This window comes from Dipodomys merriami, unplaced genomic scaffold (assembly GCF_024711535.1).
Source record: "Dipodomys merriami isolate MVZ:Mamm:240054 unplaced genomic scaffold, mDipMer1.0.p SCAF_33, whole genome shotgun sequence".
Taxonomy (NCBI): Eukaryota; Metazoa; Chordata; class Mammalia; order Rodentia; family Heteromyidae; genus Dipodomys; species Dipodomys merriami.
Genome location: NW_027204826.1, coordinates 17,028,921 through 17,094,806, shown reverse-complemented (window position 1 = coordinate 17,094,806; position 65,886 = coordinate 17,028,921). Strand labels below are relative to the sequence as shown.

General features: G+C 57.9%; 4 protein-coding genes and 1 long non-coding RNA gene across 9 annotated transcripts; 2 read left to right on the top strand and 3 right to left on the bottom strand.

Annotated features, from left to right (window-relative positions):
• Window positions 1–11,531: 11,531 nt before the first annotated feature.
• On the top strand, window positions 11,532–34,912 carry LOC138842079 (AP-3 complex subunit sigma-2). Of its 2 annotated transcripts, XM_070043275.1 has the most exons (10): window positions 11,532–11,674; window positions 12,091–12,166; window positions 12,694–12,826; window positions 13,753–13,959; window positions 14,071–14,231; window positions 21,284–21,375; window positions 22,063–22,174; window positions 23,712–23,783; window positions 31,503–31,610; window positions 34,405–34,912. In XM_070043275.1, exons 1-10 carry the CDS (start codon window positions 11,583–11,585, stop codon window positions 34,531–34,533), a joined length of 1,182 nt encoding a protein of 393 aa, XP_069899376.1. In that variant the 5' UTR covers window positions 11,532–11,582; the 3' UTR covers window positions 34,534–34,912. The 2 variants fall into 2 exon arrangements, with proteins under 2 accessions (XP_069899376.1, XP_069899375.1); XM_070043274.1 differs by lacking the exons at window positions 11,532–11,674; window positions 12,091–12,166; window positions 12,694–12,826; window positions 13,753–13,959; window positions 14,071–14,231 and adding an exon at window positions 18,653–18,804.
• Window positions 34,913–35,344: 432 nt separating this feature from the next.
• On the bottom strand, window positions 35,345–45,327 carry LOC138841789 (basic proline-rich protein-like). The gene is made up of 3 exons (XM_070042675.1): window positions 45,300–45,327; window positions 41,448–43,189; window positions 35,345–35,491 (listed from the first exon to the last, which is right to left on the bottom strand). The coding sequence occupies exons 1-3, from the start codon at window positions 45,325–45,327 to the stop codon at window positions 35,345–35,347; spliced, it is 1,917 nt and encodes a 638-aa protein (XP_069898776.1).
• Window positions 39,664–58,143, top strand: Anpep (alanyl aminopeptidase, membrane). 4 transcript variants are annotated; one of them, XM_070043266.1, is made up of 23 exons: window positions 39,664–39,709; window positions 46,498–46,659; window positions 46,782–47,581; window positions 47,985–48,127; window positions 48,238–48,377; window positions 48,556–48,682; window positions 48,810–48,964; window positions 49,060–49,173; window positions 49,279–49,422; window positions 49,514–49,579; window positions 49,659–49,724; window positions 50,763–50,938; window positions 51,127–51,203; window positions 51,485–51,526; window positions 51,744–51,877; window positions 51,972–52,027; window positions 52,406–52,553; window positions 54,354–54,445; window positions 54,935–55,045; window positions 55,137–55,304; window positions 55,526–55,666; window positions 56,121–56,202; window positions 57,606–58,143. In XM_070043266.1, the coding sequence occupies exons 3-23, from the start codon at window positions 46,974–46,976 to the stop codon at window positions 57,756–57,758; spliced, it is 2,943 nt and encodes a 980-aa protein (XP_069899367.1). In that variant the 5' UTR covers window positions 39,664–39,709; window positions 46,498–46,659; window positions 46,782–46,973; the 3' UTR covers window positions 57,759–58,143. The 4 variants fall into 4 exon arrangements, with proteins under 4 accessions (XP_069899367.1, XP_069899368.1, XP_069899366.1 ...); XM_070043267.1 differs by lacking the exon at window positions 39,664–39,709 and adding an exon at window positions 41,369–41,384; XM_070043265.1 differs by lacking the exon at window positions 39,664–39,709 and adding an exon at window positions 42,176–42,254.
• On the bottom strand, window positions 51,210–55,618 carry LOC138842077 (uncharacterized). Its single transcript, XR_011376588.1, has 3 exons — window positions 55,530–55,618; window positions 51,872–53,875; window positions 51,210–51,433 (listed from the first exon to the last, which is right to left on the bottom strand). It is a non-coding gene; the product is annotated as an uncharacterized lncRNA (long non-coding RNA).
• A 5,104-nt stretch (window positions 58,144–63,247) lies between the features above and the next one.
• On the bottom strand, window positions 63,248–65,043 carry Mesp2 (mesoderm posterior bHLH transcription factor 2). The gene is made up of 2 exons (XM_070042746.1): window positions 64,387–65,043; window positions 63,248–63,884 (listed from the first exon to the last, which is right to left on the bottom strand). Exons 1-2 carry the CDS (start codon window positions 65,041–65,043, stop codon window positions 63,615–63,617), a joined length of 927 nt encoding a protein of 308 aa, XP_069898847.1. The 3' UTR covers window positions 63,248–63,614.
• Between the last annotated feature and the right edge of the window lie 843 nt (window positions 65,044–65,886).

Below are 65,886 nucleotides of genomic sequence, written 5' to 3'. Positions count from 1 at the left end.
GTGGCTCAAGTGGTAGAGTGCTAGCCTTGAGCTGAAGAGCTGAGGGACAGTGCCCAGACCCTGTGTTCAAGCTTCAGGACTGACAATAATAATAATAATAATATATATATATATATATATATATATATATATACACTGGGGGTGGGGGAGGAATTCAGCTTGCTCAAGGAGAAGGAAAAATGGCAAAATTGGTAAAGAAATTTGATAGGTAAGGACTAAAGGAAAAATACAAAAACCATCCATCATTCTAACAAGCAGATATAAAATTCTACTTTATTTTTTCCTTAGCTTTTTCTACTCAAGGCTGGTGTTCTACCACTTGAGCCACAGCTCCACTTCTGGTTTTTAGCTGGTTAGAGATAAAAGTTTTAAGAGACTTTCCTACCCAGGCTGGTTTTGAACTGCAATCCTCAGATCTCAGCCTCTTGAGCAGGCCAAGATTACAGGTGTGCGCCACCAGTGGGCTTTTCAGTGGCTGTGACAGGGACCCAGCCCTCTGGGCCTTGTTCCCCAGCTGCCAGTGGCCCAGCTGGACTCAGTTTCCCCTCCTTTCCCTCCTCCCCTCCCACCCAAGTTCAGCCAAAGAAGGCATTAAGGCAAGTCAGGAGAAATTGAGTGAGTGAAACTCCATTGTTTGCTTATTTGTCTAAGGTTTTCCCTTTCCTGAACTAACTTGCTAGGATTCAAAAAGAATAGGAAGAAGGGGGAGGAGGAAACCAACAGAGGAGAGCAGAGCAGAGGAGTTGAGGCTTGGTGTCCATCTGATTGCTTGATCAAGCTACACCTGAATGTGGACTCGCTTAGCTCTTGCTGCTATATATGCCAATATATCTACATTGTGTTTAATGTGGGTTGAGTATTCTGTCACGATTTTTTTAAAAAAGGAAAGAGAAAAATACCTCCCAGATTCATATTCTCTCCCTCCCTCCCTCCCCCCTCCCCTCATCTATATCAGCGAGTCTCAGAGCCAATTTGGGTTTCCACTATTGATTTCATACTCCTCTTTGGAGGACGCGTCTTGCTGCAGGAGAAGGAATGTTTTTAAACAGTCGGCGCTCCAGGCTCCCCGGCACCCCCAAATAGACGCGCCACATATGTTCCCAGGGCTCCGCAGACACTGTGCTGTCATCTGGCTTCTGTCCTGAAACACAGCCATCCTCCAGGGGGAGGGAGCCATCCCTGGAAGGTTCTAGAAGAGTGGGCAACAGGAAGCTGCTAAGGTCCGGCCACTCTTCAGCACGCACCGTGGGTGAAGGATAGGGGAGATTTAGGGTCAGGTCTGGCTCTGCGGGGAATCTGGAGATTGAGCAGGCCACTTGAGGCCCCCTGAGCATGGGCAGGTGGGCGTCTACCTCTGGCACCTGTGGAGGCCAAGAGCCATGCAGAGGCCGCGGGAGGGGCTGTGGAGGGCTGGGCGAGGGCCGGGTGCGGGGGCTCAGGCCTGTTATCCCAGCCACAGGAATGGCACAGGTAGGATCTCCTTGGTCCAGCCAGCCCGGGTGAAAGCATGCGGTGTGTGTATTGTATGGATCACAGAGGGTACATGGGAAGCTCTTCACAGCACCTCTGCCTCGGGTTCTGACGTGAGTTCTGTTATTATCGAGAGAAGAGAACCGAGTCAGAAACTCGGGGGCCCTGCCGGAGTCCAGCCTGGGCCGGCTCAGAAGTGAACCCTGGGGGGCTGGGAAGTTGGCTCAGTGGTAGAGCGCTTGCCTTGCATGCCTGAGGCCCTGGGTTCGATCCTCAGCACCACATAAGCAAAAAGAAAAAAGCCGGAAGTGGCGCTGCGGCTCAAGTGGTAGAGCACTGGCCTTGAGCTGAAGAGCTGAGGGACAGTGCTCAGGCCCAGAGTTCAGGCCCCACAACTGGACCAAAAAAAAAAAAAAAAAAGAAGTGAACCCTGGGGTGTCTGCCCAGGGTAGGCCTTGCTCATGCTAAGCAAGTGCTGTATCCCTGGACTAAGTGCCCAGCCCTTCCTTCTAGTGACACCTAGAGCCCTCCATGGTGGCCACTGGTGTGTGTCTAACCTTCCACTTCTCATTCTAGAATTTTCCATTCTTAAGGATCAGCTCCCAGAAGAATCCACCAAGACCCCTGAGATCTCTTGGGGTCCCAAGAGAGAGGGCTGAGGAGGGACCCAGAATCCTTGAGACGTCAATCATTCTGAGTCCCCAGGACCCAGAAGCCTATAGGAAAGTGAGCTCCACCCTCTGGGCACCCCACAAGCTGGAATGAAGATGCTCAAGGCTCTGAAAGATCCCATCATCCTCATAAAAACATAAAAGCCACTGGGCCCAAGGGGGGGGGCTCACTCCCCAGGGCCAGGCCAGGCCTGGAGTCTCCAGCCAAATGCTGCACACAGGGGCCCAGTCGCTGAAGGCAGCTCCGCCCCTGCAGAGCCAGTCATCCAATCAAGACAGGTGGCAGGGGGTGATGTCACGGGCTGTGAGCCAGTCAGAGGAGAGGCCTGGGGAGGTCTGCCTTATATATATCCTATGTGTACTTTATGATGTATGTCCAAGTACTCTGTTGACTGGGACTTAGATAAATATTACACGTATGGTCATATACACAGAGTACACCTATTTAGAGTAAGCTGTTCTAATGGCTCATGACTGATCTGCATTTTTCTGATGATTCATCCTACCAAGTACATTTTCTTGTATTTGTTAGCCATTTGTATCTTCTTTGAAGAAATCTCTCTCTCTCTCTCTCTCTCTCTCTCTCTCTCTCTCTCTCTCTCTTTCTCTCATCCTCTCATCTACTACCTACCAACACACATAGAGACAGGCGGACAGACAGACAGACACACACACATACACACACACTTTTGACCTGGGGTGGAGTTATATTACCAAATCCTATGTCTTTCCTTGAGTTTTCTTTTGCACAAGGCTAGTGCTCTACCACTTCTGGCTTTTTCTGTGAATAATTAGAGGTGAGAGTCTCCCTTTCCTGCCTGGGCTGGTTTAAAACCGTGATCTTGGGGCTGGGAAGGTGGCTCAGGGGTAGAGCGCTTGCCTAGCATGCCTGAGGCCCTGGGTTCGATTCCTCATCACCACATTAGCAGAAAAAGCCAGAAGTGGTGCTGTGGCTCAAGTGGTAGAGCGCTAGCCTTGAGCTGAAGAGCTGAGGGACAGTGTCTAGGCCCAGAGTTCAGGCCCCACAGCTGACAAAAACAAACAAAAAAAAAAACGTGATCCTCAGATCTCAACCTCCTAAGGAGCTAGAATGACAGGTGTAAGCCACGGGCTCCTGACTGTCTGGTTGTTCTATTTCTTTCCCTTAAAATATTTACACTAAATGTTAAAATGTAACACCAACAAATGTTTCAGAATTTGGAAAATGTTTGAAGTTACTTTCATTTCTTGTTCACGGCCTTCATTTCTCCTACTCAGAAACACGTTGTGTGGGGCTGGGAAGGTGGCTCAGTGGTAGAGCGCTTGCCTTGCATGCATGAGGCCCTGGGTTCGATTCCTCAGCACCACATAAGCAGAAAGAAAAAAGCCAGAAGTGGCGCTGTGGCTCAAGTGGTAGAGCGCTAGCCTTGAGCTGAAGAGCTGAGGGACAGCACCCAGGCCCAGAGTTCAGGCTCCATGACCGGACCCCAAAAAAAAAAAAAAAAAAAAAGAAACACGTTGTGTGAGTAGATTCTCCAGACATTTGCAGCACTTTAAACAAAATACTGGGGGGGGAGGGGGGTCGAGAGCAGTGCTGGTACTTACACTCAAGGCCTGGTCACTGACTCTTAGCTTTTTCTCCTCAAGGCTAGCCATCTTCCACTTGAGTTACAACTCCATTTCTGGCTTCCTGGTGGTTAACTGAGCTAAGTAAGCATTTCAGGGACCTTTCTGCCCAGGCTGACTTCCAACCAAGATCCTCAAGATCTCAGCCTCCTGAGTAGCTAAGATTACAGGTGTGACCATCAGTACCTGGCTTATTTTCCTTTTTAAATGGCTTCAGTTTTCTCCATTCAAACCTTAAAAGTCATCTGATTTCTTTTCACATCTTCACTTTAATTAATTATTTTTTTTGTTGGTCATGATGCCTGAACTCTGGTCCTGGGCACTATCCCTGAGCTCTTCTTCAGCTCAAGGCTCTACCTCTTGAGCCACAGCACAGCATCTGGTTTTCTAGTGGTTAATTGGAGATAAGAGTCTCTTAGACTTGCTTGCCCAGGCTGGCTTTGAACCGAGATCCTCCTATTTTAGTTTCCTGAATAGCTAGGATTATAGGCGTGAGCCATGGGTGCCTAGCTTAATTATTATTATTATTATTTATATACTTTTTTAGCTTAAAAATTTACACATAGCTGGGAATGTGGCTTAGTGCTTGCCTAGCATGCATGAAGCCCTGGGTTCCATTCCTCAGTACCACATACACAGAAAAAGCCAGAAGTGTCTCAAGGGGTAGAGTGCTAGCCTTGAGCAAAAGCAGCTCAGGGACAGGGTCCAGGCCCGGAGTTCAAAGCCCAGGATTGGAAAAAGGAAAAAAAAAAAAAAAAGGCATGGCAAGAGCTCTACCATTAGCTTCATCCTTAGCCGCCACATGTTTCTGATTAGAAAAATATAACAACTCGCTTCTTAAATTTTTATTCATGGCTGGGAAGATGAAGGTGGCTCAGTGGTAGAGCATTTTCCTTGCATGCCTAAGGCCCTGGGTTCGATTCCTCAGCACCACATAAGAAAAAAGGAAAAAGCCGAAGTGGCGCTATGGCTCAAGTGGTAGAGCACTAGCTTTGAGCTGAAGAGCTGAGGGACAGCGCCCAGGCCCAGAGTTCAGGCCCCATGACTGGACCCAAAAATAAATAAATAAATAAATAAATGTTTATTCTTATTTTTTTGTTGGTCATGGGGCCTGAACTCTGGGCCTGGATGCTGCCCCTCAGCTCTTCAGCTCAAGGCTAGCTCTCTACCACCTGAGCCACAGCACCACTTCCGGTTTTTTCTGCTAATGTGGCGCTGAGGAATCGAACCCAGGGCCTCATGCATGCAAAGCAAACGCTCTACCACTGAGCCACCTTCCCAGCCCCAAGCCCTGGCTTATAATAACTAAATGTTTGGGAAATATAGGAAAAGGTAAAGAAGAAAATTAAAATACCCGTTAAGCTCATCTCTATGGCTAACTACTGCTGCTATTTTATTTTTTCCATTTATTTTCTGTGACTCTACTCACAAACACATTTATACCAATTTCATGCTTTGCTATAAATGTCACAAATCCATTCCTGTGATTTGGTGTTAGTTGTAAAGACTGTCTTGTTTCATTTTTGTGTTGCTACTGGAGCTTGAACACAGGCCTGGTCGCTGTTTTATACCGTTTTCCTTCTGTTAGGTTTTTTAAAAAGAGGTAGCCGAGTAAGAACTGCACCAGCACGCACGTGGTATTCAGGTAAGGGGTAGGTTTATTCAGTAGACCTGCTAGGACCAGGCAAGGTTGGCACTCCACGTGGCTGGGAAAGAGAGAGCAAGAAAAGAACAGAGAGAGAGCTAGAATAGAACAGAGAGAGCAAGAAGAGAGCAGCAAGAGCAAGAGCAAGAGCAAGAGCAAGAGCAAGAGCAAGAGCAAGAGCAAGAGAGCGTCTGGGCCTGGGCTAGGCCTTATGTAGGGTATGGGCGGGGAAAGATGTGGCCACATCAAATTCAGATGTGACCTCAGCGGATGCAGATGTGACCTCTTCCAGGTATCCCAGTTGCCTAGGTAACGCAGGTACTGGGTGGAGACTTTGCTGCGAGGAGGGTGGAGTCTGCTGGCCATCCAGGAGCCAGGAGCGGACTTTACACCTTCCAAAGCTGTTGTTCTAACACTTGAGCCACAGCTCCATTTCTGGCTTTTAGTAGGAGCTCAGAGTCTTAGGGACTTCACTTCCCTGGGCTAGCTTCGAGCTTTGATTGTCAGATCTCAGCTCCCTGCGTATAGCATTACAGGAGTGAACCACCGGGGCCTGGCTTACGTGACTTTTCTTTGAACTCATGGCCCTGGGCTCCCTAGGCCTGTGCTGTGCTCTGTGAGCCCACCTCCAGTCCAAAACGTCCAAGTTTTTACTTTAAAATAACAACAACAACAACAAAATGCCACGTTTTTGTTTGTTTTTAAATAATGCAAGGGTTCATTTAGCATCTGGTATGAGACAGAGCTCAACTTTATCTTCCAAATTTTTAGCCAGGAGAGCCAAAGATATGGATGCAACCGCCACTCTTTCCCATGGCCCCCACTCCCCTTACTGCAGGTCACATGCCTTATTTATTGAATCTCTTTCTCAGTTTCCCATTCGGTTCTATTGATCTGTCAGTTTATTCTCCGGTCAATACCACAAAATGATTTTATTTCTTACTAGAAAAGCAATAAGGGTTTATTATAGAAAGATCAGAAAACACAGACACACACACATGCACATACACTGGCCACTGCAGGCAGGGATTTACTTTGGTATGTATCCTGCCAGAGTACTTAATTTATATAAAGATGTATGTTTTATTTATTTATTGTTGGCCATGAGGTTGGGCTCTGGGCCTGGGCGCTGTCCCTCAGCTGTTCAGCTCTAGGCAAGCGCTCCACCATTTTGAGCCACAGCAGCACTTCCAGTTTTCTGGGGGTTTATTAGAGATAAGAATCTCAGGGCTGGGCTGGGAAGGTGGCTCAGTGGTAGAGTGCTTGCCTTGCATGCCAGAGGCCCTGGGTTCGATTCCTCAGCACCACATAAGCAAAAAGAAAAAGCCAGAAGTGGCACTGTGGCTCAAGTGGTAGAGCGCTAGCCTGGAGCTGAAGAGCTGAGGGACAGCGCCCAGGCCCAGAGTTCAGGCCCCATGGCTGGACCCCCCCCCCCAAAAAAAAAAAAAAAGAATCTCACAGACTTTCCTGACTCAGCTGGCTTTGAACCTTGATCCTCAGATCTCAGCCTCCTGAGTAGCTAGGATTATAGGTGTGAGCCTCCAGCACCCAGCAAAGATGTAAGTATATATCTATAAAGTAAAATGAAGACTATGCCATATAGTTTTGTAACTTTCAGAAATGTTCATTGCTAACCAAGTCTTTTCTTTTCCATTATTTACTTTATTATTTATTTGTTCTCATTCATTGTGTGGTCCTTAGGATACAGTTTCATAGTTTTTCCCCCTTTTCTTTTCATTTTTTCTTTTTCTTTCTTCCTTTCTCCTTCCTTCCTTTCTTTCTTCCTTTCTTTTCTTTGTTTCGTGCTCAAGCCTAGGGTTCTACTACTTGATTTCCAGCTTTTTGGTGGTTAATTGGACATAAGAAAATCCCAGATTTTCCATCCTGGGCTGGCTCCTAATCAAGATCCTCAGCTCTTGGTCTCTTGACTAGATAGGATTATAGCTAAGAGCCACCAGCACCCAGCCTCTACTTTTAGATATAAGTAAGATCTGTTAGTATATGCATATTTACTTCCTGATTTCCACTTACTGTACAGGTCAGTATTGAAATTTTTATTCTATTTAAGAATACTTTTGAGGGCTGGGAATGTGGCTCAGTGGTAGAGTGCTTGCCTTGCATGCATGAGGCCCTGGGTTCAATTCCTGAGCACCACATAAGCAAAAAAAGAAAAAAACCGGAAGTGGCGCTGTGGCTCAAGTGGTAGAGTGCTAGCTTTGAGATGAAGAGCTGAGGGACAGCGTCCAGGCCCAGAGTTCAGGCTCCACGATGGGACCAAAAAAAAAAAAATACTTTTGATTATTTTAAAATTAAGCACAAATGTAAGGCTCAGTGACAGAGCACTGGGTTAGTATGTTTGGTGCACACCTGCACACACAGAAGACACTCCAGTGCATACACGTGTACACTTGTGCAATGCACTCATGCACATGTGCAAGGACCAACTATGATTGGCAAAACTTGAAAACAAAGCTTGCTCTTGTTCTCAGCGCAGCTGTCCCAGTTCCGGCTTCCACGGAAAGCAGTCAGTCAAGAAAAGGGCAAATGTGAGTGAAGTTCTTCAAGGCAGGTGGTTTCCAGGCAGGGGACTGGACAACCTGAGCCTCAGGGGTTTGAGTACTCATTCTGATTGGCCCCAAGGAATTCCTAGCCCCAGGTCCAATAGACGGTGTTGACTTGGGCTGGGGCCTTAGGCTGGGAGAGTTCCCAGCATTCCAATGTAGACAGGTTTGGTGGGGGCTGGGCTCGGAGGCTCTGCTGCTCTGGAGGCTGAGATAGCAGAGCTAGAGGATCTCAATTCCAAGCTAGCCCAAGGCTGAAAAGTCCTTGACAGGCTTATCTCCAATTTATCACCAAAAAGCCAGAAGTGGAGTTGTGGCTTAAGTGATTAAGGGTGAAAAAGCTTAGGGATAGTGCTTAGGCCCTAAGTGCAAGCCCCTAAACTATCACAAAAACAAATACAGATAGGCCAATTTGCCCCCAGGGTAAGGTAGTGGTAGGAGGACCCTTGAGCGTCTTTGTTTTGTTAAGTTAGTCTATTGTTCTGGGGTAGTTTGTTGAGCTCTCACTTTAGGCTGGAGGAAGCCAATTTAGACCTTAGGTGTGGGGTGGGATTTGAGAATGGGACCTTCCGGGACTGAACCTGTGCCCTCCCAGCTGGGAGTTTTAATTGTGTGGCTTTCTCTGTGAAATCATGTGATCACTTCCTCCATTTTAGTTCTCTTTGCGTGTCCCAGAGCTCTGGGTGCTCCAGGCACTGTGCTAATTGTCTCCTGTCACTCTTGGAGGAGAAAAAAGATCAAGTGCCCCTGTGAGAGGCTAGGTCAAAGCCCAGCTCCCAAGTTCTTGCCTACAATCCCAGCCACTCGGGAGGCTGGGATCGGAGGATCCAGATTCCAAGCCCTCCTGTAAACTATCAGAAGCTGGAAGTGGAGCTGTGGCTCAAATGGTAGAGCAATAGTTCTGAGCAAAAAAAAAAAAAGCTAAGGGACAGTACCCAGGCCCTAAATTCAAGTCCTAAAATAAGTGAGATATCCTATTTTCTGTGGCAGAAACTCAACCTGTCATTTAAACACAAAATCTCCACATACACACATGCACACAGGTCTTTCAGAAGGGAATTTATAGATGTACAACCATTTGTTATAGAAAATGGGATATTTGGGGCTGGGAATGTAGCTTAGTTGTAGAGTGCTTACCCAGCACACATGAAGCCCAGGGTTCCATGCCTCAGTATCACACACACAGAAAAAGTGGGAAGTGGTGGTGTGGCTCAAGGGATAGAGTGCTAGCATTGAGCAACAAACAAAAAAGCTCAGGGACAGTGCCCAAGCCCTGAGTTCAAGCCCTAGGACTGGAAAAAGAGAGAGAGAGAGAGAGAGAGAGAGAGAGAGAGAGAGAGAGAGAGAGAGAGAGAGAGAGAGAGAGAATGGGAAATTTGTAGGGACTCAAAAAAGAAAAAGAACTTGTAAGAATTTTTAAGAATTCAAAAATGAAAAGGAAAAGAGGAGCAAATTCATTTCAAAAGTCTGCAGTAAGAAGGAAGGAAGGGAACAAATCAATAAAATAGGAAACCAACAAGCATTAGAGGAAAATCAACATGACAAAAGCTGGTTTTCTGAGAAGATCAATAAAATTGATAAACCTCAAGATTGATCTAGAATAAAAGAAGAAAGACACAAATTGCCAATAACTATTGATTTAAGTTTGTTTACCTCTTAGGTTAAATGTACACATCTCTCTTTTTTTTGGTCGGAGACTGGTCTCAATTTTGGTACTGGATACTTTTGCTCATTGGTTAGTGGTTTACCAACTGAGTCATACCTCCAACCCCTTACCTCTTCCTTCCTTCCTTCCTTCCTTCCTTCCTTCCTTCCTTCTTTCCTTCTTTCCTTCCTTCCTTCCTTCCCTCCCTCCCTCCCTCTCCCTCTCCCTCTTCCTCTTCCTCTTCCTCTTCCTCTCCCTCTTCTCCCTCTCCCTGTTTCTCTCTGTCTCTCTCTCTCTTTCTCTCTCTGTCTCTCTCTCTGCCATTCTGGGACACATATCATTCACTGCTGTCCTTGGTAAATGGTGACAGGTGTTTGTAATGATTTTTTTTCTGATCCTGGGGCTCCAACTCTGGGTCTGGCTGGGCGTTCTACCACTTGGGCCGCAGCACCACTTCCAACGTCTTCTGTGATTGATTGATTCATCTCACGGACTTGCCTGCCAGGTCTGGCTTTGAAGCACAATCCTCAGATCTCAGCCTCCTGAGTAGCTAGTGTTATAGGTGTGGTTCACTGCTGCACGTCTTGTAATCATTTTCTTTTCTTTTTCTTTTTCTTTTGTGCTGGTCCTGGGGCTTGAACTCGTGAGTGAGTGCAGGCTGAGGCGGTGGGGTGAAGTGTTCGCAGGGGGAGGGGAGGTATTTCTGCCAGTATAGACAGAGGACTATGAGGCCGGCACAATGAGGTGACATTAGGCGATGTCGGATTCAAACCCCATCATGGATTTTCTTTCCAAACCAGGTCCCACATTTGCATTTATTGACGGAGCATGATGGATGGTCAGTCCTCCCCCGGCATCTGATTTGACGCTTCTCTCTCCCACTGCGGCCTTTGTTCGCCGTGTCTTTGTGTTTCTTTCAAGCTGTTTTGCTGCTTCTTCTGGGCTAGTTCTTCTATTTTTGTTTGCTTTTGGTGCCAGGAGGGAGGCTTGAACTTAGGACCCAAACACTGTCCTTTAGCTTTTTTTTTTTTTTTTTTTTTTGGGCTCAGGGCTCAATCAAGTGCTCTACCACTTGAGCCATACTGCTACTTCCAGTATTTTGGTGGTTAAATGGAGATCAGAGATTTTCCTGCCAGGGCTGGTTTTGAACCTAGATCTTCGGATCTCAGCTAGGATTACAGGCGTGAGACACTGGTGCAGGGCTTGTGCTCCTGTCTGCCTGTTCTGCAGACTGTGTTGAGGAGCTGGAGTTAAGATGCGAGTGCTTGGGCTGGGAAGGTGGCTCAGTGGTAGAGCGCTTGCCTTGCATGCATGAAGCCCTGGGTTCGATTCCTCAGCACCACATAAGCAAAAAGAAAAAAGCCGGAAGTGGAGCTGTGGCTCAAGTGATAGAGAGCTAGCCTTGAGCTGAAGAGCTGAGGGACAGTGCCCAGGCCCTGAGTTCAAGTCCCAGTCTCCTTTCCTGAGACGGGATTGAAGGCGGCCTGTTGGGCTGACTTTTGGAAAGAATTCAGGTGTCTTCCAAAAGGGTGCCCACAAGGCAATCTAACCAATCTGAGACTCGTGGATAGATCATAATCTGTCCACCTTTACACTAACCCAGTAGTAAACATGCATTGAAACGATCCGCTCGCGGCGGGCGGGAGGCATGGCTCAAGTGGTGGAGTGCCCCTGCTTACTCTTCCGAGGAGGGCGCCCATGCCACCACCCCCTCACCCAGTCTGCTCCCTGGGCCTCAGTTTCCCCTTTGTGCACGGGTGCGGGATTTCCCTTTTAGTTGCAAGGAGGGGGGAATGGGAGGCGGAGGAGCGAGCGGCGCCTCAGCTCCCCCCCCCCCCCAGCCGGGGCGCCGCGCAGCGCCGGGCGTCGGGCGGGACGCGGCGCCTTTAAGCCCGGCCCGGGGGCCCGGGGGCGGCGGCGGCGGCGGCGCAGTTCCGGGATCGGCGGCCCGGCGGCCTGGGCGCTGCGCGGGCGGGATCGGGGCCATGAGCCGCCTCTACGACGACCGCGCGCTGCGGAACCGGGCGGTGCGGGGCGCGCGGCTGCCCGGCGCCTGGGACCCCGCCGCGCACCAGGGGTCGGGCCGGGGTCCGGGGCCCAGCGGGGGTCGGGCCGGGGTCCGGGGTCCGGGGCCCAGCGGGGGTCGGGCCGGGGTCGGGGTCCGGGGCCCAGCGGGGGTCGGGCCGGGGCCGGGGTCCAGCGGGGGTCGGGCCGGGGTCCGGGGCCCAGCGGGGGTCGGGGTCGGGGTCCGGGGCCCAGCGGGGGTCGGGGTCGGGGTCCGGGGCCCAGCGGGGGTCGGGGTCGGGGTCCGGGGCCCAGCGGGGGTCGGGCGCCCCCGGCTCGGAATCGGGGACCCGGGGCGCACGGGGGTCCAGCCGGCGCCCAGCCCTTGGCCCTCTGGGCCCCGGCCCCGGAGGGCTCAGGCCCGGGCTGGAGTGGTGGCTGCCCCGGCGGCCTCGCGCCCAGCCCGCGGCCTCTCCCCTCTCCCCGCAGCGGCCCCGGCGTCCTGCTGGAGGGGGAACTGGCCGACGTCTCCCGCCACAGCGTCTGCGACGCCCGGGGCCGGAAGGTGAGGCCACGCTCAGTCCCGCACACCGGGTCCCCCCTGCGGGCCCCTCCATGGCCTGGGCCGGGCCCCGAGGTCAAGGTCCAGGCCAGGCCGAATCTTCCAGGGCAGCCTGGGGCCCAGACAGCCCAAGGCCGGCCCTCACCGGCTCCATCCTGACCGACTCCACCCGTGCCACCCATGCCCTCTGCCCTGGGGTCATGCCCTCCGCTGTCCTCCAGGTGTCCAGGGACAAAGGGGCGCGTCACAGGCTTCCGCTACCTGGCCCGGCTCTGGTGCCCTTTCTATGCTATCTTGACCATACCCCACTCCAGCCTTACGGTATCTGGGGGTCACAGAGCTTGGGGTTCAGCCTCTGTGTGGAGCGCTGTGCCCATCCTGCCAGTGTGCTGTGGCTGCCTGGGTGGGTGGATGTTCAGATGGGGCATCCAGCCTGCCTGGGCCTCTTTGAACAGAAGTGGGGTTCCAGGACAGAGGGTGAGGGGTGTAAGGGACAGGGTGGCCCCTCACTCTTCTGTTCCCCACCCCAGGAACGGTACTATGTCTTGTACATCCGGCCCGGTCGCATTCACCGCCGGAAATTTGATGCCAAGGGAAATGAGATGGAGCCCAACTTCAGTGACACCAGGAAGGTGAACACCGGCTTCCTCCTGTCCTCCTACAGTAGGTGTTCAGCCTCCGGTGCCCGGCCTCCACCCTGTGCGGCCCCAGCCCGGCTTCCTCCCACCTCCAGGCTCATGTGGCTGGCCTCATCTCTCACCCTTGACATATACAAGTTGCTTCTCAGCATGGTTGGCCTTGATGTTGGGGTTTCCCTGGCACAACCTTCCTGCTCCCCACCTGCTCTCAGTCAGGGGTCAGGGGTCAGGCTGGCCTTCCCAACGCTGCTCTTTCCCAGTCTTTCAGCCCGAGCATGGCTTTGGGCTCTCCTTGTGCCTGTGTCATGCCAAGGTCCGGCGACCTGTCTACTGTCCAGACCCTCACCGGGTTCTGAGGCCCTGTCCTCACCCCTTTGTGCAGTTATAACCACATCGTGAACTGGGTGACTTATAAGCTGGGCACTGGTGCTCATACCTGTAATCCTAGCTCCACAGGAGGCTGAGATCTGAGGATCATGATTTGAAGCCGGCCTGGGCAGAGAAGTCAGACTCGTTTCCAGTTACCCAACAAGAAGCTGATAGGAAGCGGTGGTTCAAGTGGTAGGGTGCGAGCCTTATGCAAAAAGGAGCTCAGGGACAGCACCTAGGCCCTGAGTTCAAGCCCCAGGACTGACACACACAACAAAACCCAACCAAACAAACACACATTAACTGTCAAAGCAGGCTTGCTGTGTGCCAAGCCTGGTGCCAAGCAGTACACAGGCTTCACCCCATTCACATCTCCTGACAGGTAGGCCCCGTCTCCATTTCTTCTAACAGAGAGGAAGTCACTCAGCAAGGCTTGCTTAAGCAGCGGGGCAGGACAGCCCGGGCCGGAGCTCCTTGACAGTGCTGGGCTGGGGGAGTCCCATCTGCGGACGGTGGGGCATGGGTGGCATTCAGCCCTCCCCTGCCAGTCCCGCCTGCTGACCCGAGACTCTGTGCCTGCAGGGGTGGAGGCCAAGGGGGACACCGACAGGCTCACATCCGAGGCCCTGCAGGAGCTGGTGAACAAGCCGGAGCTGCTGGCGCTGACTGCCGGCCTCGCCCCCGAGCACACGGTGGCCTTCTGGGTGCCCGAGGCAGATATGGAGGCGATGGAGCTGGAGCTGGGGACCGGGGTGCGGCTGAAGACTCGGGGCGACGGCCCCTTCCTAGGTGAGCTGTGCCATGCCTGTCCTACCCAGGGCCTCAGAGACCCCCCCCCCCGGACCTGTCCAGATGGGTCCAGCCACGGGAGGGGACAGGCGGTTTCTCTTCTCCTTGCAGAGTCGCTGGCCAAGCTGGAGACTGGGACCGTGACCAAGTGTAATTTTGCTGGTGATGCAAAGGCAGGCGCGTCCTGGACAGACAACATCATGGCCCAGAAGTCTTCCGAGGGGCCCCCTGAGACCCGCGAGTGGGGAGACGGGGTAGAGGATGAGGAGTGGGTAGGTCAGATCAGGGTTGGGTGGGTAACTGGCATGGTGCCTGTGTGCGTCTTCGTGGGAGTGGTTGGACATCCTGGTTCTGGTTGGGGCAGGGCTAGACGGGGGGGGGGGGGGGCATGGCGCTCCCAGCTTTGGTGGAAGTCCAGGAGAATTCTTTTGTCATCATAGGGCTGGAACTCTGGGCGCTGTTGCTCAGCTCTTCAGCTCAAGGCGAGCGTTCTACCACTTGAGCCACAGCGCCATTTCTAGTTTTCTGCTGGTTTATTGGAAATAAGAGTCTCACGGGCTTTTCTGCCTGGGCTGGCTTTGAACCGTGATCCTCAGATCTCAGCCTCCTGAGTAGCTGGGATGACAGGAGTGAGCTGCCAGCGCCCGGCCTCCAGGGGAATTCTTGAGTCTGTTAGTATCAGGGAAATTTCTTCAAGGAATTTATGAAGAGGGCCACTGAGGCCTTGCTTTGGTGGACCTGAATCTACACAACACCCCAAAGATTTCTAAAAGCGAGGGGTGGGAAGCAGGGGTGCTGAAGGAACCAGCAGAAGTCATTGGGTCTCAGTACTTCTGCTTTGGGTGAATACATTGACTATGTGGAAAGTGTTCTCTCTCTCTCTCTCTCTCTCTCTCTCTCTCTCTCTCTCTCTCTCTCTCTCTCATACACACACACACACACACATTAGTGTGAACCCCCTGTGCAGAGCAGCTGGAATCTGGCTGTCTTGAATCGCATGGTTTTCCTCTTTTTTCCCTCCTTCCCAGTTTTGTGGCCGCTGACTCTTACCTGGCATTTTCCTCTCCCATGTGGTGCTCTCTCCCTTGAGCCACGCCTCTACTTCCAGATTTTTGCTGATTATTTGGAGAAAGGGCTCTTTCAGATTTGTCTGACCAGGCTGGCTTCCAACACTGATCCTCAGATCTCAGCCTCCTGTGTGGCTAGGATTTCAGGCGTGAGCCAGAGTGCCCAGCCCTGTTGATTTGGAAAGTCCTCTCTCCACAGAGCATTTTGAGCAATGATTTTGGCTAAAGCTGTAGACGGCGGGTGAAGGTCCTTTTGTTCCAGTAAAGCTGGCTGTGAAGCAGTAGAGTCGCCGCGCTGGCTGTGGGGGTCAGCTCTATGGCTGGGTACCTCATTTGCCTGAAGACTCACAGGTCTGTTGGCCTTGTCTTTCTCTAGGATGACTGACATTAATGGGCCATGGATGCCTCCAGGTCCCAGCCTGCATGTCCCGTGGAACCTTCGAGAACTGCCCCTTTCCACTTCCACCCTGGAGCTGAGGGGAGCAGCCAGCCAACCAGGCCCTACCTGCTTCTCCCCATGCTGCCTTTGGATTAGCCTTTAAACGAGCTCAGCTGAAATCACATCCAAGCCCTGGACACTGGTGGAGGGAGCCCAGCTGCAGCTTGTGTGGCGGAGGGCAGGTGGTGGTGAGAGGGTCCCTGCCTGGCCCAGTGTGGCCTTCCTGCACGCTGCCGTCTGCCCTCCTTGGCTGCTGCCCCGTGGGCTCGGTTCTCAGGGAGGCCGGCAGCCTTTGCAGGTGTGACCGGCGGGGCCTCCACTCTCAGACTCTCTGCCAGGCCACTTTATGTCTGTTTACGTCTGGGGATCAAAGCCGGGACTTTGCTAACAAGCTGCACCACCAGCCGTGGCCTGGCACACACGCTCCATTCCACCTTTCCTTGTTAACTATTTTGTACTTGGAGAACTTTCTACAAATGAGTAAATCTTCAGGAAAGAATTCCTCCATGTTGATTGGGTTCTTATCTGATGGTGATGATCCTTAAAAAAAAAAGAGTCCTGTCTGCAGCCCTGACCACCGCACCTGGGGAGGGCACCCAGGCCCAGGGTGTATGGCTGTCTGGACAGGGTCTATGTGTCCTCAGTTGAAACGTAGGTGACCAGGTCATGCGGGTCCTGCTTCAGCGCAGGGAAGAGGGGGGAGTGTGAGCTGATGATCGCAGACTCAGTGCTGGGTGCTGGTCACTACAGCCAGACAACATTGAGCTTTTCCTAGTGCTAGTGCTTATGCTAAGTACTGTGAATATCTCAATAGGCCCAGCAGTTCTATGACAGGGTGTTACCCTGTTACCCCTAGTTTTACATATGAGACTGAAGTGCTGAGATTCTACTACTATCAGAGGAAGGAAGTTGAACCCAAAGATTCAAACTTTAAAGTCTGCATGTTGTCTCTGTGTGTGTGTGTGTGTGTGTGTGTGTGTGTGTGTACGAGTAATGGGGCCTGAACTCAGAATCTTTAGCTTTTTGCTCAAGCCTAGAGTCTTCCAGAGTCACATATCCACTTCAGCCTTGTTTCCTTTGATTTTTATTAAAACAAAAAGAAAACCACATCAATTCATAGTTACAAAAGCTCTATGTCTATACCTCTGTATATCTTTTTTTTGGGGGGGAGGAAGGGGGGAGTCTGGTCGTGGGGCCTGAACTTTGGGCCTGGGCGCTGTCCCTCAGCTCTTCAGCTCAAGGCTGGCGCTCTACCACTTGAGCCACAACACCACTTCCAGCTTTTTTCTTTTTGCTTATGTGGTGCTGAGGAATCGAACCCAGGGCCTTATGCATGCAAGGCAAGTGCTTTACCACTGAGCCAACTTCCCAGCCCACTTCTGTATATCTTTATCTTGTCAACAGTGATTTTTTTTTTTTTTTTTTTTGGTGGTTGTGGGGCCTGAACTCTGGACCTGGGCGCTGTACCTCAGCTCTTCAGCTCAAGGCTAGTGCTCCACCACTTTAGCCACCAGCTCCTGGCTCACAAAGATGTTTAAATAATGTTTAATGTCTATTAAGTCCCTAGCATGTACTGGTTCTTTGGGGATTTTAGTGTGTGGATGTATGATTATAGATTATTACTTTTTTGTGTGTAGGTATGTTGATAATTGGGCTTGAGCTCAGGGTCTGGATACTGTCTCATTCTTACTTAAGGATGCTTTTCTACTACTTGAACCACATTTTCACTTCTGGCTTTTTGCTGGTTAATTGCTAATAAAAGTCTCATGGCCTTCCCAGGCTGGCTTTGAATCTCAATCATCAGATCTCAGCTTCCTGAATACCTGAGACTAGAGATGTGAGCCACCAGTGTCTGGCTCTAGATACTGTGTGTGTGTGTGTGTGTGTGTGTGTGTGTGTGTGTGTGTGTGTGTGTGTGTGTGTGTGTGTGTGTGTGTGTGTGTGTGTGTGTGTGTGTGTGTGTGTGTGTGTGTGTGTGTGTGTGTGTGTGTGTGTGTGTGTGTTCTGGGGTTTGAATTCACTGCTTTGGCACTGTCCATGAGCTTTGTTTGCTCAAGAAGAGCACTCTACCATTTGAGCCACAGTGCCATTTCTGGCATTTTCTGCTTATGTGGTGCTGAGGAATCGAACCCAGGGCCTCATGCATGCAAAGCAAGCACTCTACCACTGAGCCACCTTCCCAGCCCCCACCAATGTTTTAAAAGTTACTTGTGCTGGGCGCCAGTGGCTCACACCTGTCATCCTAGCTACTCAGGAGGCTGAGTTCTAAGGATTGTGGTTCAAAGCCAGCCTGCGCAGGAAAATCCATGAGACTCTCATCTCCAATGAACCACCAGAAAAGTGAGGTGGCGCTGTGGCTCAAATGGTAGAATGATTACCTTGAGCTGAAGAGCTCAGGGACAGCGCCCAGGCTCCGAGTTCAAGCCCTACAACCAGGGGGGGAAAAAGCCACTTATGTTGCACTCCCAGTGCATCCCAGGCCATCCCAGTGCAGGCTCCCTTGGTATTTGTAACGCTGAGGTGAGCAGATTTTCTCCAGCTTTCCATGGAGCGGCTGCTCCATTTCTGTTGGACAGATGAGAACTCTGGGTGAGGTGCCCAGGATCCAAAGGGTGGCACGTCAGGGCGCTGTCCAGGGCCTGGGCCTGGTCCCCAGGGACCCAGTTCCCCCTACCCCCCATACAATTACCATTCGTGCGTTACCGTATTCACTCACAACCCGGAGCAAAGCAAATCTACTCCATGTAGATTTGCCACCAGCGTTCCCCGGGGGCATCCATGTCTCAGATCAGTTCTGAAGGCTCGTGCAGCCTTCCTCGTATGCGCGTGGAACACTGCACTTAATTCTCGGAGTCGAAGGTCGTGAAGACTTCATACGTGACGCCGGGGCCTGCGCGACGGGCTGCTTTCCCCTGGGTCCCCCCCCGCAGTCTGCAGGCACGCTGCACTGCACCTGCACCGGAAACAAGCATGTCACCAAGTCGGGATCGCCGGTGCGTCGGACGAACTGCAGCCCAGAGCGCTCATCCCGCCACTCGCCATGTCTGCAGCACGGTGTCCTCCCGCGCCCGGCGGCGCCACAGGCCGGACCCCTCCGCGCTCGGGCTGAGTTTCCGGGGGGGACGGGGACGCTCGGATGACGTCAATGAGAGGCGTCCGGAGGCGCTTCCGGGGGCGTTCTATCAACGGGACACCACCCGGAAGCCCTCTTGTTGTGGCGGAAGTAGGTGCTTTCTGGAAGTAGTGGAGGGAGAAGCGTGGCTGTCAACGATGATCCAGGCGATTCTGGTTTTCAACAACCACGGGAAGCCGCGGCTGGTCCGCTTCTACCAGCGCTTCGTGAGTGCGGCCCGGCCTCGCCGCGCCCCCGGCGCCCCGCCCCGAGCCCCGCGGCCGCTCCAGGCCCGCCCGGGGCTCCCGCTCGCGCGGGCCTCGGCCTGGACGCCGCCCGGCCGCCCGCGCCCCGCGCCCTTCGCCCCCAGCCTTTCGTCCCGCGGCCCCGGCCTTTGCGTTGCGTTTTGTGACTCGCGCACTCCGGGCCCCAGGTGTGGGTGACGGTGCGAACTTCAGGTGCAGCCACTTCCTGTAGCTGACGTCACTTCCTTCAGCTGTTAGACTCGTTGGCTGCACTTTAAAAAAAATACATAACTTCACTTGTATTTTCATTTTTTATTGTTATCGTAAACGTGATGTACAGGCTGGGAAGGTGGCTCAGCGGTAGATGCTTGCCTACCATGCACGAAGCCCTGGGTTCGAGTCCTCAGTACCACAGACACAGCAAAAGCCAGAAGTGGTGCTGTGGCTCAAGTGGTAGAGCACTAGCCTTGAGCAAAAGCAGCTCAGGGACAGCGCCCAGGCTCTGAGTTCAAGCCCCAGGACTGGCAATAAATAAATATAAACAACAGTGATGTACAGAGGGGTTACCATTTCATAAATCTGGTAGTACATTTCTTTTTGGACAATGTCACCTCGTCCTTCACTTTCCCGCTCCCATCCATGCCCACACGTTGCACAGTTCATTGTCTACATTTGTCTACATCGTGAAGAGCATGAGTGCATCTCTTCACCCTCCTTCCCTTTCTGTGCCCTCCCTTTACTGCACTCCCCCAAACCCAAAAGAAAAGAAAACACCACCACCAACAACAGAAAACCATGTTTCCATTCTCTGGGATTCGTTTTAATAGTATTTTAAATGTCCAGGAGACATTGGGTTTCTTTTCTTATTTCTTTTCCATCTAGGAACTGGAAAAGTTCCTTTTTGGAGTTACTTTACTTTATTGTTGGCTGGAACTTTCCACTGACCAGATACCCTTCATTTTTGTAGGTAGAGGAAAAAAGTCTCTTTAAAAATGGAGAAGTGGTGAGAAATTGTCTGTCACATGCGGGCACAATGTGGTCATGTTTGAATTTTCCAAAAGCATTCCCCTGGAAAAACACAAGATTTTTTTACTTGCTTCCTGTCTCTGTATAATTTATTCTTTTTTTTTTTTTTATGTCAGTACTGGGGCTTGAACTCAGGGCTGTCTCTTGAGTTTTTGTACTCAAGGCTAGTGTTCTTCTTCTTTTTTTTTTTTTTTGGCCAGTTGTGGGGGCTGAACTCTGGGCCTGGGCGCTGTCCCTCAGCTCTTCGGCTCAAGTCTAGTGCCCTACCACTTGAGCCACAGCACCACTTCTGGTTTTTTTCTGTTTATGTGGTGCTGAAAAATTGAACCCAAGGCCTCATGCATGCAAGGCAAGCACTCTATCACTGAGCCAACTTCCCATCCCCAAGGCTAGTGTTCTTGAGCCACAACTCCACTTCTGGATTTCTTTGGTGCTTTATTGGAGATAAAAGTCTCACAGACTTTCCTGCTTAGGCTTCCTTTGAACTGTGATCCTTAGATCTGAGACTCCTCAGTAGCTAGGATTACATGCTTGGGCCACTAGCACTTGGCTGAACATTTTCTTTGTGTCTGGGTTTCCGAGATCCAAGAGAGAAGAGAAGTAGAAAACTGAGTCAGGACCCAGCTCCACCTGAGCTACTCTTGTATCTGTTGGCAAGTTAATAAACCTTTCAGGTTTTAATCCCTTTTGCTGGGATTTTCCTCATATCCTTTCTGTGTGTATGTGTAGTACTGATGTTTAAATGCTCGGCCCTTGGAGCCACATCCCCAGCCTTTTTATGGAACTTGTAAAGCAGGTTGCATTTGTTTTATTTTAATTTCTTGGTACCGGTCCTGGAGCTTGAACTGAAAGCCTGGCCTCTGTCACTGAGCTTCTTTGCTCAAGGCAAGCTCTCTACCACTGGAGCCACAGCTCCACTTCTGGCTTTTTGAGTAGTTTATTGGAGATAAGCATCTCGGGTCAGGTGCTGGTGGTTCATGCCTTACTTCTAGCTACTCAGATCCTCAGATCCTTAAATCTCAGCCTCCTGAGTAGGTAAGATTACAGGCATGAGTCACCAAACTCAGCTAGATTACATTTTATTACATAGATTGAAGTATACATAAAAAAAGCCAAGCACTGGTGGCTCATACCTGTATACCTGTAATCCCATTAACCACCAGATATCTCTAATTAACCATCAGAAAATTGGAACTAGAGCTGTGGCTCAAAATGGTTGAGCACTAGCTTGAGCAAAAATGCTCAGGACCCTGAGTTCAAGCCCCATGAGACAAAATAAACAAACAAAAAACCAGTCAGGTATCAATGGCTTCTGTCTTCAATCCGGGACTCAGGAGACTGAGCTCGCCCATGTCCTCGGGTCCTTACGGTCCCCACCATGGGCTGTGGCTCTTGAGACATGCCCACTGAGTTCATTTTCATGGTTGTCCTGCAGCCAGAAGACATTCAACAGCAGATTGTCCGGGAGACTTTCCATCTGGTCCTCAAGCGTGACGACAACATCTGTAACTTCTTGGAAGGCGGAAGGTAACCGTCCGCCCCTGTTCTCTCCCAAGTGGCCGTTGGCATGACTGCCCTGGACCGTGGCTATCAGAGGGGTCTCTGCCGCAGCTTGCCCTGGTCTGGCATGGCTGTGTTGGAAGCATTGTGCCATGGTGCTTCCTCTGTTACTCAGATGTGCGTGTCTGGGGGGACAGGAGGGAGGACAGGTGAGGTGAAGGCTTGCCCTGCAGGTAGTGGAAAGGGTCCTGCTCCAGTGTTTAGCCTTCCTCCTCCTGTGGGCCGTTTTCTCATCCCTTGGTGCAGGTGTGTCAGCCTTTTTCATCGTGTGTGTGTGGGGGTGGTGTAGGGGGGCTGAACTCTGGGCCTGGGCGCTGTCCCTGAGCTCTTCAGCTCAAGGCGAGCGCTCTACCTCTTTTTTTTTTTTTTGTCGGTCGTGGGGCTTGAACTCTGGGCCTGGGCGCTGCCCCTCAGCTCTTCAGCTCAAGGCGAGCGCTCTACCACTTGAGCTACAGCGCCACTTCCGGTTTTCTGGTGGTTTATTGGAGATAGGAGTCTCACGGTCTCTCCTGCCCGGGCTGGCTTTGAACCGCGATCCTCAGATCTCAGCCTCCTGAGTAGCTAGGATTACAGGCGTGAGCCACCAGCGCCCGGCTTGAGCGCTCTACCTCTTGAGCCACAGCGCCGCTTCCATGCCTTTTCCATCTCCTACAGCTTGATTGGCGGCTCTGACTACAAGCTGATTTACCGGCACTACGCCACCCTCTACTTCGTGTTCTGTGTGGACTCGTCAGAGAGTGAACTTGGGATCTTGGACCTCATCCAGGTACACCCAGGTGCAGTCAGCTGTGGTGACACTGCGTTTCTGAGTCAGCAGCTTATGGGATCTTCTGGTTCTGTTGGGGGGTGAGGGTGGTGGGTAAAGGTTGCCAATGGCCACCAGATGGCGCTCTAGGGAAGCATCTGGACAGCCCTAGCTAGCACTGTGCTTGCTTTTCAGTTTTTTTGTTTGTTTTGTTTGTGCTGGTTCTGGTCTGGGGCTTCATATCAGGGCCTGGGCTCTGTCCCGTATCTTTTTCACTCAAGGCTGGAGCTCTGTCTCTGGAGCCACAACTCTGCTTCTAACTTTTTGGTATTAATTGGAGGTAAGAGTCTCATGAATTTTCCTACCAAAGCTGGCTTTGAACTGTGATTCTCATACCTCAGCCTACTGAGTAGCTAGTATTACAGGCATGAGCCACTGGCACCTAGCTAGGCCTTTTTTTTTTTTTTTTTTTTGGTGGGTCGTGGGGCTTGAACTCTGGGCTTGGGCGCTGTCCCTCAGCTCTTCAGCGCAAGGCAAGTGCTCTACCACTAAGAGTCTCACGGACTTTCCTTGTCTGGGCTGGCTTTGAACCCTGATCCTCAGATCTCAGCCTCCTGAGTAGCTAGGATTACAGACGTGAGCCACTGGCGCCCGGTTAGCTAGGCTTTTTATTAAAGAAAACAAGGGTTTTCAGGTATCTGAGAAAAATCTGTGAATTGAGGAACCAGACAAAAGGAACAAACAATGAGAAGTAATATAGAAGAAATGGTCACTAGTGAAGAAAGGAAAATGATAAGAAAGAAGAAAGAGAGCTGGGTGCCTGCGGCTCATGCCTGTCATCCCAGCTACTCAGGAGGCTGAGACCTGAGGATGGTGGTTTGAAGCCAGCCCAGGCAGGAAAGTCTGTGAACTCTATCTCCAAGTAATCACCAAAACAGCCAGAAGTGGAGCTATGGCTCAAATGATAGAGCATTAGCTTTGAGCACAAAAACTCAGGGACAGTACCCAGGCCCTGAGTTCAAGCCTCAGAACTGGAAAAAAAAAAAAAAGTTAAGGTGTACCTGTGTGGGAGGCAGAAGTTAAACTGGTTCACGGTAAGATGTCTTGAAGTTAAAGTCCACTGAAATCAGCAGACCACGCTGTTGATACTATAATGGAAATGTGTTCTGTACGCACGTTCCGTTGAGGCCAGGGGAAAGGACTGGCGTTCGTAGAAGTAGTTGGTGCCGTTACTTTATGCAGATTCGCATCTCATGGAGGGAAGGAGGCCGTGTGAGCATGCTGGTTGTATTGCCAACACGAACACAAGCTTTTCCTGCCTTAGGTGAATTTGGGGCGGTGGGAGGATGAGTGACTGATGGCGGCAGGCGGGATGGGGCCGGGAGTGATGGTTGGTGCGGAGTGTGGTGACTGGCCCCTGGCCTTGCCTCATCTGAAACCCGGGTGCCAGGCAGTGTCCCACCCCAGCCTCCAAGATGGACGCTGTGTCCAGGCATGAGACCGGGGACTCTTTTACTGTCACATGTGCTGATGTCTCCTCCTGTCTCCTCCTGTCTAGGTTTTTGTGGAGACTCTGGATAAATGTTTTGAAAATGTGTGTGAGTTGGACTTGATCTTCCATATGGACAAGGTATGTTCCCTTCCCCGCTGGGGCTGCCAGGGGCTGTAAGCCGAGGGCACGGCTACCACCCCTGAGCCTCCCAGTTCTTTTTTTTTTTTTTGTCAGTCATGCGGCTTGAACTCTGGGCCTGGGCACCGTCCCTCAGCTCTTCAGTTCAAAGAGAGTGCTCTACCCCTTGAGCCACAGCACCACTTATGGCTTTTTTTGCTTATGTGGTGCTGAGTAATCAAACCCAGGGCCTCATGAATGCTAGGCAAGCGCTCTACCACTGAGCCACCTTCCCAGCCCCCCGAGTTCTTCCTTTGGATGCCTCACTCTGTCTCGTTCTAGAACCCGTTCTAGTATTCAAATTCCCTTTGCAGTGTTGAGGATTGAACCTCCCCCACTGGATGAGCACAGTACCTCTGAGCCATGCTTCCAGCCTGAACTTGTTCTCTTTAGTATGTTTCATGGTTTTGAGAGGTTTTTGTTTCAACGATCTCCCACCATTTAGCATGCATGGGACCCTGACGGGGCCTGTGTCCCATGTCCCTTCCTCTCAGGCAGACTCCTTGGCCTGAGACAGTGGTGACACTGAGGCAGTAGACGGCCACGTGTGAGATGCACGCAGCTTTCATGTTGATTATGAAAGGAGCTAGCCAGGCCTACGCCAGTGGAATGACACATTAGAAAAACCCTAACTCGGCTTTGACGCCGTTCCTCAGGAGCAATGTGGAGACCAGGGCGTGTGTCCGTTCCCCGAGGCCGGCACCCTCAGGGACAGGCTCTGAGTAAACTCTCACAGCTGTGTGCTCGTGTGAGCTCGGCCTGGGCTGGGTGCTCACCACAGGCCGCCGCCTGCTGTGCCCACGCTGGCCTCTGCGGTGCGTGCAGGAGACAGCGCCTTCAAGCCATGATTCCCTGCTAGCTAGCTGGCTTTTCATCAGGCCAGCATCAGAACGTATGTGGATGCATTGTTCCTAGTGTTTCCAGGTAGGGGCTGTCTTCTCATTTTATTTTATTCCTTTTTTTTTTTGTCGGTTGTAGGGCTTGAACTCTGAGCCCTTCAGCTCAAGGCGAGCGCTCTACCACTTGAGCCACAGCACCACTTCCAGTTTTCTGGTGGTTCATTGGAGATAAGAGTCTCTCACACTTCCCAGCCCAGGCTGGCTTTGAACTGCGATCCTTAGACCTCAGCCCTCTGAGTAGCTAGGATGACAGGCGTGAGCCACCGGCGCCCGGCGGCCTTTCACTCATTTGGCTTTTTCATTCAAGGCTGAGGCTCTACCACTTGGGCCATACCTCACTTCTAGCTTTTTGCAGATTTATTACAGAGAAGAGCCTCTCAACTTTGTCTGTCTTGTTTGGCTTCAGACTTCAGTCCTCAGATCTCAACCTCCAAGGGGCTGGGAAGGTGGCTCAGTGGTTGAGTGTTTGCTTTGCATGCATGAGGCCCTGGGTTCGATTCCTCAGCACCACATAAGCAAAAAGCCAGAAGCGGTGCTGTGGCTCAAGTGGTAGAGCGCTAGCCTTGAGCTGAAGAGCTGAGGGACAGCGCCCAGGCCCAGAGTTCAGGCCCCACAACCGGACCCAAAAAAAAAAAAAAAAAAGATCTCAGCCTCCAAAACAGCTAGGATTACAAGCATGAGTCATGGTATCCAGCTGTAGATACCTCTTTTGTATGCATATGGCATTTAGAATACTCAGTTTCAATTTATTGTTGCTATAGATAAGACATCACTTTATAAGAGTCAAGCACCAGGGGTTCACACCATACTACTAGTGGGAGCAGAAGGGTCTCCATCCTCTTGGAGGATCTAGAGGGTGTGTGGTTCAAGACCAGCCTGGGCAGAAAAGCCCATAATACTGCCCCCAAAATACCAGTAAAAAGCCAGGCTGGAGTGTGGCTCAAATGGTAAGAGAGCCAGCTTAGCAAGCAAGAGGCCCTAACATTCACACTCCAGTCCAAGCCACAATAAAAAAAAAAGGATAAAAGACCACCACTTTGGGGCTGGGAAGGTGGCTCAGTGGTAGAGCGCTTGCCTTGCATGCTCGAGGCCCTGGGTTCGATTCCTCAGTACCACATAAGCAAAAAGAAAAAAGCCGGAAGTGGCGCTGTGGCTCAAGTGGTAGAGCGCTAGCCTTGAGCTGAAGAGCTGAGGGACAGCGCCCAGGCCCCGAGTTCAGGCCCCACGACTGGACCCAAAAAAAAAAAAAAAAAAGACCACCACTTTGGGCTGGGAAGGTGGCTCAGTGGTAGAGCACTTGCCTTGCATGCTTGAGGCCCTGGGTTCGATTCCTTAGCACCACATAAGAAAAAAGCCGGAAGTGGCGCTGCGGCTCAAGTGGTAGAATGCTAGCCTTGAGCTGAAGAACTGAGGGACAGCGCCCAGGCCCAGAGTTCAGGCCCCACAACTGACCAAAAAAAAAAAGACCACTTATATGTTGATATTGAGACAAAAGCTTGCATTAAATTCTTACTAATTCTGATATTTTATGTAGATGAGTTATTGTGCAAGTTTCTTTCCAGCCCATGGGCTCACCCTCCCCCCCCCTCCCTCCCTCCCTCCCTCCCTCCCTCCCTCCATTCCTTCTACTGATGAGGCTCTCCAGTTGCAATCATAGGTGTCAGGTCTTGTTCCTGATTTCAGAGGGAGCTTTCCATTCCATGGTGGTAGGTTTCTTGTGGATATTCCTCTTGGAGGTGAGTGTTTTCATCATGAAGGTCAACATGGATGGAAGCCCTTTCTGTGTTTATTTTCCCCATTCCAGCCCTGCCCGGTGGGCATCTGGGAGGAGGTTGCTCCAGCCCTGCCATGCCTTTCCCAGGGAGATAAAGGTCATCAACTCTGGCTCCATCTCGTGCACTTATCTTTAAGTCAGTTCCATAAAGCACTTTGCTGCCACTGCACATTTCTTGCACCATTTATGGAACTGTTTATTTTTTCTGCTGTTGATGTGGCATTGGGAAATGACTATCTCTTGGAGCTTTTGAAAAGTGATAATGCCATATGTCAGAATCTACCCTGCTCACCTTTACAGTGTCCAAAGGTGTTTTCTGGCAGATGACTTTCTCTCTCTCTCCCTTTTCTTTTCTTTTTTTTTTTTTTTTCATGCCAGTCCTGGTTCTTGAACTCAGGGCTTGGACACTGTCCCTAAGCTTCATTTGCTCAAGGCTAGCAGTCTACCACTTGAGCCACAGCGCCACTCCTGGCTTTTTCTAGGTATGTGGTACTGAGGAATCAAACCCAGCGCTTCATGCATACTAGGCAAGCACTCTACCGCTGAGACACATTCCCAGCCCTGGCAGGTGACTTTCTTCTCAGGACATTTCAGCCTTATTCTTGTCCTCATGTAATATAATTGTGAATTCAGTTGTATCTTGTTAATAGAAAGTGGGCTTTTTGTTCTTTTACGTAAATCTAAAGTCTGTCAGAAGACAATAGAGATATCAGTATATCCCAGTAAATGCCATCCTTATTTGTTTGTGTGTGTGTGTGTGTGTGTGTGTGTGTGTGTGTTACTGGGGTTTGAACTCAGACCCGCTAAGCAAGTGCTCTCCACTGGAGTCATGCTCCCTGCCCTCCACTCTTTTTTCATGGGAGTCTCGGATCGGCGGCTCTCTCAGTCCCTAGGCCTTGCGTATTTCCTCTAGGAGTCCTGGATAGCTGCCCTGCCACCCGGAAGGAGGCAGCTGGTCGCGGCCGGCGGGGCTGGAGCCCTGCTTCTCCGGAGCTGCTGGTTACTCCCCAGGCAGCTGGGCTTTTGCTGATACCCTGCCTTGAGCTTCTCCCTTCATCCCCTCTCTCGAGGTAGTTTACCTCTGCCGTGGAGGACCAGACTTGTATTACAGAAGAGGGATCCTGGAGCTGGAAGGGTAATGGCATTGCGGGTGATTTGCCACTCCCTGTGCCAGGATCTCCCTCCCTGAGCTGACGGTGCCTGTACTTTGGTCCTGGTTCTTATCTCCCTTGTCTTTCTCTTATTGCAGTCAATTCTGTGCGTGTTTTTATCTTCTTTGCTTTGGAGAGCTTTGAGGACAGGGTCCATCGTGTGTGTGTGTGTGTGTGTGTGTGTGTGTGTGTGTGTGTGTGTGTGTGTGTGTGTGTGTGTGTGTGTGTGTGTGTGTGTGTGTGTGTGTGTGTGTGTGTGCTGGTGCAGTCTCTGAGCTTTTTTTGTTCAAGACTAGTGCTCTACCACTTGAGCTGCTTTTGGCTTTTTTGGTAGTTAATTGGAGATAGAGAGTCATGGACTTTCCTGCCCAGGCTGGCTTTGAACCGCGATCCTCAGATCTCAGCCTCCTGAGTAGCTAGGGTGACGGGCGTGGCCACTGCACCTGGCCCAGGTCTACATCTTACCTTCAGTTCTTCCTCCCAGTCCACATAGCCTCTGATGTTAGCATGCCTGAGAACAGTTCCTACTACACTCATATTCTTTGGCTAAAGATGAGATGCTTTGAACCTCACACGTTACCTTTTATATGCTGACACGGTGTAGGTATGTGACTTTAGCCATGACTCGAGATGGCGTTTCATGGCCTTGAACCACCATTTTCCATCTCTGCCTCCAAAGTAGTTAAGATTACAGGTTTGAGGGGCTGGGAAGTTGGCTCAGCGGTAGAGTGCTTGCCTCACATGCATGAGGCCCTGGGTTTGATGCCTCAGCACCACATAAGCAGAAAAAGCCGGAAATGGCGCTGTGGCTCAGTGGTAGAGCGCTAGCCTTGAGCTGAAGAGCTGAGGGACAGTGCCCAGGCCCTGAGTTCAGGCCCCACAACCGACAACAAATAGATTACAGGTTTGAGTAAAGAAAATTGCGTGCAGAGTGCCGCTGCTCTCCTGCCCTGGGTCAGCGCAGGTGGCGGCGTAGGTGCGGGGCGTGGTGTGGAGAGTCACAGCTGCCCGGCCTGCCGCCTCCACCCACCACTTCCCTGGACCGGCACTGCTCACTGTGCCCAGCTGGCTGTGTCCCACGCCCTGCGTGAGCTAGGGGTTCGCTCTCACTCCGTGTCCTCAGGGCGGCATCTCCATGGGTTACGTTGGCTTTTGTGAGCTGTTAACCCAAGAGTCTTACTGTGTGTGTAGAAAAATGCCCTAAAAGGTTTCAGCTTAAATATTCGATGCGCTGAATTGGGGAGGCCCGCCCTCCAGGGCAGCACAGTCTCCAGGCTCCGCCGCATCCTCAGCACGGGCAAATGTGTCTTCCTGTGTCGTTCGGGAGCAGGCTGGCCCCCAGGAGGCCTGCCCGCTGGCTTCTGGGTTTCTGTCCTGGTTGGGACATTCATACAGCCTGCGGGGGTGAGGATGAGCAAGGTCTCAAACAGATAGCTTTCCCTTGTGTGTTGCCTTTCAAAACAGGGTTTCATTGATAGGCCAGGTTGGCCTCGAACTCTTGATCCACCTGCCTCAGCCTCCCGAGGGCGGAGATTGTAGGTATGCACAGGTATGCCCAGCATTGAAGAGGTAGCTTTACTCACACAATGTTATGGCAAGGTCAAATTGGGTACAAGGTAGATCTGGTTAGAGAAACAAGGTCCTTCAGAGTGAGGAGGACATGATGATTCAGTGAAAAAAAAAAAAAAGCACAGCACCTGAAGCTAGGTGTGGTGTCCCAGGCCACCTGGGAGGCAGAGATTGAGGTTTGCTGCTTGAGGCCACTTCGGTCACAGTTTGAGTCAGCATCTCAGCCAGCGCCTGGGTGTACTGGTGTGTACCTACCATCCCAGCACACAGGGCACAAGGATTGCAGTCTGGGCTGGCCTGGGCATAAGTCACGAGCCTGTGTTGAAAGTGACCGATGCAAAAAGGGACCCGTGCACGACTCACATGGTGGAGAACCCACTTAGCAAGCTCCAGGCCCTGAGTTCAACTCCAGTGCCTCCAACAACAGAAACGAAAAACTGCAGGGGACACAGAGGCTTGGGCAAGGAGAGTGGAGAGACTTCATAGGGGGTCAGGAATCTGCAGTTGACTGGATTTGGGAGAGTGGGTGGCACTGGGGCTTGAACTTGGGACCTTGTACTCTTAGTTGTCTTTTTGCTGCAGGCTGGCACTTTACCATTTGAGCCACAGTGCCATTCCTGTTTTTTCTGGTGGTTAATGGACAGTAAGAGTCTCACAGAACTTTCCTGCCCGGGCCGGCTTTGAACCGTGACCATTCAGATCTCAGCCTCCTGAGTAGCTAGAATGGCAAGTGTGAGCCACAGGCGCCCTGGCCTGAAATCTCACTGTTGACTGTTTTGAAGGGTGTCAGGAGAAGAACTGGAGTATGAAGAGCTGTAACATGTGCGCTCGCTCACGGTTTCATGGTGTGGACCTGGGACACAGCGTTCCTCACATTTCACTGCACTCTTTGGCATTTTCCTTTCCACCCTGTTGGTCTCTCGGTGTCTTGAGCTGTCCTAATCCTTGTGTTGAGGTGAGACTCTTGCTGGTTGTGATTATTTCCAGATCAGATGACGGCTGGATTTGCCAGGAATGAAGGAATCAATAGCACTTTTGTTCAGAGCCTGGAAGTAGACTTTGAAGGTCTTTGTCTCAGTGCGTCGTGGGTAGCCAAGAGCTTTCCCATTGCCCGGTGCACGCAGCGCTGCGTTTGGGGTCCCGGGAGATCTCTGCTCTTCACTTGCTCCGACCCCTGTCATTTGGGGTTCTGTCCACAGGGCTCAGGGCTCAGATTTGTCTCCTGGGTTGTCAATTCCTTTGGTATTTATCTCGATCTCCATCTGTGCCCTCTAGGTCTGTCCATCTGTCTGTCCAGTCATCCATCTCTTCCTGTTCATCCGCAAAGCCCTTTGCACTCTGACTGGATCTCTGGGTGCAGGTGTCGTGCAAGGCCATAGGTTCAGTTTCGATTCTGGGCTGTACAGCCTGCAGCAGGCTCAGGCCCCTCCATCTGCACCCCGAGAACCACACCCTGCTCAGGAGATTGCCCAGGCTGCTGCTGCTTGTCCACTGGCTTCCCCCGGGAGGGGGGGCGGGGGCCATGCCTGCCAGAGTGGGTGCGTGATGTTTCAGGTCTCTGTGTACCAGCACAAAAGTTGTTTTTAAAATGAAATTTAAAAAAATGTTTTGGCTGGGTGCCGGTGGCTCATGCCTGTCATCCTAGCTATGCAGGAGGCTGAGATCTGAGGATCGAGGTTCAAAGCCAGCCTGGGCAGGAAAGTCCATGAGAATCCTCTCCAAAAAAACAACCAGAAAACCAGAAGTGATGCTGTAGCTCAAGTGGTAGAGCGCTGGCCGTGGGGAGAGCAGGGCCCAGTCTCCGTCCCCCTCCCTTTCCCTTCCCTGTCCTGCCACCTTGGTGAGACCCGGTGCAGCATTCTGTGGTGAGACCCGGTGCAGCATTCTGTGGTGAGACTCAGTGCAGCATTCTGTGGTCGTTCTGGTCCTGTCTTAGGCTCAGTCCTCCTGTGAAGGAGCGCTGGTCCCTGTCCCACCCCCTCCCTGCGCCAGGGCCTGAAGCAACCTGGCTTAAACAGCCCTGGGCCGGACCTCAGCCTCTGTCCTCAACTCCTCTGGCACTGCTGGAGAGCGGCTTTCCATGCCGGGCATGCTTAGAAGGTGGCGGGGGGCTTCGTGCCTGGATGTGTGAGAATCGGGGACTGGAGCCAGGCCTCGTGCTGGAACTGGGCCGGGCCCTGGTGTCACAGCAGGACAGCAGGAGCCTGGACCCCAGGCCCGCGCGTGACCACCGAGCCGCAGGAAGGCCCCTGCAGAGCTCCCGCCCGCCCTGTCTGCTTTTCCCCAGGTGCACTACATCCTCCAGGAGGTGGTGATGGGCGGGATGGTGCTGGAGACCAACATGAATGAGATCGTGGCTCAGATAGATGCTCAGAGCAGGCTGGAGAAGTCGGAGGTGAGTGAGAAGCCGCATCCTCGCCATACCTGGGTGAGTGTGCACATGTACTCCTGTGTGTGTGTGTTAGGGGGCTTGGAAATGCCCTCTGCGCCTCCTCCTTCCCCGATTCCGTGGGGCGGACCGATCGGAAGGCTGTCTGAAAAGGAGGAGGACAAGGAGGCATGGAACCTTAGGCTTTGAAGGTGACGTATGAACAGAAAGGCTCTGCCAGAGGAGCAACCTGCTTCTGGATTTTGGTTATTATTTGTGTGTATGCGCATGTACGTGTGTGTGCGTACGCGCATGCTTACACACGTGCGTGTGCGTGCCTGCCTGCCAGTAAGTAGTGGGCTTGAACTCAGGACTTCATGCTATCACTCAGCTTTCTTGCTCATGGCTAGCGCTGTTCTACTTGGAGCCATGACACTACTTCCAGTTTTCTGGTGGTTTATTGGAGATAAGAGTCTCATGGACTTTCCTGCCTGGGCTGGTTTGAATCACAATCCTCAGATCTCTGCATCCTTCTGAGTAAGTAGCTAGGATGACAGGCATGAGCCACCAGCACCCAGCTCAAAGACTGTTCTACATGGGCCGGCCTCAAGTGGGGTTCTCAGATCCCAGAGCCGCCAGCGCTCACCCTAGTTATGGCTCTTTATTATTGAGAATTCCTTCTCCAAGGCGCATGTTCCCCCAGGGACCCAGAATTCCCTTCTCACCTTCCCCTAGTTTGTGTGTTCTTTGAGCCATTTATTGTGATGTCTTTCAGCCCCAGAGTCCCAGGCTTCCTCGTGCTCAGTTGGCCTTGTGAAAAGCTGCAGCAGAGTTGGGAATCAGGGTTTGAAAGTACCATGCCAGGGGCTGGAAGGTGGCTCACTTGTAGAGCGCTTGCCTTGCATGCATGAGGCCCTGGGTTCAATTCCTCAGCACCACATAAGTGGAAAAAACTGGAAGTGGCGCTGTGACTCAAGTGGTAGAGTGCTAGCCTTGAGCTGAAGAGCTGAGGGGCAGCGCCCAGGCCCAGAGTTCATGCCCCAGGACTGACAAAAAAAAAAAAAAAGGAAAAAAGTACCATGCCAGTCCATTTGCCACGTGTGCTCCCCTCATTCCTTGAGATGAACCCTAACCTGTGCAGAAATAGAATAAGCCAGGTGCTGGTGGCTCACACCTCATATCACTTGAGAGGCTGAGATCTGAGGATCATGGTTCAAAGCCAGTCCAGGCAGGAGAGTCTGCGAGACTCATCTCCAGTTAACCAAAAAGCCAGAAGTGGCTCAAATGGTAGAGTGCCAGCTTTCAGCAGAAAAGGGACAGCACAGCACCCAAGCCCCAAGTTCAAGCCCCAGCATGGGAGCGCATGCACACTGACACACACAGACACACAGACACACACACACAGACACACACACACAGACACACACACACACACACACACACACACACACACACACACACACACACACACACACACACACACACACACACACACACACACACACACACACACACTACACACTTGGTGCCATGGAAGCTGATCTTCTGAAGCCAGACGTTGTTCTTGGGGACTGTCTGTTCCCTGCATGAAGCCTGGCCAGGCCTCTGCCCTGGTGGACGCGCAGTGCTCTGAGCAGTGCAGCCTGGGACATTTCCAGGAACGTGAGTCAGAGATGAGGGTCTGGAAAGCGGAAGAGCCCAAGGCCCGCTGCTGTGGGGAGAAGGGCCTCGGGAGCCCTGGTCAGCTCTCCTCTCTGCACGTTGGGGTGAGCCTGGCAGTGTCTCTCTCCTGGGGTTTTGTCGCCAAGCTCCCGGTGCCTCCCGGCACCCTCTCCTAGCTCACAGTGGGGCTGACCAGCAGCTGCCCGGCCAGTCTCCATGACCGTGCTCGTCAGAGACACAGCTCCTCCAGGAAGGTTTTGTTGTGTTCCACAACTAGGAAAACACCTGTGATTGTGTGTGTGTGTGTGTGTGTGTGTGTGTGTGTGTGTGTGTGTGTGTGTGTGTGTGTCCGTCTGTCTTGTCTGTCTGTCTTGTCTGTCTGTCTGTCCTGGAGCTTGAATGCAGGGCTTGGGTGCTGTCCCTGAGCTGTTGTGTTCCAGACTAGCGCTCTGCCACTTGAGCCACAGCTCCCCTTCCAGCTTTTTGTGGTTAATGGGAAATGAGTCTCGGGGACTTCCCTGCCCGCCGGGTTCAGATCCCAGTCAGCCTCCTGAGCAGCCAGCGTGGCCCGGCCGCCATCATTCCTGTGACTCGGAGCACAGTGTAGTGGGTGTCCAGCGCACACCCAGGGTCAGGGTGTAAGGCGCTGTATAGCTACAACCCACCTTTGAGGAGGCAGGGCATGGAGGGCGCAGGCTCTGGGTCCCCATGAACTAACATCCTTCCATTGATTACTTCTGCTGAATTTAAGCCTCTCTTGTGTGTGCTCAATTCCAAGGTTTTCTACATCTCCCATCTATTTGGTGTTTAAAGAATAGCGTCGGGGCTGGCGGCTCACACCTGTAATCCTAGCCACGCAGGAGGCTGAGATCTGAGGAAAAGTTTGAAGCCAGGCAGACAGGAAATCTGTGAGACTCTTATTTCTAATTAACTGGAAAAAAGCCGGAAGTGCGGTTGTGGCTTAAGTGGTAGAGAGCTAGCCTTGAGCAGAAAAGAAGCCCAGAGGCAGTACCCAGGCCCTGAGTCCAAGTCCCAGGGCTGGCAAAGAGAGGGAAGAGAGAGACAGAGACAGAGCGCGGGGGGGGGGGGGGGGAGCCCCTGAGGCTGAGAGCGGGGGAGGGGAGCAGGGGCCACTGAGGCTGTCCCTCTGTCTCCCCAGGGCGGTCTGTCCGCAGCCCCTGCCCGCGCCGTGTCCGCGGTGAAGAACATCAACCTGCCCGAGATCCCGCGCAACATCAACCTTGGCGACCTCAACATCAAAGTCCCCAACCTGTCCCAGTTCGTGTGAGCCGGGCGCCCAGCCGCCCAGTTCCTCAGCCGCAGAGGAGAGAACGGGAGAACGGGGAGCACCCCACCCCCGCCCTGCCTCCCCGCACCCCACGGCCCCTGTGGTTGTCCCCAGCTGCTGCAGGACAGGAACTGTGGGGGGGGCAGAGCCTCCAGTGCAAGCAAGTGTCTGACTAGAACCTTCCTCAGCTCCTGGGCTTTCGTGGCCTGCAGACACGGTGGGGCGGGCCCGTGCCGTGTCCGCCGTGGGAGAGGCAGCCTCCCGAGTAGGCCTGGACGAGCTGGCGCAGGTGAGCCGACCGGGCCCCTCTCTCGAGCCTCCCCACGCCCACGTCCCTTCGCCCCGAGATGGTAAAATGGGAATAAAGGAAGGAAACGCACTTCTTGCGTGGCCGAGCCCAGCTTCTTCCGCCTCCCTGCCCAACACGGCCTCTCCCAAGGTTGATCTCCCCACAGGTCCTACGCAAGGAATCTGCGTTTCCAAGCCCTGAGCACCCCACAAGCTGCACAGAAGGCAGCCTGCTTTCTGAGGGGGCCGGGCACGCCCTGCACCCCGAGGCCGGTGGACGGCCAGCCCCGGTTCACCCTCACCCTCTGCGGAGTTGCACCACCGCCCGCAGAAGAGACGGGCGGGAAACGGCCCGCAGCGGCCAGGCCTTTCCTGCTTCCCCTTTTCGCTTCAAAAAGGAAACACATTCCGTTAGTTCTAACTGTAAGAAAACTGGAGACTGCAGCTAAAGCCTCACCCCCCCCAACCCTGGCCACAGCGGGGTCCAAGTCAAAGGCTAAAGAAGCAAGTTCCCATGTCGTTATCAAAACAGGGGCTCCACGCCACCTGACTCGGGGCCCAGCCTCGGCACTGACCCCTCGGCTCCACGTCCCGACCAGCGCGTGCTGTCCACTCTGCTGCCTGAGCCCGGCCCCTGGCGGGCACTGGCCACACGGTCCAGGCCGGTGCTCTGCATCAAGAGGGGGAGGGAGGGAGGGAGGGCCAGATGTGGCCCGCCGAGGGTGGGGAGGACAGAAGGGAACACGGCCCCTACAGAGAGGGAGTACGTGCCCACCCCCAAGACGGCCCAGGGCATGGCCAGGGAGGACGCACAGGACTGCGGCAGGGGGAGAAACTTCTAGACCTGCAGAGGCTTGGGGACAGGGCTTTCATGCAGAACTAAGAACCTCTGTCCCTCTCCCTCCTTGCCCCTCCCCTCCTGGGTCACCGTGAGCCTCCCCAGCTGGCCATTACAGCCTGCCTTCCCGCACCAGTTCCCTGCCCTGAGGGGCCCAGCGCACGCCTGTCCCCATGAGCTACTCGGGAGGCTGAGATCTGAGGATCATGGGTTGAAGCCAGGCTGGGAGGAAAGTCCATGAGACTTCAGTCAACAACAACAACAAAAAAGCCAGAAGTAGAAGCATTCAGAAGGTGGAGGGGGAACCCCATCTGAGGCTGTCTGGGGAAAAGCTCAAGAGCCAATTACACCCCATGGCAGGAGCGTGGCCCGCATGGTAGAACTCAAGCTGGTATGGGGGCTTGAACTCTCACGTGCTCTTAGCCCTTGAGCCATGCCTGCAGTCCTGCTTCGTTGCTGGTTATTTAGTGCCTGGAGTCGTGAGGACTTTCTTGCCCTGGCTGGCTTCTGCTGGTGACTGAGTCTCAGCGTGGCTGGAGTGGCTGGAATCACAGGTGTTCACACCCGTGGGCCGCGTGGCTCAAGCTTTCCTGGCAACTGGATTGGACTGAGAAGCCGGGGCGGTGGGTAAAGCCTGTTGCTAGGGGTGTGTGTGTAAACAAAGAGGGTACCCTCCCTCAATATGGCGGGGGGTGGGGGGGTGGGGGAAGAAGACCATCCCATGAGAGTAAAAGGGGAAGCAGGAAGAGGAAGAGAGGGTACGGATGAGGCCCAGGTGAGGCCGGGCTCCACGCCCTCTGCTGCGCTGGGAACAGAAACCCCGGAGCGTCTGAGCCAAGACCAACACTTCCTCCCGGAGCTGATTAGCTCAGGTATCAGGCCGCAGGACTAGAAAGTGACTAATGAGCCTCCAGGTGGTTTCGGGACAGGCCTGGCCTCCAGGGTGGTTTCGGACAGGCCGGGTCGGGAGGATCCAGCGGCTGTGAGTCTGAAGGGTCACTCAGGTCAGCCCAGCCCTGCCTGGAAAAGGGGAACATGGTGTCCTCAGTGTCCCTGGAGTCATGGGTGGCTGGGGGGGGGGCAGTTCCTCACCTGAGAAGGGGAGGAGGGGCTCTAGGACCCATTCTCAACTTCTTTACCTTGTAGCTATGAATTCTCTCCCAACAACCTCCCGATCCCCCTAGTCCCCCAGTGACCCCTGGAGCCAGCCAGTCCTGCATGCCTCACGTCTGGGAACTCGTTCGCTGACACCCTGGGGAGACCGGTCACGGTCTAGACCAACAAGGAACTAGCAGGGCAGCTTCACCGCCCAGCATGAGCCCAGCTCTGAGCTCAAAGATGACCCATGGTTTCAAGCGGGAGACACGTGGGTGTGAGGTGGTGGCCAGGGCTGGCGTCCCTCCATTGTCCCCCCCACACACACCCAGCTGCGTGGCCAGGAGGGGCTGAGATCATCCCACAGATTGCAGATCACTGCCTGGACGGCCGGGGCCTGGGCTAGGACGGGTGTGAGGTCAGGCGGCCCCGCCCTGTGACTTCAGCCAGTCACCTGACGCCCCGAGGCCCGAGTGAGCTCCCCCCCACCCCCAGGCCCTGGCATCCGCGTGAAGGCGCTGATACTTCCCCACCATCTCCACACCGATGTGTTCCGGGGACCCCGCTGACCTGCCCTCCACTGGGGCTGAGGGGATTGGATGCCACGCCCGGCCGAGGCAGAGATGTGGCTTTGTGGCTGAGCACTGGGCCAATTTCCTGGCTGAACTCTCAAAGCAGCGCCAGGGGGCTGGGCCAGGGTCCTGAACGGCCCCAGTGCCCTGTCAGACTCTGGAGGTGACCGCAGCTGTCCGCCGTGGGGACAGGGTGTCCAGAGAGCCCCGGAGCGCCCCGCTGTCCCCAGCCCACCAGGTCCAGCCCACATGGTCCCTCACACAGTCCCCTTCCCACTTCCTGACTCCAAGAAAGTTTCCTGTAAAAGCAGCTCCTTGTGATTTTCACCCCTCCTTTTTTTGTTTCCTCCCCCCCAAAAATGTGTTTTTAATCAATTTTATAATAAAATCCAAGCTGAATTCTTGAAAGCTGTAGCAATGGGAAATTATTTTTGCAAAGAAAAAACAAACAAAAAAACAGATCTCATAAGTGCTGAGCTGGTCCCCTCTCTTCCCTCCCCCCCCCCCCCCCCCCCCCGCTCTCCCCAGGCCTGTCTGCTAAGCACCCCAGATCTCTAAAAGCCCCCAGGTTGCTACCTGCCTGCTGAGCCCTTGCTCTGCTTGTCCCCCGGGGTTCTTCCAAAAACAAATCTGATCCTCTTCTCAAAGTTCACAGGGGCTCAGCGCCCCTAAACAGCCCCCAAAACACCTATCCCAGCCTTCAAAGCACTAACATGCTGCCAGAGATGGCCACGGTTCATCTTCCATTATCCACAGCCCCAGCTTCTGCATGTGCTGCTGCTGCTGTTGGTCTAGGGCTAGCGTTATGGAAAAGCTGAGAATCCACAACCCCCAGAGTGAGGAGTTCCAGAACGATGGACGATGGACGGAAGATGCAGACAGACCCTATGTTCATCGGGGGGCCGACAGACACACAGATGGGGGCCCTCGGCCCCACCAGGCAGGAATTAGAAGTGCAATGCTGAGCTAGACAGAGGAGGTAGATCTGGGCCTTCTGGGAGGCTAGCGTGCTTGGCAGGAGACGGGACGCAGTCCGCACATGGGTGCCCAGCGCGGGACACACCTGCGTGGCTGACCTCCTTCAGGTGTGCTGTGTGTCAGGTCCATGGGAGCAAGATGGCCGCAGACAGGCGTGAGCCCCCAGCACAGGCTACATGAGCCTTTTAAGAATACAAGGGGAGGCAAGGCGCTGGGGGCTCACGCCTGTAATCCTGGCTGCTCAGGAGGCTGAGATCTGAAGCTCTAAGTTCAAAGCCAGTCTGGGCAGGAAAGTCTGTGAGACTCGTCTCCAATGAACCACCCCCAAACTGGAAGTGAAGCTGGGGCTCAAGGCGATACAGCGTTAGCCTCGAACAACAACAACAAAAAAGCTCGGGGACAGTGCCGAGGCCCTGAGTTCAAGCCCCACAACTGGCAAAAGCAAAAAACAAACCCCCACCAAGATTAAGTACCTGAATATGGCTCTTGTAGCCTGCTTTTATTACCGAATGGCCTCTCCTAGAGATGGTTCCATAAAGAGCATTGAGTTACTTTTTTAATCCCTAACATTCCCTTACCAAATGAGCAAATACTAGATGATTTATCTCTTCCGAGTGGACGTGTGAGTTATTCCCAGCCATAAGCACTAGTGCACCAAAGCCTTCTGTGTCTGTGTCCAGGGTCACTCATGCACGAGTGCTTTGCGGAACAAGCTTCTGGAAGTCACCGGGGAGTGTGGTTCTGTGGGAGAAGCATTGCCACATTCTTTCTTCCTGGGCTGTGTCTGTTGTGAACGGGGGGGGGGGGGGGGGGGGGAGGGGGAGGCGCCTTGCTGGGCTCTGCAGGGCCATTGCTCCTGCCGTTCCTTAGCTTGCTCCACACCGTTGGCAGCTTCCTAGGCCCACCTGGATTTTAAGTGATGATTTGTGGTCCTGGGATATGCACTCGCAGCCTCCTGCTTACTAGGTGAGCCCTTTGAATTATTTTTCTCCAGTCCTGGGGCTTGGACTCAGGGCCTGGGTGATGTCTCTGAGCTGCTTTGGCCCCAGGATAGTGCTCTACCACTTGAGCCACAGCTCCACTTCCAGCTTTGGGAGGTAAGTCTCACAGACTTTCCTGCGGGGGCTTTGAACTGCCATCCTCAGATCTCAGCCTCCTGAGTATCTGGGATGACCTGCGTGAGCCGGGGTGCCAGCCCCGCCCTTCCAACTCTTTCTTCCTGGACTCAGCCTTCCAAGCCTTTGCTTTTCTTCTCACCATTGGTGTGTGTGTGCGCGTGCGCGCGTGTGCACGTGTATACTGATACAGGGACTTGAACTCAGGGCCTCATCATGCTCACTCTTCTTCCACTCAAGGTTGTCACGATACCACTTGAACCACAGCTCCACGTCTGGCTTTTTGCTGGGTAAGTGGTGCTGAGTCTCAGGCCTTCCTGCCTGGGCTGCTCCAAGTGGGAGCCTCGGATCTCGGCCTCCGGGTAGCTAGGCTGGCCGCGGCCTCCGGCTCTCTCTGACCTCGGCTCTCTCTCTCTCTGACCTCGGCTCTCTCTCCCTCTCTCTGACCTCGGCTCTCTCTCTCTCTGACCTCGGCTCTCTCTGACCTCGGCTCTCTCTCTCTGACCTCGGCTCTCTCTCTCTGACCTCGGCTCTCTCTCTCTCTCTGACCTCGGCTCTCTCTCTCTCTCTGACCTCGGCTCTCTCTCTCTCTCTGACCTCGGCTCTCTCTCTCTCTGACCTCGGCTCTCTCTCTCTCTCTGACCTCGGCTCTCTCTCTCTCTGACCTCGGCTCTCTCTCTCTCTGACCTCGGCTGTCTCTCTCTCTCTGACCTCGGCTCTCTCTCTCTGACCTCGGCTCTCTCTCTCTCTGACCTCGGCTCTCTCTCTCTCTGACCTCGGCTCTCTCTCTCTCTGACCTCGGCTCTCTCTCTCTCTGACCTCGGCTGTCTCTCTCTCTCTGACCTCGGCTCTCTCTCTCTGACCTCGGCTCTCTCTCTCTCTGACCTCGGCTCTCTCTCTCTCTGACCTCGGCTCTCTCTCTCTCTGACCTCGGCTCTCTCTCTCTCTGACCTCGGCTCTCTCTGACCTCGGCTCTCTCTCTCTGACCTCGGCTCTCTCTCTCTCTCTGACCTCGGCTCTCTCTCTCTCTGACCTCGGCTCTCTCTCTCTGACCTCGGCTCTCTCTCTCTCTCTGACCTCGGCTCTCTCTCTCTCTCTGACCTCGGCTCTCTCTGACCTCGGCTCTCTCTGACCTCGGCTCTCTCTCTCTCTCTGACCTCGGCTCTCTCTCTCTCTCTGACCTCGGCTCTCTCTCTCTCTCTGACCTCGGCTCTCTCTCTCTGACCTCGGCTCTCTCTCTCTGACCTCGGCTCTCTCTCTCTGACCTCGGCTCTCTCTCTCTCTCTGACCTCGGCTCTCTCTCTCTCTCTGACCTCGGCTCTCTCTCTCTCTCTGACCTCGGCTCTCTCTCTCTCTGACCTCGGCTCTCTCTGACCTCGGCTCTCTCTCTCTGACCTCGGCTCTCTCTCTCTCTCTGACCTCGGCTCTCTCTCTCTCTCTGACCTCGGCTCTCTCTCTCTCTGACCTCGGCTCTCTCTGACCTCGGCTCTCTCTCTCTGACCTCGGCTCTCTCTCTCTCTCTGACCTCGGCTCTCTCTCTCTCTCTGACCTCGGCTCTCTCTCTCTCTCTGACCTCGGCTCTCTCTCTCTGACCTCGGCTCTCTCTCTCTGACCTCGGCTCTCTCTCTCTGACCTCGGCTCTCTCTCTCTCTCTGACCTCGGCTCTCTCTCTCTCTCTGACCTCGGCTCTCTCTCTCTCTCTGACCTCGGCTCTCTCTCTCTCTGACCTCGGCTCTCTCTGACCTCGGCTCTCTCTGACCTCGGCTGTGTCCTGAGTTCGAGCTCAGCGCCACCAAGTAACGGAGGGGCGGCGGGGACCCCGCAGATGCCGCCCAGATGTGCGGGCGGGCGGGGCGGGCTTCCCCCGACGGCGGGGCGGGGCGGGGCGGGGCGGGGCGGGGCGGGGCGGGGCGGGGCGGCCGAGGCCGGGACGGCGGGAAGGCGGCGGGACCGGCGGGGACGGCGGTGAGACCCGCGGCGGGGACAGCGGGGTCGGCGGGGCGGGGTCGGCGGGCCCGAGGGACCGGCGGGGTCGGCGGGGCGGGGTCGGCGGCGGGGTCGGCGGGGCGGGGTCCGGCGGGGTCGGCGGGGCCGGGGGTCCGGCGGGGTCGGCGGGGTCGGCGGGGCCGGGGGTCCGGCGGGGTCGGCGGGGTCGGCGGGGTCGGCGGGGTCGGCGGGGTCGGCGGGGTCGGCGGGGTCGGGGGTCCGGCGGGGCCGGGGATCGGCGGGGTCGGCGGGGTCGGCGGGGTCGGCGGGGTCGGCGGGGTCCGGCGGGGGCGGGGTCGGCGGGGCCGGGGGTCGGCGGGGTCGGGGGTCGGCGGGGCCGGGGGTCGGCGGGGCCGGGGGTCGGCGGGGTCGGCGGGGCCGGGGGTCGGCGGGGTCGGCGGGGTCGGCGGGGTCGGCGGGGCCGGGGGTCGGCGGGGTCGGCGGGGCCGGGGGTCGGCGGGGTCGGCGGGGCCGGGGGTCGGCGGGGCCGGGGGTCGGCGGGGCCGGGGGTCGGCGGGGCCGGGGGTCGGCGGGGTCGGCGGGGCGGGGTCGGCGGGGTCGGCGGGGCCGGGGGTCGGCGGGGCCGGGGTCCGGCGGGGTCGGCGGGGCCGGGGTCCGGCGGGGTCGGCGGGGCCGGGGGTCCGGCGGGGTCGGCGGGGCCGGGGGTCCGGCGGGGTCGGCGGGGCCGGGGGTCCGGCGGGGTCGGCGGGGCGGGGCGGGGCAGTGGCGCGCGGCCCCGGGCGCCGGCCGTTGGGAGCGGGGTGCCGGGTGCCGGGTGCGGGGTGCGGGGTCCCGGCCCGCGCCGCCTGCGGGAGCCACCATCTGCCGCCGACGCCCCTTCCCGCATGGGTAAACTGAGGCCGGGGCCGGGCGCGGCGGCTCCGGGGTCTGCGCAGGGCGGGGGGGGGCTGAGCCCAGAGGAGCGGGGTCCCCACATCCCCGGCCCCGCAGCCCGGGACCCCGCAGCCCCATTCCCACGGCCAGGTGGGCGTCGTCCTGGGGTTGTTTGGGGCTCCGGTGGGGTCTCCTCTGGGGGCGGCCTGGGGCTCCGGTGGGGTCTCTTCTGGGGGCGGCCTGGGGCTCCGGTGGGGTCTCCTCTGGGGCTGGCCTGGGGCTCCGGTGGGGTCTCCTCTGGGGGCGGCCGGCTGGCCTGGGGCTCCGGTGGGGTCTCCTCTGGGGGCGGCCTGGGGCTCCGGTGGGGTCTCCTCTGGGGGCGGCCTGGGGCTCCGGTGGGGTCTCCTCTGGGGGCGGCCTGGGGCTCCGGTGGGGTCTCCTCTGGGGGCGGCCTGGGGCTCCGGCGGGGTCTCTTCTGGGGGCAGCCTGGGGCTCCGGCGGGGTCTCTTCTGGGGCTGGCCTGGGGCTCCGGCGGGGTCTCCTCTGGGGGCAGCCTGGGGCTCCGGTGGGGTCTCCTCTGGGGCTGGCCTGGGGCTCCGGCGGGGTCTCTTCTGGGGGTGGCCTGGGGCTCCGGTGGGGTCTCCTCTGGGGCTGGCCTGGGGCTCCGGCGGGGTCTCTTCTGGGGCTGGCCTGGGGCTCCGGCGGGGTCTCTTCTGGGGGTGGCCTGGGGCTCCGGCGGGGTCTCTTCTGGGGGTGGCCTGGGGCTCCGGTGGGGTCTCTTCTGGGGGCGGCCTGGGGCTCCGGTGGGGTCTCCTCTGGGGGCGGCCGGCCGGCCTGGGGCTCCGGTGGGGTCTCCTCAGGGGCTGGCCTGGGGCTCCGGTGGGGTCTCCTCTGGGGGCGGCCGGCCGGCCTGGGGCTCCGGGCCCGGCCACTACTGTGCCCCTGGGTGTCTGGGACAGGCGTTGGGCCGCATGGGCCACATGGTGGAGCCTTTGGTGGTGGGGGCAGCGGGAGCTGGGGGCTGGGGGGTCACTGGGCAGCGCCCCTCGCCCACCGCCCGGACCCAGGTCTCTGCGGGGTGGAGGGGACCCAGCAGGAGGCCCGGGTGCTAGACCTCAGGGCTGGGTGGAAATCTGAGCCCCCGGGGGCTGGGGGCATGAAGTGGCCTGGCCCGGCTCCCCCCTGTGGCAGCTCCTGGCGGTCCCCACCAACAGGTGTCGCCTCCCCAATTCCCCCCAGCTCCTGGCCTCGTCTGAGGGGAGAGGGGGCCCCTGCGAGCGTGGCCAGGCCCCTCAGGGAGCTGTAGAACCTGGGGTGGACCCGTGTGGCCCCGGCTGGTCGCTCGGCCTCTGTGTTCCTGCCGGGGATGCCTGTTCCTTACGGAGAGGGGCTGTGTGAGGCAGGATCGCTCCTAGTCCCCCCCACCCCCAGCCCGCCATTGCCAAGGCCAGCTTCCCGTGGGCCTGTGTGGTTCTCACGGGAGCGCAGAGGAAGCACCCTGGGGTCCGGGCCGGGCTGGGCCGCCGCAGCTGCTGCCGAGGACTCAGCTGGTCCGGCCGCCCGCCCCGCCACGGCCCGGCCCTGGATCGCCGGCGCCTCGCAGACGCCAGGCCTGCGCCTGCGCACCCTCACCAGCTCCTATTTTCCAGTCTCGGGGCTTCAGGTCAGAGCCTGGGCGCTGTCCCGCAGCTCTCTACAAGGCCAGCACTCTACCGCGTTGAGCCACAGCCCCATCTGCGGTTTTTGAGTGATTAGTTGGATATTAGAATCTCACAGGGGTTTTACTGCCTGGGCTGGCTTTGAACCCTGATCCTCAGATCTCAGCCTCCTGAGTCGCTGGGATGACAGGCGTGAGCCGCCGTGCTGTTCCTATTCTCAGTTTAGAATTGCTTGCTTTCTGAACGGAAATACTGGCAGCTTAACCTGAGGTGCATGTGTGTGTGTGGGGGGGATCTCTGCTCTCACCCCCAGAAATGGGGGAGAGAGCCAGCTGCTGGCTCCCCAGATTGGGGGGGGCTCCCAAGTGAACCTCCCCATCAGGAAAAGGAGAACTGAACACACCCACCCCAGAGGCTTCTGGCTCAGTGGGGTGGAGAGGTAGAGCCGTGGTTGAGTAACGGGAAGGTGGTGTGTGTGTGAAGGTGGTGTGTGTGTGTGTGTGGAGGTGGTGTGTGTGTGTGTGGAGGTGGTGTGTGTGTGTGTGTGTGTGTGTGTGTGGAGGTGGTGTGTGTGTGTGTGTGTGGAGGTGGTGTGTGTGTGTGTGTGTGTGTGGAGGTGGTGTGTGTGTGTGTGTGTGGAGGTGGTGTGTGTGTGTGTGTGTGGAGGTGGTGTGTGTGTGTGTGTGTGTGTGGAGGTGGTGTGTGTGTGTGTGTGTGGAGGTGGTGTGTGTGTGTGTGTGTGTGTGTGGAGGTGGTGTGTGTGTGTGTGTGTGGAGGTGGTGTGTGTGTGTGTGTGTGTGGAGGTGGTGTGTGTGTGTGTGTGTGTGGAGGTGGTGTGTGTGTGTGTGGAGGTGGTGTGTGTGTGTGTGGAGGTGGTGTGTGTGTGTGTGGAGGTGGTGTGTGTGTGTGTGTGGAGGTGGTGTGTGTGTGTGTGTGTGGAGGTGGTGTGTGTGTGTGTGGAGGTGGTGTGTGTGTGTGTGGAGGTGGTGTGTGTGTGTGTGTGTGGAGGTGGTGTGTGTGTGTGTGTGGAGGTGGTGTGTGTGTGTGTGGAGGTGGTGTGTGTGTGTGTGTAGAGGTGGTGTGTGTGTGTGTGTGGAGGTGGTGTGTGTGTGTGTGTGTGTGGAGGTGGTGTGTGTGTGTGTGTGTGTGTGTGTGGAGGTGGTGTGTGTGTGTGTGGAGGTGGTGTGTGTGTGTGTGTGGAGGTGGTGTGTGTGTGTGTGGAGGTGGTGTGTGTGTGTGTGTGGAGGTGGTGTGTGTGTGTGTGGAGGTGGTGTGTGTGTGGAGGTGGTGTGTGTGTGGAGGTGGTGTGTGTGTGGTCTGGGAGCCCAGGGCGGAGGGCGGGTCCCGTTGGAGGGCTGTCCCAGGACTGGGACACACTGGGCACAGCATTCACTCCTTTCACCTGTGTGCCCACGCTGCTGCTGCTCCATGAGCGTAGGTTGCCACTACTGAGTGCTTGGTGCTCTGTGGTAGGTGCTCATTTTAGATACTGTGCGCTAGGTGCTTGTTCTAGGTACTGTGTGCTAGGTTCTATGTGGTGTGCGCTGTGTGCTAGGTACTGGCCTGCTGTGAAGTAAGGCCAACACAAAGATGGCCTTTGGGGAAGGGCTGTGTGTGGTTCAGCTGTGAACGGCGATCTGGGAAGCAGAGCCGGGAGAGAGCTGCCACGCACAAGGCAGTAGCATGCGAGCTGGGTTTTGAAGCACAAGTAGGAGTTGGGGAGGGGCTGGGGGAAGGAAAGGCATTTGTGGCAGAGGAAACAGGAGGCCTTGGGGAAATGCTGGCAGCCCGGGACCACAGTGGAATGCGGGAAGAGGAAAGGCCAGGGGGTCAAGCTCACAGATGGCCTTGTGGCTCCGTTGCGTCCCGGAGCAGCGGGGGTCTGGGATCGGGTTGGGGGGGCGGTCTCACCCCCTCGCCAGCCGATGGGGCGGAGAGCCGGGCGGTCCGTCCTGGTGTCCCCAGAGGGAGCGCCGGGCAGCACGGAGCGCAGGCCCTTCTCAGAGTCCGGCCGGCTGGGCCGTGGTCCGCGTCCAAAGCAAACAGGAAGAGCCGGCGGTGGGCCGGGCAGGCCTCGCTCTTTGTTTGGAGACAGATTAGGCCACGCAGACTTGTGGGTCCTTGTGCTGCAGCGGTGGAGGGGAGGGGGCCTCGGCCCGGCGTGGAGGGGACCGGAGCCGTTCCCCCGTCTCGTGGCTGTGCCAGCTGGGGGGTCCGGGCCCTGGCTTCCCAGGGTGCTCCTTGGCCAGTAGGTGGGGTCGGGTTCGGGGGGCTTAGCTCACGTGGTCTGGAAAGTGGACATTCCAGGGCTCCCCAAAAGACCCGTGCTCGCCCCCACGCTCCTCTTCCCCCACCCCAGTCCTTTGTGCAGTGGTTTAGCAAAACAAAACCCTAATTAAAGCAAGACCGCAAGGCGAAGTGGGGGGGACAGGGGCCTGGCTGAAGTGGACCCCTTCTCCACTCACACAGCGGGCTGAGGGGAGGCCGCGGCATTTGGACGGAGGGAGGAACGGGACGGAGGACTGTCCAAAAGACCGTGAGGGAGCTGGGAGCTGGGGGGGTGTGTCTTGTTCCTGAGGAGCCCCTGGTCCCCTTTCCAGGATTCCCATGAGAACCAGCAATCAAGCACAGTTCTGACCCCCAGCCGGACCTGGCCTCCACCCTGCGCCGAGCAAGCGTGTCCCACCTCTCACTCCTGGGAAGTCCTTCCCCGAGTCTAGCCTCACTTCTGCTGCCACCACTGGCACCATCTCTGTTCCCAGGTGGATCGATCCATGCTGCCTGGCTGCTTGCTCCCTCTCTCCCCCAGCCCTCAGCCTACAGCCCCCTCCCCATTCCTCCCGCCTCCTGCTTCCTGTAACCGGGCCCTATTTGCTTCCACCAGGCACACCACTCGGGAGTCGGAGCCGGGCAGAGCGGCACCTGCCTGGCGGGGCTGGACCGTGACCTTCGCCTGTGCCAGCCCTGGTTAATTTTTGCCCAGGGTAACGGGAGCGGCGGCGCCCCTCCTCCTCCTCCCGCATATAAGCCGGGGCCGCGGCTGGCTGCCCCGTCTGGTCTCCCGCCCAGCCCCGCCATGGCCAAGGGCTTCTACATTTCCAAGTCCCTGGGCCTCCTGGGCCTGCTGCTGGGCGTGGCCGCGCTGTGCACCATCGTGGCGCTGTCGGTGGTGTACGCGCAGGAGAAGAACAAGAACAACGCGCAGGGCGCCCCGGGGCCCACGCCCCCCCCCACGCCCCCCGCCGAGCCCGGGGCCACCACCCCGGACCCGAGCAAGCCCTGGAACCGGTACCGCCTGCCCGCCTCGCTGGTACCCGACTCCTACCGGGTGACCCTGAGGCCCTACCTCACCCCCAACAATCAGGGCCTGTACGTCTTCGTGGGCTCGAGCACCGTGCGCTTCACCTGCCTGGAAGCCACCAACCTCATCCTGATCCACAGCAAGAAGCTGAACTACACCCTGCAGCAGGGCCACCGGGTGCTGGTGCGGGCCCTGGACGGCTCCCCCAACCCCGCCATCGAGCGCACCGAGCTGGTGGAGCGCACCGAGTACCTGGTGGTGCACCTGAGGGAGCCGCTGACGGCCGGCCGGCAGTATGAGATGGACAGCGTGTTCCAGGGGGAGCTGGCCGACGACCTGGCTGGCTTCTACCGCAGCGAGTACATGGAAGGGGACGTCAAGAAGTGAGTGGAGGGGCCGGAGCAACAGCAGCTCGGGGGAAGGAGCCCAGGCCCTGAGTTCAAGCCCCGGGACCGGCCAAAAAAAGGAAAAGGGGTTCATGGGGATGAAGGCTGGAGGCTGGAGGCTGAGCCGCAGCTGGGAGGTGGGGGCTTTGAACCTCTCCAGCTGGTGCCTGGCCCGTGCTTCCAGCTGCCAGGGACACAGACTGGGAGTCTTGGCCGGCAGGCGCCTGTGACAGGGGGTTTTAGAAAGATGGGAGAGGCTCAGAGGGGAGCTGGGCCTGGGTCTCAGCCCATACAGGGGTGGGGAGGCTGGGGCCCCGGGCCTGGGTCTCTGAGAGATCTCCGAGAGTGCCGCCGCCCCCCCCCCCCCCCCCCGCGTCTTCTGACGCTCTGGTCTGCACAGAGTCGTGGCCACCACGCAGATGCAGGCCGCGGACGCCCGCAAGTCCTTCCCCTGCTTCGATGAGCCCGCCATGAAGGCCACGTTCAACATCACCCTCATCCACCCCAAGGACTATGTGGCACTGTCTAACATGCTGCCCAGAGGTGAGTGGCTTCGCCCCGGGGCCATGCGGCCAGGGGAGGGGGGGGACAGGGGGCACCCCGGGGCTGGGGAGCCTGGCAGCTCCTCACCCGCCTGTCTGCCACCTGCCCAGTTCCCAGCTACTCCTACCCGGATGACGCTGCCTGGAGCGTCACGGAGTTCAACACCACCCCCAAGATGTCCACCTACCTGCTGGCCTACATCGTCAGCGAGTTCCAACACATACAGGCGCTCTCCCCCAACAACGTCTTGGTAGGGTGCCGGGCCGCGGGGCTGCTGGGTGGCTCCCCACATCCCTACCTCCGCCCGGCAAACGGGAGGGGCGCTCTCCAGCTGCCGCCCTGCCGCTCGGCCCACCTTTGGGTTCCCAGAGGGCCTCTGGCCTCCAGGTCTGCGTCCTCCTCCATGACCACCTCCACCCATCTTGTAGATCCGGATCTGGGCTCGGCCAAGCGCCATGGCCAAGGGCCACGGCAATTACGCCCTGAATGTGACCGGCCCCATCCTCAACTTCTTCGCCAACCACTACAACACCTCGTACCCCCTGGAAAAGTCTGGTGAGCGAGAGGCCGGAGGCCGGGGAGCAGGGGGGTGGTGAAGGGAGGGAAGGGGAGGGGGGCCCTGCCCGCGTGGGGCCTCCACGTCCGGGCCGAGCGGGCGCCCGCCAACACCCGGCCTCCGCAGACCAGATCGGCCTGCCCGACTTCAACGCGGGCGCCATGGAGAACTGGGGGCTGGTGACGTACCGCGAGAGCGCGCTGCTCTTCGACTCGCAGTCCTCGTCCATCGGGAACAAGGAGCGCGTGGTCACCGTCATCGCGCACGAGCTGGCGCACCAGGTGGGCCCCGCGGGCGGGGGAGGGGGCGTGGGGGGTGGGGGGGCGTGGGGGTGAGGGGGCGGCGTAGCAAGGCGCTCGGTCTGCTGCCCCTGCAGTGGTTTGGCAACCTGGTCACCGTGGGCTGGTGGAATGACCTGTGGCTGAATGAGGGCTTTGCCTCTTACGTGGAGTACCTGGGCGCCGACTACGCCGAGCCCACCTGGAACCTGGTGAGGAGCTGGGGGGGGCCGGGGGAGGGGCACGGGGCGGGGCCGCCCTGGGCCGGTGCCCTGACCCCGGCGGTGCCCTGACCCCCGCGGCGGGGGCGTCTGCAGAAGGATCTCATCGTGCTGAATGATGTGTACCGCGTGATGGCCGTGGACGCCCTGGCCTCCTCCCACCCGCTGTCCTCCCCCGCCGACGAGGTCAACACGCCGGCCCAGATCAGCGAGCTCTTCGACTCCATCACCTACAGCAAGGTGATGCCCCTGTCCCCCCACAAGAGGGAGGAGATGCCCCCCACACCCCTGCTGCCTCAGCCCGCTGAGCCCTCTCCCACCCTGCCCGCAGGGCGCCTCCGTCCTCAGGATGCTGTCCAGCTTCCTCACTGAAAACCTCTTCAAACAGGGCCTGGCGGTGAGCACCCCGCCCCCAGCTGGCCCGCCCAGCCCCTCCCCCAGGCCTGGGACCCCCGCTCACCCCCCACTCTCCACAGTCCTACCTCCAGGCCTTTAAGTACAACAGCACCGACTACCTGCACCTGTGGGAGCACCTGCAGAAGGTGAGCAGGCCAGTGCCCCGCGCCCGGGCAGCTGCTGGGCCTTGAACTGAGGCCCTCACTGTCCCCCAGCCCCTTTTTGCTCAAGGCTGGGGCTCTAGCACTTGAGCCGCAGCTCCACCTGTGCGCTCCCGCTGGGTCACTGGAGACGGGAGGGACTCTAGGGCTGTTGCACTCAGCCCCGAGGGGGGGGGCTGCCTTGGCAGGCTTCATGGCGGACCCCGCTTTGGGGCAGGGCCCTCCCCTGCAGTCCACCTCGGTCATAGTCCTGGGCCCGTCCCTCCCCCCCAGGACTCTGGGGCTAGCCGTTAGACTGCGTCAGCACTCGGGGTGCCCTGTGCCCCACGGCCCCTCCCGGGACATCCTGGCACCCTAGACACAAACTCTGACCCTCCATCCTGCCCCGCCCACATTCCTGCTCCTTGTGGGGTGCCACAGGCCCATCTGGGCTGAGGGCCTCCCCTCCCCTTGCCAGCCTCCTCCACCTGGGGCAAAGTCCCCCACCAGCCCCAGGATCCCCCAAACACCCCTCCTCCCTCCCCTCCCCCTCCCCATGGGCTCTCATGGCGCCTTCCCCTGTGCTTTGCATCATTGGCTTTTTTATTTTAATTAATTACATTTTGCCAGTCCTGGGGCTTGAACTCAGGGCCTGGGCGCTGTCCCTGAGCTTCTTTTGCTCAAGGCGATCACTCTATCTACCACTTGAGCCACAGCGCCACTTCCGGCTTTTTCTGTGTATGTGGTACTGCTGTGTCGGACAAGGGCAGACAGCACTGGACAGAGGCAGATTGTGCCGGATAGGGGCAGACAGTGCTGGACAGGCGCAGACCGCATTAGACAGGGACAGGGGCAGACGGCCGGACAGGGGCCCCATCTGTCACCTTTAACTTGGATGGCCGGGGGGCGGAGGCCGAAGTCCACAGAGGGGGCCCCTGGGGGAGGGGCGGGGGATGGCTGCCCACCTGTGCCCACGGGGGCCCTGGGGGAGGGGCGGGGGATGGCTGTCCCCCGTGCCCACGCTGCCCCTCATTCTGCGCCCAGGCCGTGGACAGCCAGCAGGAAATCAATCTCCCGGACAGCGTGGGCACCATCATGGATCGCTGGATCCTGCAGATGGGCTTCCCGGTGATCACGGTGAACACAGAGACCGGGGACGTCTCCCAGCAGCACTTCCTCCTGGACCCCGAGTCCAATGTCACCCGGCCCTCACAGTTCAAGTGAGCAGACGGGGTGGCTGTGACCTGAGTCCCGGGCGGGGGGGCACTGGGGCGGCCTCCGGCCCACTGCGGTCAGTGAGGGTGGTCACTCCCTCTGGGGCTGGCAGCCTGGGCTGCTGGGCGCTGGCTGGGAACCGGGCCAGGCGTGGCCAGCCGCCGCTCACGCGGGCTCTCACGCGTGTCCGCAGCTACCTGTGGATCGTGCCGATCACGTCTCTCAGGAACGGCGCCGAGCAGGACAGTTACTGGCTGCGGGAAGAAAAAGGTAATCCCGGCCTCCCCCGGTGGGCAAGGCGCCCGGCCGCTCCTGGCCCTTCGCCCCGATCCGGAGGCCTCGGCGGGGCATAGCGAGGGTTGCATCTGGTTGAACAAATGTCCGCTTTGCCGCTGCCCGGCTGCGCGGCGTTGGTCACGTTACATCCCACTCTGGTCTCCATTTCCTCGTCTATAAGGTAGAGCTAAGGGCAGTATCTACTCTGCGGGGTTGTGTGAGGCCTGAGGAGAGAATTGACATAAAAACCTGAACCAGTGTCTGCCGTCTCGCAGGCACGGCCCTGTTCAGCGGGCCGCTGAGCACACCGGGCCCAGGTGAGCCGCGCAGAGCAGGGCAGCGGCCCAAGCCCGCCCCATCCCTCCCGCCTGCGGGGCCGGGGCGCAGGGCAGGGGAGGCGAGCTGGCTGGCAGAGGGAGGGGAGGCCGAGGCAGGGGTCAGGCAGCCAGGCCGGGAAGGGGCTGGGAGGGGATGGGGGGGACGGGGGACCCCCTCCCCCGCGGGACCCCGCCCAGCGCCCATCTTGCCCTGCAGCCCAGAACCAGCTGTTCAAAACCAACGCGACCGAGTGGGTCCTGCTGAACCTGAACGTGACCGGTTACTACCAGGTCAACTACGACGAGGGCAACTGGAAGAAGATCCAGACCCAGCTGCTGACCGACCTGTCGGTGGGTGGGGTGCCGTGGCCGGGTCTGCCGTGGCCGGGCTGCCGGGTCTGCCGTGGCTGCTACCCGACCAGGTCACACTCTCCGCCTCTTCTAGGCCATCCCTGTCATCAATCGGGCGCAGATCATCAATGATGCCTTCAATCTGGCCAGGTGAGCCCCTCCCCTCTGTGTGTGTGTGTGGGGGGGGGTGTGTGTGGAGGCCCCTGACAGTTGGCCCAGGACAGCCCCCTGTCTACCATGTGTGCATGGAAGGGGTCCAGCACCTAGTGTGGTGCTGGGAGACGCGCAACCCACAGACCTGGGCAGGGGAGGACTGGGGGGGGGAGGGGAGGGGCACCAAGTGAGGAGCGAGGACTTGTCCTTCTCGGGCGGCAGCGTGGCGCCCTCCGCTCGGCCCTCCCGGAGAGCCGGCCTCTTCCTCTTGCGGCAGGCAGGGGACCCGGGACGGAGGGGCGGCCCTGGCGGCCAGCTGGGGCCTCGGCCTGTGGCTGGACCTGGGGGTGATCTAGCTCTCCTGTGTGTCCCCAGTGCCCGCAGGGTCCCGGTCACGCTGGCGCTGGACAACACCCTCTTCCTGTACCAGGAGAGAGAGTACATGCCGTGGGAGGCCGCGCTGAGCAGCCTCAACTACTTCAAGCTCATGTTTGACCGCTCCGAGGTCTACGGCCCCATGAAGGTAGGACGCTGGCCCTGGACGGCCCCGGCCGCCCAGGACGGGGGCGGGGGGGGGGGAGGCACCCAAGAGCGGGCAGCGCAAGCGAGGCCAAAAGGGGAACGTGCTGCAGGGTGCTGGTTGAAAGAGGAGCATCAGCAGGCATGGCTCATTGGAAATAAGAATCTTGTGGAGGGCTGGGAAGGTGGCTCAGCGGTAGAGCGCTTGCCTTGCATGCCTGAGGCCCTGGGTTCGATTCCTCAGTACCACATAGGAAGAAAAAGTGGGAAGTGGTGCTGTGGCTCAAGTGGTAGAGAGCTAGCCTACAGCTGAAGAGCTGAGGGACAGCGCCCAGGCCCAGAGTTCAGGCCCCACAACCGGATCCCCCCCCAAAAACAAAAGAATCTTGTGGACTTGCCCGCCCAGGCTGGCTCTGAACTGCGCTCCTCAGGCCTCAGCCTCCTGAGTTGCCAGGATGACAGGCGTGAGCCACTACGCCCTGCTCTCAAGTTTTGAGGCTCAAGCGTTCATGAGAATGAGTTTCCTGGTTAGACATCTAAAATGTCTGTCACTTTGAGAGTTAAGCTGCGTTTAGAAGTTTCTAGATTGGGGGCTAAGAATGTGACTTAGCCGTAGACTGCTTGCCCTGCATGCATGAAGCCCTGGGTTTGATTCCTCAGCACCACATACACAGACAAAGCTGGAAGTGACACTGTGGCTCAAGTGGCAGGGAGAGCGCTAGCCTCGAGCCAAAGAAGCTCCAGGACAGTGCCCAGGCCCTGAGTTCATGCCCCAGCATCGGCAAATCATAATAACAACAACAACAACCACAACCATCCCTCTGCCGACATCAGACTTCTTTGTGCTGTCCCTGCAAAGCCCAGGCCCTTTCTTCTTTCTAGAATGTGACCAGTTTCTCCTGCTTCCAGACTCTCCTGGGAACGCCAGTGGGCCTCGGTCTGGGTCTCTTCCATCCAGACACGGGTGCCTTCGGGGATGAGAACATTTCCATGCGGCTTCTCTGAACCCGCTTCCCTTTCTGCTTCCTGGTTGTCTCTTTCTAGAAGCACCGGTAGCTACTGGCCCGGGCCCTGTTGCTCTCTTGTCTCCTTGTTTCCAGCTCGATGTCTTTATTCCGCCCACAGGCCTGAGCCCCCAGCTTTTGCACAAGGCTCTCCCCTAGAGCGGTTTTAATCTCTCCTACTTTTGCATTTCTGAGTGCTCTCGAGTCCCGGTGACTTGCGCAATGTCTCCTTGTTGTTCTTGCAGGCTTCTCGGGTTTTCTTTCTCTTCCTCCAAGTTTTCTGTTTGTCTTGGTCTCCCTTCAAGTGCAAGGCTGTTGGGGACTGAGAGTGAAAAAAAAAAAAAAAAAAAAAAAACTGTTGGCTCTTCTAGAATATTCTAGAACCTCACAGTTCAATTCAGGTTAGCACAGCCGAACTCGAGGATGTCATGCGGCCCTGTGGAGTGTTCCTTATTTTAAAACTCTCTCACATTGTAGGGTGACCTGGTAGGCAAGAAATTCTTCACTGGGGATCCCCAAAAGGGGTCAGTGGTAGAGCATGTGCTCAGCATGTGCAAAGGCCCGGGTTGCATCCTAGCCCCAAAGGGAAAATTTGACCACCTTATATTTTCTCCAGAAAATATGTAATGAGACCAGTGGGCCCATTTCTGGGGGTCAGATTGGGAAAGGGAATGGGGAACCATCGGTTCTCTTGAACTTCAGTCTTCCTGATCTACCTCCTAAGCAGCTGGGATCACAGGCATGAGCCAGCCTGGCAGGAGGCTGAAGCTGCCCCCCCCCCCCCCGTGTTCTTTCCCCAGAATTACCTGAGGAAGCAGGTCACTCCGCTTTACCACTACTTCAAAGACCTCACCGGCAACTGGACCCAGCGCCCGGCCACCCTCATGGAGCAGTGAGTTAGATGCGGCGGGGGAGGGGGAGCGCCCCAAAGTCTCCCCATGGCTCCTGGCTCCTGACTCAGGGGGGCCCAGATGGCAGAAAGTGCAGGCGCAGGGGCTCTGGGCCAGGCAGGGCCGGTTGTCCTTGAATTAGACGGTCCCTAGCCTCCCACATGCTGGGATTGCCGGCACGCACGTCCCCACCCACTTCATTGTACAAGCCCTCACACCACACCCTGGCCAGCTGGCAGCCACATGGCCTCCAGCCGTGCCTGGGGTGGACCCTGTGTGGATCCTGCTGGGCTCCTGGGCTCCGCCAATGATCTGGAAGCTCAGTCAGGCCAAAGCATGAAGGAGAGAGAGAGAGAGAGAAGAGAGAGGAGAGAGGGGGAGACCCAGAAGGTCGGGGCCTCGCCCAGGGCGCAGGTCTGAGTCTGTGTGTGAAGAGTAAGACACTGGCTGAGTCTGGGCCGGGCTTGCCAACCGCGTGGCTCCCCGGACAGGTACAACGAGGTCAACGCCATCAGCACGGCCTGCTCCAACGGGCTTCCCGAGTGCAAAGACCTGGTGTCCTCGCTTTTCAAGCAGTGGATGGACAACCCCAGCCAAAACCCGTGAGTGTCTCCCGTGCTGCCCTGGGCCTGGCCCTCCCCCTCCCCCCCTCCCCCCGGCAGCAGCTGCTTCACCTGGCCCCTCCCGCCCCAGCATCCACCCCAACCTGCGCTCCACCGTGTACTGCAACGCCATCGCGCAGGGCGGGGAGGTGGAGTGGAACTTCGCCTGGGAGCAGTTCCGCAACGCCACCCTGGTGAACGAGGCCGACAAGCTCCGCGCTGCCCTGGCCTGCAGCAACCAGGTGTGGATCCTGAACAGGTGAGGAGCCGAGCCCCGCCCCGCAGGCCCCTCGGCCCCTCGTCCCGGCCTGGCCGCCCGGGCCATCCCCCGTCCCTGTCCCGCACACACCTGGCATGGCCAGGGCCCCCCTCCCCCCTTCCCCCTCCCCCCCTTAGGTGTGCAGAGGGCGGGGTGTGGGGGGATGCGGGCGCCCACCCACCATGTGTCCCAGGAGGGTCACCGGGCCGGCCCCCCCACAGGTACCTGAGCTACACCCTGAACCCCGACTACATTCGGAAGCAGGACGCCACCTCCACGATCAACAGCATCGCCAGCAATGTGGTCGGGCAGACTCTGGTCTGGGACTTTGTCCAGAGCAACTGGAAGAAGCTGTTTGAGGAGTGAGTCGGAGGAGGGGAGGGGGGAGCTGGCCGGCCAGGAAGGGGGCGGGGAGGGGGGGAGCCAGGGCAGGCTGGAGGAGGGGAGGGGGGGGAGCCATGGCAGGCTGGAGGAGGGGAGGGGGGGAGCCATGGCAGGCTGGAGGAGGGGAGGGGGGGGAGCCAGGGCAGGCTGGAGGAGGGGAGGGGGAGGAGCCAGGGCAGGCTGGAGGAGGGGGGGGGAGCCAGGGCAGGCTGGAGGAGGGGGGGGGAGCCAGGGCAGGCTGGAGGAGGGGGGGAGCCAGGGCAGGCTGGAGGAGGGGGGGGAGCCAGGGCAGGCTGGAGGAGGGGGGGGGAGCCAGGGCCAGGCTCGTGCCCAGTGCCCCGCGTGCCTGGGACTGTGCAGGACGGAGGATGGGCACTCTGCCTCGCCCCCCCCCCCCCGCCCGGGACTCACCCCCCTCCCCCCACCCTGCAGTTATGGCGGCGGCTCTTTCTCCTTCGCCAACCTCATTCAGGCGGTGACCAGACGCTTCTCCACCGAGTACGAACTCCAGCAGGTAAGCAGCAGAGCCTGGCTGAGAGGCTGCCCCGCCCCCACTTCCTGGGCGCAGGTCATTCCGCCTCCCTCACCAAGCAGCTGGATTACGTGTCCAGTTCTGTTTCTTAAAAATCCAGGTAGGGAGGGAAGAAAAAAAAAATCCAGGTAGGAACCGGGCATGGTGGCTCACACCTGTCATCCTAGCTACTCAGGAGGCTGAGATCTGAGGATCACGGTTCAAAGCCAGCCCGGGCAGGAAAGGCCGTGAGACTCTTATCTCCAACAAAACACTCAGAAAACCAGAAGTGGCGCTGTGGCTCAAGTGGTAGAGCACTCGCTGCAAGCTGAAGAGCTCAGGGACAGCACTCAGGCCCAGAGTTCAAGTCCCACGACCGACAGATGAGGTAGAATTCAAGCACCACAAAACTCAAATGTTAAGTGTTTTTTGATATGTTTACAATATTGTCTGTATGCCCACTGCTACTAAGTCCAGAATATTCTTACCGTAATGAACAGAATCCTCAATCAATCACCAGAGTGGCAGATTTTCTGCTATCTGAATAAGAGAGTTTGATTTCTTCCTTTCTGGGTTGCCTTTTCTTCCATTTTCTGGCCTACTTTGCCCTGGCTAGAACCTCTAGGCTTTCTTTTTCTTTCTTTTTTTTTTTTGCCAGTCATGGGGCCTGAGCTCTGGGCCTGGGTGCTGTCCCTCAGCTCTTCAGCTCAAGGCTAGCGCTCTACCACTTGAGCCACAGTGCCACTTCTGGCTTTTTCTGCTTATGTGGTGCTGAGGAATTGAACCCAGGGCCTCTTGCACGCAAGGCAAGCGCTCTACCACTGAGCCACCTTCCCAGCCCTCTAGGCTTTCTATCTAAAGACCCCTCTCCCCTTGAAAGCCAATTATCTGTGCCAGCAACTGGGTCATTGGGTGGTGGGTGTTTCCACCAGGTTGCAGTTCGCAGAGGCTTCTAGCAGCTTCCCCGTAGGCCTCTGGAGTGCGCCCCACCGCCTGTCTTGGTTGCGTGGAGATTAGACTTCAGTTAATAAAAAGTTGCATAAGGAAGGCCGGGGCACCTGCTCCAGCCGAATTCTGCTGAGGCTGTGGCCTTGCAATCTGGGGTGTTTGGGGCCTTGTCCCCCTGTCCTCCTGGGGAGGGACGTGACCCCATCCCCAGGCCTGCAAGTGCCCATGGGAAGTGGGAGACTCTCTCCCCTCCCTGTCCCCTCCCTCTCCCTCCTCTTCCCTCCCTCTCCCTCCTCTTTCCCTCCCTCTCCCTGTTCTCCCTTTCCCTTTTCCTATCTCCCTTCCCCTCCCTCTTCCCCCTTCCCTCCTCCCTCCTCCTCTCCCCTCCCTCTCCTCTCTCTCTTCTCTTCCTCCCCCCTCCCCCAGCCCAGGGCTGAGACTCTTTGTCTGGCCCACAGCTGGAGAAGTTCAAGATGGACAACATGGACACGGGCTTCGGTTCGGGCACCCGGGCCCTGGAGCAGGCCTTGGAGAAGACGAAAGCCAACATCAAGTGGGTGAAGGAGAACAAGGACCCGGTGCTCAGTTGGTTCACAGCCAACAGCCAGTAGTTTAGTTTCCCTTTGTCAAGTCACCAGCCAAGGGCAGAGCCTCAAAGCCGCGGCCTGCCCCTCAAAGGGTAGCCTTCAGGTCCGAGGCCCTCCCCAGGCCTCGAGCTCCCCACCCCCAGTCCCTCCCCTCCCAGCCGCTGCCCTTCACGGGACCCCACCCCCGGCCCCGGTCTGTCCCCAGCCCTGGGGCTGGGGGCTGAGCTCAGGGACCCCCAGCTCCAGGGCCAGGCGAACAGAAACTCTTGGTGGACAGCAGTGGCCTTGTGGGGGCTGCCCCTCACCCCTCACCTCTCCGTGAGGACCCCAAACCCAAGGAATCCATAGCACACCAGATCTGTATATTTTTTTTTCTAAGTAAAAATGTAAATAAAGAATTTGTAGATGAGCCTCGAGTCTCACTCCTGCAGCCGGAGCCGGAGCCCGAGCAGGTAGGCAGCAATCAGACACCGGGATATGTGGATGCACTGGGGGGAGTCTGGGACCCCCAAGAGGAGAGGTGGAGGTGCCGGCCTGCTGCTGCCTGCAGAGATTCATAGCCGCTCAACCTCCATCTTGCACGAGAAAAACTGAGGAAGAGAAGGCTCTTCCTCAAGTGATCAGGAAGTTTCTGAGGAGACATCAGAGAAAGCCTGCCGCGGGGAGACAGCACCTCAGATCATCTGGGTACAGACAGGGGCTTCGGGGTTAAGTCGGTTTGGGGCAGGGTAGACAGGCGTGGCCTGGCTGGTCATCTCTGGGTGCTGGTTTTGGGGGTCCCGGGGAATGAGTATGGCTGGTTTCACCCGAGGGGGGTGCATCAGGCTCCATGCAATGACAGCTCTTGTTTCAAGGCACAGCCTGGTCCTTCGAGGTAATTGTTCTCTTTGGGGGAGCTGTGTCCTCAGGGCTCTGCGGGGTCTTTGGGCCTTTGTCATAAAGGAGATCCCATGCCCAGATAAGGATCCCCAAAGACCACCAAGTTGCCGATTCCGGTGCAAGCCCAAGAGAGTCAGAGCCGTTGATTGGAAGCTGGAGCCTGGACTCACCACCGCCAGAGCCCGACCCTTCAGTTCACAGGGTTTTATAGGGTATATGGTTGAGCTAAGGGGGTTCCTAGCTTGGCAGTTACATGATTGGTTGGCATTGAGTGAGTGAATTTTGTAACAATCTTATTGGCCAGCGTGTGCAGGCTAAGCGGCTAAGCAGCAAACTATGTTAGCTACGCTAGGGCAGTTAGGGGCAGAACGTTATTGGGACATTTCGCAGTTTTTCCAGGAACCCAGTTCTTACTTTTGGTAAAGGCCTTCACAGTGGAGTCTAAGTCCAGAATGGCTGTAATTTGGCTAAGGCCTCTCCATGCCATCCTTCCGGAAACCAGGGAGGGAATGGCTTCGAACAAAGGACAGAGAAACACAGAATGGAGGCAGAGTTGCCAGGCAGGAACAGAGTAAGTGGCTGCTACAATAGTGTTGGACGGTGCAGTGGCTCACGCCCATCATCGTCTCTATCAGCAGGCTGAGAGCTGAGGATTCACAGTTCAAAGGCAGCCCGGGCAGGAAAGTCCCCGTGTGACTTACCTCCAATGAACCACCAGAAAACTGGAAGTGGAGCTGTGGCTCAGAGTGGTTAGAGTGCTAGTCCTGAGCAAAAGTGCTTAGGGACAGCACTACCCAGGCCCTGAATTCAAGCCCCACAACTAACCAAAACACAAAAAAATGGGAGAAGAGCTTTAGCCTTGGGGGCTGAGCACGTCTGGTGACAGCTCCTGGGAATTCATCTCCCTAGATCCAGTCCACTGGGCAGTGGTGGCCAGGCGCGAGTCCTAAATTAGAGACTTCCAGGTTCCCGCTGCATGTCCCCAACTCCTGTTTCCTGTTTCCCAATACCTGAGGCCACACTTCTGATGGAGGCTGGAGGGGGGCTGGGTACTGGGGTCCCCAGGAGGTGACCTGGCAGGAGGCGGGGGACAGGTAGGGGCATGGTGTCTCCCCAAGGTGGTGAGGGCAGGTTCTGCAGGGCGGAGGGAGCCCTTTCCCGACAGGAGGGACGGGAGTGAGTGCTGTCAGTGCCTGGTCCCGCCTTCTCCAGGCTGTGTGCACTGGGGTCCTGAGCTGTGCTTTTCCAGGTCCTGGGCGGGGGGCGCAGAATCTAGGCTCAGGAAATGAGGGTGCACCCTGCCTGTCACACGGGGTGGCTGAGAAGTCTGCACTCCAGGGACGTACTACACACACACACACACACATGCACGTGTGCACACACACGCACACACACGGTATTTCTCCATGCCCCTCCAAGCTTGATGGCAGCAAATTGGAGGTGACCGACAGCAGCAGGGGTGCATGGGCACCTGTGCCATACAGCGGGCACCCCGTGGCCATCTTGGGGTTCTGGTTCTAGACGATGCCCAGCTGCTGTTGGGGGGACAGGACTGTGGGGTGGGTTTGTGGCTCTGGGCATCTGCATACTTAGCCTGGGAGGGCCGCCTGACACTAGGGAGCAGGGCCTGAACAACTTCTGTCCCACATCCTCTTCCTCCTCCTCCCAGTCCGCTGCCTCCCCTCCCCTCCCCACCCAGGTGAGAAGCAACCCCACCTTCTCCACCATTTGCACCTCAAAGGCCCCAGATTAAGTCCCCCGGGTACTGCCCAGCCTGCACTTCCTGTCGCCAGGGCCCAGCAGCCCCGGCTGGCACTTGACGGAGATCTAGCTGGGGGAGGGGCCTGCCTCTCCCTCCCGTCTGAGTCCGCGGAGGCTCCGGGCTGGGGGCTGCGGGGAAGTCTTCATCCTTTGTGCCTGGCACCGCCGTCTGATGCTAAGTGACCACTGTCTAGCTCTGCTTTGCAAGCTCGCTCTTGTTTATTGCCGTCCTGGGATGGAACTTGGGTGCAGGCATGTTAAGCTAGGGTTTCCTCTGTGTGTGTGTGTGTGTGTGTGTGTGTGTGTGTGCGCGCGCACATGCATGTGCCAGTCCTGAAGCTTGTACTCAGGGCCTGGGCGCTGTCCTCTTTGTTGCTCTACTCTAGCTTAAGCCACAGTGCTGCTTCCAGCTTTTTAGCAGTTAATTGGAGATGAGTCAGCCAGGGTGTTGAACATTAAAGATCTCAGTTTCCAGTTTCCTGAGTAGTAGTGTTGGGCCACACTACCTAACGAGGCTGGTGTTCTATCACTGAGCCAGCCCAGCCCTACCTCCGTGTTACAAATAAGGAAACTGAGGCACAGGAGGGCGAGTCACAACTCTTAGCTGCCATGCCCCAGCTGAGCAAAGCCCATCCTTTATCTGGAGCTGGGGGGTGGGGGGGGTTCAGTTATACTCCGGTAGAGGCTGCAGGCCTTCCTAGGCTGCACGAAAGCAGGAAACTCCCCCCCCCCCCGTCCCAACCCTGGGGAGACCCAGCACCAAGGCCTGTGGGAAGAGGACGGGCTGAGCTCATCCAGCAGAAATGGCCCAGAGGTTACTCGTTTTAGGGTCAGAACCATGGCTTTCTGGTTTTCCCAGACTCCCAGCAGATGAGAACACGCCACACCGCACCGCACCGCACCCCAACGGCTGTCTCATTACAGCAATGAGAGAGGCAGTGGCGTGCGGGGAGAGGAGACTCACCTTTGTGTACATGGGGAGAACAGAAGCAGGGTGCAGGGAAGGGAAAGGAGGGCGGGGTGGGGCCAGGCTGGCAGGGGTCTGGGGACCGTGCCTCAGTCGCGGCTCCTCCAGGGGTTCTACAGAAGCCGCCACGCCTTGAGGGCCGCAGTCTGGACCCCATGAGCGGAGGGCTCAGCCTGCCCTGGGCGCTTGCCCCCGGCGGGGGTACGCGGGTCACGCGGTCCTCGGGAGGTCCGGAGCAGGCTCTGCCATGTCCGATTCCTGTGGGTCTGCCAGGGACCTCAGGAAGGAGCGAGCTGTCATTGGGGTGGGGCACCTGCCTCAGCCTCCCCCCCACACTTCCAGAGGTGCCCAGGTGGGCGCGTGGCCCAGGATGCCACAGACGGACCTCGGGGGGGGGAGAGGGGGCCGCAGCCCCCCCCCCCCAGCCTCGCTCCTCTCCCTCTGGCAGCTCCGTGTCTTCACGTGCACAAAATCCTCCAGCCAGGGACGGCGGTCACCACGCAGTCCCGCTGCGTGCGGGGTCCTGGTGTCTGCCTTCCACCGCCTGTCTATCCCTCTGCCGTCATCCTGGCTGGCCGTTCCAGGGGACAGTAGGTTCTAGAAGGTTAGAAGAAGGAGGCTTGGTGTCTGCGTGCCCACCCCTGCCAGTTTCTGCTTTAGAAGGGGGGAGAAGGGAGGCTTGGAGAGGAAGGGAGGCCCGATGCCTGGCACTCTGGCAGCCACGCGCAGCTTGGCCTGAACCGCGGCCTCCCTGTTTGTGACCCAGACGAAGGGTCCAAGTGTTCTGTCTGGCCAGTTCAGCCAACTCACCCTCCACTGCCTCCCACGACCCAGCAAAGAGGTCAACCGCCTGGCCGCTCGCTGCCCAGCGAGGCCCAGCCTCCCCCAGCCTTTCCTCCAACTCCATTTAACCCTTTCCGGGCACATGGCTGCCTCAGCTGTCACCCGCCCTCGCCTGGTGCATCAGACTCCCGCACGTCCGGCACCCGTCACGCCGGCCGCAAAGCCACCAGGGTCTCCCCGAGCCAGCAGACCAGATCACGCTGGGTTGGCTCCAATGCCAACAGCAACCTGGAGACGCCGGCCGCAAAGCCACCAGGGTCTCCCCGAGCCAGCAGACCAGATCACGCTGGGTTGGCTCCAATGCCAACAGCAACCTGGAGACGCCGGCCGCAAAGCCACCAGGGTCTCCCCGAGCCAGCAGACCAGATCACGCTGGGTTGGCTCCAATGCCAACAGCAACCTGGAGACGGCTTCCATTCTGAGATCCTGGCGGTGCAGGGCCTGGGCGCTGTCCCTCAGCTCTTTTTGCTCAAGGCCAGCGCTCTACCACTTAAGCCACAGCACCACTTGTGGTTTTCTTGTGGTTCATTGGAGAGAAGAGTCTCATGGACTTTCCTGCCCAAGCTGGCTTTAAACCTCGATCCTCAGAGTCAGCCTCCTGAGTGGCTGGGATGACATGTGTGAGCCACTAACACCTGGCTTGCCTTATTATTTTTTAAATGGTTGTGGGGCTTGAACTCAGGGCCTGGGCACTGTCCCCTGAGCTTTTGTGCTCAAGGTGAGCGCTCTACCACTTGAGCCACAGCACCGTGTCCGGCTTTTTCTTATGTGGTGCTGAGGAATCGAACCCAGGGCCTCGAGGCAAGCACTCTACCACTGAGCCACCTTCCCAGCCCCTTGCCTTTTATTCTTAGCTCCTGTCACAGCCGCAGGACTGGGGAGCAGAAACTTAATGACAGAGACCCCTGGCCACAACCAACGTCCAGTTGTTGTGAAGGCCCGCGTGAAGCTGGCGTGCCCGGATTGATGGGGGGGAAGGGAGCAGGCTCTTCCCCACACAAAAACACTTTTCCTACTCCAAGAAGAGCCGGGGTTGATAGAAGAAAACACAGACAACACCGAATTTGGGGTGGATACTTTTGCTCTTTAAAACAATTACAAAATAAACCACAGGATTCTGAACTGCAGTGACCAAGGGTGGGGAGCCCAGGCCTGGCCCCACCCCCTCCCCCCTTTTCCAGCCTGGCTGCCTTTGGGGTCAGAGCAGGGGGGGTGCCAGGCAGTGGAGGGTGCTCCAGCCCCCCCCACCCCCTTCAGCCAAGGAGGACCCCGCCGCTCATCTGTCCGTCTGGTGGCACTGAGGCATCCTTCAGAAAAATGAGTGGCTGCCAGAGAGCTCAAAAGCCCCCAGGGAAGCAAACAAGGAGGAAGGGAAGGTGTCCACGCCGCACGGGCCGGGCCGATGGGGCTGCCCAGCGGCAGCAAAGCCGTTAGAAGATGCCCAGCTGCGGCCCGTCCAGATCCTCGTGCCAAAGTTCAGGGCAGCCGCCCAGCCTCAGGCCAGGGCTCAGGCCGGGGCTCACCACGCTGAGCGGGAAGATGGGGCCCGGCTCCTGGTCCCCGGGACCGGGCAGCAGCTCTGTGACGTCGGGACCCCAGCACCCCCACTGGAGCTGAGGCTGGGGTCTCTGGCAGGAAGGGAGGGCCAGGAGGGGGGGGCTCTCCAGGGACAGGCAGGGCTCTGGAGACACGGGGACGTTCTGCAAGAGACGGAAGGACGCGGGGCAGACGGTCAGCGGACGCGCAGGGAGTCTGCGGACAGGAATCTGATCTCCCCCCTCTCCCCAACACACACACCCCGGGAAGAGGCCGACCCGGCCCGGACCCTCTCGTTATCCCAGCTCAGGGAGCGTGGGAACCGGCTTCCCCAGGAAGGGCTGGGTAAACAAAGGCACGCGCAGACCCCTGGGGCCGGCCGCCTGCTTAACGCCATCTGGTGACGAACACCCTCTCTTTTGGACCCCCGCGTCCGGCATGCATGCATGCATGAATGAATGCATGCATGCATGAATGACAAAACCCCACGCAGGCCGCCGGCTCCAGCGTAAGGAGTACTCAGAACTCAGCACCCTCCCTCCAAGGAGGGGGGAGAGCGGGCTCCGTCCCCCTCCTCCCGCGCAGGTGGCCCGGATGGCCTCCACTCTCCCCGGCCCCCCTCCCCGACCCCCGTCCCCCGCCCCGGGGTGGGGAGCAGGCGCCTACCCGGAACACCTCGGCCAGCTCCGGGGGCGCGGGGGGCGGCGTCCAGGGCGCGGCCCGGGGCGGGGTCCAGAGCGGGGCGGCGGGGGCCGGGCGCGGCGGGGACGGCGGGCAGCCGGGGGGCGGCGGCGGCGCGGGCGGGGGCCCCCAGGCCGCCCCGTCGGGGCCGGGGCCCGGGCCGGGGCAGAGCGGGCAGCCGCGGGGCCCCGCCGCGTCCGGGCGCCGGCGCCGGAGGCCCAGCACGGCCGACAGGTGCGCGATGTAGCGCGCGGCCAGGCGCAGCGTCTCCACCTTGGTGAGGCTCTGCCCGGCGGGCGCCACCGACGGCGGCAGGAAGCGGCGCAGGCGCAGCAGCGCGCGGGCCAGCGTGCGCATGCGCAGCTTCTCGCGCTCGCTGGCGCTGCGCCGCGGCCCGCCGCCCGCGACGCGGGTTCGAGGCCGGCGGGGCGGCGGCGGGGCGGCGGCGGCAGCGGCCGGGGGCGCGGGCCGCGGCGGGCGGCGGGCGCCGTCGCACGGGCAGGAGCCCGAGGAGTCCGAGGAGGAGGCCGGCGACGCGGAGTCCGCGTGTCCCGCCCGGGCCCAGCCCCGCGCGAAGACCCAGGGCTCCGGGCCCGCGGGGCCCCGCGGCGGCGGCGGCGGCGGCGGCGGCGACTGCGCCATGGCCGGTCCGGGCTCTGGGCGGCCGGCGCCGCCGCGGGGCTTTTATCCGACCGAGGTGCGAGGTCCCCCGCGGGCGCGAGGTGCCAGCCCGCGGCCGGCCTGGGAAAGGCCGTGTGCGGAGGTGCGACCCGCGCTCCCGGGGGCGCCTCCGGACCCCCAACCGGACCCCGGACCCCTCCCCGCCCCGGGACCCCCAACCGGACCCCCTCCCCGCCCCCGGGACCCCCTCCCCGCCCCCGGGACCCCCAACCGGACCCCCTCCCCGCCCCCGGGACCCCCGCCCCGCCCCCGGGACCCCCGCCCCGCCCCCGGGACCCCCGCCCCGCCCCCGGGACCCCCGCCCCGCCCCCGGGACCCCCGCCCCGCCCCCGGGACCCTCTCCCCGCCCCCGGGACCTCCAACCGGACCCCCTCCCCGCCCCCGGGACCCCCGCCCCGCCCCCGGGACCCCCTCCCCGCCCCCGGGACCCCCTCCCCGCCCCCGGGACCCCCGCCCCGCCCCCGGGACCCCCTCCCCGTCCGCGGGACCCCCTCCCCGTCCGCGGGACCCCCTCCCCGCCCCCGGGACCCCCTCTCCGTCCCCGGGACCCCCTCCCCGCCCCCGGGACCCCCGCCCCGCCCCCGGGACCCCCGCCCCGCCCCCGGGACCCCCTCCCCGCCCCCGGGACCCCCTCCCCGCCCCTGGGACCCCGCCTTGGGACCCCCTCCCCGCCCCTGGGACCCCGCCTCGGGACCCCCTCCCCGCCCCGGGACCCCCTCCCTGCCCGGACCCCCTCCCCGCCCGGACCCCCTCCCCGCCCGGACCCCCTCCCCGCCCCCGGGACCCCTCTCCCTGCCTGGACCC

Bases quoted from the DNA above. Each gene is read 5' to 3' on its own strand.
- LOC138842079 (XM_070043275.1), top strand. From the start codon at position 11,583: ATGAGCCGCCTCTACGACGACCGCGCGCTGCGGAACCGGGCGGTGCGG. The intron at 21,376-22,062 runs GTAACCGTCCGC...CATCTCCTACAG, and splicing joins AACTTCTTGGAAGGCGGAAG to CTTGATTGGCGGCTCTGACT. The intron at 31,611-34,404 runs GTGAGTGAGAAG...CTGTCTCCCCAG, and splicing joins GCAGGCTGGAGAAGTCGGAG to GGCGGTCTGTCCGCAGCCCC.
- LOC138841789 (XM_070042675.1), bottom strand. From the start codon at position 45,327: ATGGAGCAGCAGCAGCGTGGGCACACAG. The intron at 43,190-45,299 runs GTGAAAGGAGTG...CGCCTGTCCCAG, and splicing joins GCAGCAGCGTGGGCACACAG to ACACCCAGGGGCACAGTAGT. The intron at 35,492-41,447 runs GCCGGTCCCTCG...CTCTTGATGCAG, and splicing joins GACCCCGCCCCGCCGACCCC to AGCACCGGCCTGGACCGTGT.
- Anpep (XM_070043266.1), top strand. From the start codon at position 46,974: ATGGCCAAGGGCTTCTACATTTCCAAGTCCCTGGGCCTCCTGGGCCTG. The intron at 49,174-49,278 runs GTGAGGAGCTGG...GGGCGTCTGCAG, and splicing joins CCGAGCCCACCTGGAACCTG to AAGGATCTCATCGTGCTGAA. The intron at 51,527-51,743 runs GTGAGCCGCGCA...CTTGCCCTGCAG, and splicing joins GCTGAGCACACCGGGCCCAG to CCCAGAACCAGCTGTTCAAA.
- Mesp2 (XM_070042746.1), bottom strand. From the start codon at position 65,043: ATGGCGCAGTCGCCGCCGCCGCCGCCGCCGCCGCCGCGGGGCCCCGCG. The intron at 63,885-64,386 runs GTAGGCGCCTGC...CGTCTCTTGCAG, and splicing joins AGCTGGCCGAGGTGTTCCGG to AACGTCCCCGTGTCTCCAGA.